This window comes from Pinus tabuliformis, chromosome 4_2 (genome assembly GCF_031772625.1).
Source record: "Pinus tabuliformis cultivar Carrire ecotype Pingquan chromosome 4_2, CPIR1, whole genome shotgun sequence".
NCBI lineage: Eukaryota > Viridiplantae > Streptophyta > Pinopsida > Pinales > Pinaceae > Pinus > Pinus tabuliformis.
The window spans coordinates 226,535,239-226,607,327 of record NC_142304.1 but is presented as its reverse complement, the minus strand read 5'-3'; positions in this window follow the sequence as shown (position 1 = coordinate 226,607,327).

The window sequence follows — 72,089 nt, the reverse complement described above, 5'->3', positions numbered from 1 at the left end:
TAATGTGTTATACATGATCACTCTGCAACACAGACGTTCTGCAAAAGATACTTTGCAACACACCCTCAGTGATTTCACACTTTATCGCTCCCAGAAGAACCTTACTCTCTCAACACTCAATCTCACCTTGCTCTAATACCAAATTAGAGAACACAGAACTGAACACAACGCAGCTTGAACTTTACATTCCCAGCGAATGACTTTTATACATGCTTGATGAAGTTTCTCGATTCTGGTTGTCAGTGACAATGGCGAAGCTATCTGAAGTCTCTAGAAGCCTCCAGAGAATCTTCCTCCCTAATTCCATTAATGCAGGAGGTCAGTTGGTAGGAATTATTGTTTCCAACTGTTAGTTGGGTAGTGTAACTATAAAAGTAGAATAAGTATAAAGGAGATGAGTGAAGGGTTATCATTCTTACCTCACCATGGTTGAGAAATCTTCAGTTGAGTATGTATCTGTTTTGGTAGGGTCATCATGCAACCGATAAGGCATTAAGAATCCTATGTAGCAATTTTTTCTCAACTTTGTCCACCAGAAATTTCTTCGGAAGTTATGCTCTTAAAATCATGTTTGGCCCACATGTATGCTGTGAGGGTTTGTTGAGGATGATGGCAGACCTTGACATGAAACTACATATATAAGCACTTTATATTGCATAATATTATCCTTCCAACTTAAAGTAAATACCGAGATTATCACATACTATTTAAGAACTATGTGGATGCAAGATGCCTTTTAGTTCTTCCTCTCATACTCTCAAACATATAATTACAATAAATTACAATTAAATACAATTAGATTAAAAAAAATAAAATTAATTTATATATCTTTACTATATTTAAAAATAAATTAAGAATTGAAAAACAAAAAAACTAAATAATTTAATAATATTTATCAATATATTCATTAAATAAAAATATATATATAATTTTTTTCACCAAAATTACATGCACTCGTGGATTTATCATTCACTTATATTTCTATATTAATCAATGCATCTTTATTTTATTTTATGTTTTCATATTTCTATCCTCCCAACGCTTATTCTAACTACTCCAATGACTTGGTGCAACTCTTCTCACCAATTTCATCCGTGAAAAGACGGTTTGGATTGTCCATCATGTCATGATCGACCAAAAAGAGTGCGACAGAGCAGACGAACAAAAAATTCTTACATTCGCATTATTCTGAAAATCACAGTACGTACTCTAAGTGCGAGAATAATATCATAGAATATTAAGGGTTCGCATACATCAAAGCTCGTCATCACCCTAAGCTCGAAGAATAATATCATACAATTTCTCTATATGGAGGAACCAAGGAAAGAGTGTGCATACTCGAAGAATAATATCATACAATTTTTTTTATATGGAGGAATCAAGGAAAGAGTGAGTGCATAGTCTGGCTCCTTGATAGGAAATAGACCAATAGACCAAGAAAATTAGGAGAACCAAATCATCACACGGCTATTAAACCATAGCCTTATAACTAAATAATAACATACAATATCGGCTATTAAACCACAGCCTTATAACTAAATAATATCATACAATATAAAATACTTGCATACCTAATTGCAGTTCAAAGTCCACCAACAATAATACTTAACAAACCCTCAAAGTCTACACGTGGACACAATACAGCTTCGGCGTGGACCCAATACAACTTCGGAATAAATTGCATGGGATGTTTCTTAATACCTCATAAGTTTTCTTTACAAGCCCTCTGATTATCTCCTCACGCATTTTACAACTAAAACCCACACAAGTTAACTAAATAGGACTCTGCCTTGGCGAAAATTCCTCCGGCATTTTACAACTAAAACCCACACAGATTAACTGAATAGGACTCTGCCTTGGCAAATAAACAAGATAATCCTCCAATCAGCTTCTCACAAGCTTGGTTGATACCTTAGTCGCCTAATTACGAGGGTTTTAGTATGGTTATACAGCCCAAATATTTTAGGACGTCATGCGCGAATAGTTAGGAATGAATTGGTGGGGACTACAGCGATAGGACGGTCGTGAGTCAAAAGGCACTCCAGCCAAGAACATATGCTGAGGGTTGGGGGCGCTAGGGAGGTGATGAACAAATATCCATAAGAAGTGTATAAGAAGTGCGGACGAAGAAACGAAGGGGTGAGCAAAGGCTGAACAAATCTCCACAACGTTGACGTAGATCATGTAATGTGCAGAGGTGCAAAGGAATCTTTATTCCTCTGCACTCCGCACAATGTATCAATGTTTTTTTTGTCGGTAGTGATAATTATTTTCAGACAATATTCAATTATGAATATGCCTTTATGCTGTATTTTTATATCTCAATCAAGTCTATATTGAAAAATTAAGTGTCTTCATTATGACTATGCTTGAAATTTATTTATACTCATTACAATTGTGCCAGTGGACATGATCATTCTTGTGCATCTAAGCATTTCAATGCACTTAAATACAAGGATTCTCACTAGAATTGGGAGCCAAATTATTTAGTAATTAGTACATAATTTCACAATGCTTAAGATCAAGAGTTGCAGTCCAATATAGTAAGTATAAGTGAATTATAATATTAGGTATCGAGTGTTCCCATCTTAGCCTTTCATCCACCACAACAAGAGGAGGACAACAATAATGATGTGTGGTGAAACCTCTAAATCCCAACTAATTTATTTGCATAGGTAGGCCTAACATGGTGATGATATATCAACTCTTGCTCATTAAAAACTAGAGGCCGGTAACTTTGTTTTATGATATGAATGAAATAGAAAAGAATACACGAAGTTATAAGAGGGAAAAGGAAGAGATCACGAATAAACTGCAATTTTTCTTTTCTTCTATAGAGATCAAGAAAGCTATACCCATTAGCCAACACCACAAAGAAAGACATGTTCGTCAATTCAACAGCTGCTACTAAATTTGTCTCAGTGTTGGATTTATTTTCGCAATACCCTTGTTTTTACTGCTCTTGAAGAAAGCTACACCTAGTACCCAACACCACAAAGTAAGACATGTTCATCGATTCCACAACTAATAAAAAATATCTCTCAGTGTTGGAGTTCTTTTCACAATATCCTTGCTTTTACTACCCTTGAAGTGATGAAAGTCACTGCTCCATATATTTTTTTATTTTTTGCACAAAGAACAAAAGCATCCAACTGCATATCACCTACTGAAAAAACAACAACATTAAATACACCAATGAGATTAGTGGTAAAGAAAAATGGGATCTTTTGAATAGTTTCAACTATCATGAAGGAAATTATACAAAGGTGACACAACAATCAGAAGAGAAACATAGGTAATTTTCTCAAAAATAGGTGTAGTTGATGTTACTCTTAGGTACAATTCCCAGATTGGAGATACATGCATTTTTATTCAAGGGTAGATCTTAATTCACATAAAAATTCAAAATTTATTTACAAAATTATTATAGTCCATTGTAGACACATGTTTGAAAATATAAAAAAATATTTGTACTAATTAAGGTTGTTTATAGCAAGAGGAATTGATCAAGAAGAAATATGAAGGAATTGTATGAAAACAGCCTCTGATTTCGAAGGTAGAAAATCACGATGTATTTCTTTATTTTTTTATTTACAAGGCATTCATGTTGGCATAATCAGACGGGGTATTTAACTTCAACATGGTCCTCATGATTTGTAAGTCTCAAACGAGTAGTGTTGCAGAAATATTTCAGTATAGCATGGTCGATGGATGTCCTAAAATAATTTGGACTTTCCAATGAATAAATTCTCATGGGACCACAAAGGTCACGATGTACAATTTCCACATGCATGTTTTTTCTTCAACCAATTTTTTTTTGTCAAATTTGTCCCTGTGTTTCTTGTCTAAAATGCAAAATTCACAAGAACTCTTTCATGTTTTTACGAGTCAGATAGTCGAATACATTATATAAATTTTACGGCCAATATTTTAAAACGAAGGTAAGGTGTGGCATTTTGATGTAGATAAAAAGTATTTATGGACCACACTTGCTCGATTTTCAAGATAAAATGGTTTAAATTTTGTTGAATTATTTCTATATTATTTTCAACTACATGACATGGGTTAGATTTATTTAAGAAAAATATGTTGTATTAAAACAAGAACATGGAATACACCAAAGAGATTAGTGGTAACTAGCAATGTGATCTTTTGAATAATTTCAATGATCATAAAGGAAACAATACATAGGTGAGTCAACATTTAAAAGAGAAACACATAAAATTTTCTCAACAAGAATTGTAGTTGATGCTATTCTTGGGTTCAATTTCTAGATTGGAGATATGTCCATTTTTATTTAAGGGTAGATCTTAATTCGCATAGAAATTCAAATTTTATTTATAAAATTGTTATAGTCCTTTGCAGACAGTTGTTTCAAACTATAAAAAAAAAAGTATTGATTAAGGTTGTGAGGAAGTGATGAAGAATAAATGTGGAGGAATTGTACCAAAATGACCTCTCATTTCGAAGGTTGCAAATCACAATCTATTTGTAAGGATCAAGGAAGCAATATTGTAGTAAGATTTCATTGTAGCATGGTCCTTAGCTTTTCTTAATACTTTTATGTCTTTAAACAATTGTCCAAGAGACATTAATTAATGTTATATACTATTGCTTTATGGAATTTACTTTGCAACATCTACTGCAATTTCTAGTTTTTGTCATTTTCAACAAGGAGTTGGCATGTATAAACTCACATACTAAGAATTAATGTAAATCCATTTAACTTTGATCCATCATGTATCGATTTGTAAACAAGAGACTAGTTTAGTAGTTTTATTAACACATTTGTGGAATTAACTTTTCATCTTTGTGAAGGAGAAATCTTAAAGAATATTAAATTTACACAAAATTATTTGACTTAGACACCCATTGAAATGGTTGAGTTCCAAAATAATATTTTAATTTTACACATTTTTCATCCTAAACATCATGTGGAAGCAAGATAAATGCCTTATCACTCAACACAAAAGACCATATGATGTCTGCATATATTTATTTAGTATATACAGTTCGTTAATATTATGTATGGTGGTGTAATTTATTTTAATTTGTATAATACACCAACACACACTTTTGAAGGGAAATATATTTATAAGATTCTCAAAGGATTTTGATTTCTAGATACTATGAATATAATTTTTTTATATGATATACCAAAGCAAATCTTTTGAAAAGGAGACAATGATAAATGCCTTTATAAGGTTGTCAAATGATTTTAGTTTCCAAGGTACTTGTTGAGTATATAAAAATGCTATCATTTCAATATCAAATTTATTTTATTTTACTTAATATTGACTTTTTCATTTTACCTTTTTACTTAAACTTATGCATTTGGTTAAACTTCTATGTATTTATTTAAGAAAAAATATATGTAAATAAGTTTTTTTTTTTTAATTAATTACGTACTTAAAGGATAATATTTTATATTTTATATTTTATATTTTATATTTTATATTTTATATACAATTATGTTTTAATTTTATAATTAATTATCTTTTATATTAGTATTAAAAATTAGTTTCATACAAAAATTATTTAGGATAATATTAAAAGTTAAATTTTTCATAATTAATTATTATTATATCTCAAAATCTAATCTTAAAAAAGTAATATTTCTAAAATATTTTTATCATCAAAATAAGTAGAATTAATGAATTATATAACTAGTAATCATATAGAAGGTTGTTAAAGAGCGTGATCTCTTTTATGATATTTTTCAAAAAATATTTCTAATATAATAATGATCAATTGTGTTATTAAGTACTCTATAAGATATTAAGCCGTTGATCAAATTCACTTGTTGATATTTCCAATGGAATAAGAAAATATCTTTTATGTTATTTTGATTACAATTCCCTGCTAGATATAAGAGAAAATTGATCGAGAAATGTACTTCTAAAAGGGCCAAAACATCCAATAATTCAACTAAACTTTGTTTATTTATTTATTATTATAGATATCCCATATACACCCATATTAAATCATAATTTAAAAATATTTGTTACAATACCAACTTCTAAACCTTTAAGCTCATAAAAAAATAGAATGATTTATGATTGGATTTATTAAAAAAAAATCAAATATATAAAAAAAAATTAAAGCAAATCAAAGGATTTTTTTATTTTTTTAAAAATTCCATCAACCAAATGTAATCTTATTAAACATGAAACATGATTGTATGAGTGAACTAGCCAAATTGGTAACTAAAGCGACCCTTAAACTACAAGTAATCAACAAAATACAAACAATTTTAATACTTATTAGAAACATCTAATATCTTTACCAAACTAATAAAGTTAAAAAATAATAACATTAATTTTCCGTATGTATCAAAATCTAATTTAAAAAAGTATAATTTCTAAAATATTTCTATCATCAAAATAAATGGAATGATATGAATTTAATAATTAGTAATCATAATTTGAAAAAATAGTTTTAATATAATAAACATCAGTTGCGTTATTAAGTAGTTAATCCGATATTAAGCTCATTAGTAAATTCCATGGGATGCTTCTTAATACCTCATACGTTTGCTTTACAAGCCCTCTCATTATCTCCTCACGCATTTTACAACTAAAACCCACACAGGTTAACTAAATAGGACTCTACCTTAACAAGTTTGGCTTATACCTTAATGGCGTTATTACCTGGGTTTCAACTCATATTGTTATACAGCCCAAATATTTTAGTACACCATGCGTGAATATTTAGGAATGACTTGGTGGGGACTACAGCTACAGGCCTGTAACAAAGTGGACAGCAGGGAAACATATGATCACCTCTTTTTCAAAGCACCAACAACATATGATAAGTTACGAGATTTTATTGCACGACAGCCGACGTCTATGAAAATTGGTTGAAAGTTCGTCTTCCAATATTCATATGCGATGTCTACTCTCGTGGAAAATTTGGAGATGTCTAAGCTATGCGTTCACAACCTGTCTTTTCTGATAGGGAACTAGTAACATTTTTAGATATATGTAACCATCTCTAAACCATATATTTTATGAAGTTAATAAAAAGCTTATCTTTCTAAGCTTATTATGACACTAATTTTTTTTTTAAATTTAAATCTAAATAAATAAAATGACAAACAACCATCCTTATCACTCAAACTAAACACCTGTTTATTACGGTCAACTATACAATATTCCTAAATTAAACGCATCATCTCCTTTTTGGGACACTTTTCTCTCTTTGCAATATGCCTTTTCCCTCCCTCCGGGACGTCGAGTAGGGACTCGGGAGTCTTATGGCAAATATTTCTAGGTGTAAATTATGTGTCAGGTTTATCTTGATATTGGAAAGGTGTTAAAATTTCATAAATACAAGTGATTTTAGATAATTAATTTATTTTTTTTAAATTTTTTAATAACTTAACTTTATCATAAATTATATTTCAAATAAATAACTAAAACAGAACATAAACACATCAATAAATATTACAAGCGGCATGAATATATATAACAACATGGTAAATACTTTTAGATGTAACGCCTTGTGGTCGATGGGCGACCGGGCGCTTGCTCTGCCCGCTCCATGATGCGACTAAGGCATGAAATGAACAACAAGCGACCAAAGGCGTGACATGTTTATGTGGACGAATTGGCGTTCAGGTTTATAGGGGCGAGTCGAGGGGAAGCTCATCCACAAGTCGACCGAGGTAGCGATGGCAAACAGAGGATGGGTTGTGGGGCGGTCCCGCACCATGGGCGGGCCGACTTCCAAAAGACATGGAACGATTGCTTGGAAGCGCGATTGGTCAAGTGAATGGAGAGTCGGCCGAGGGCGCGACCTCCACACACAGATTGGCATATAAACATAGGTTGGCATTTCAACACCAAGCGTTCGCTCTTCAACATACGAACTAAAGGTGTGAAGGAAGAGGAGTAGGAGCCGCGACAAAGGCGCAGGTCTATGCACCCGCTTGCCGGGCAGCCTACACGAAGTTTGCACAGAGTTGTCTGTGGTTGAGGCGCGGGTGGAGGGCGTTCTAAGGCGCCCGCCCGCCGAAGTGTAAAACAGGTTTTGGATTGTGTTTTGGGTGTGGGTTGTGCATGGGTGCGCCCACCCGTTCGACAAAGAAAACTTGTGTTGGGTTATATTTTGGTTAAGTCGCGGTGAGACCACCGTGTGCTCTTGCACGGGTGGGCGCCCGACTTGGGTATAAACGCCGATGGAGCCAAGCTCCAAGTGACTTGTAAAATTCTTCATATATAATAAAAGAATTCTCTTGCATATGAATGTGTTCATGCTGTTATTCTATGATGTTGTTATATTAATGGTTTCCGCACATTAATATATTATTCATGTTTTATGATGAATGTTAAGGCATAGTTCGTAAAGTAAGTTAACAATGAAAGATGTTAATTACTTAGGCGGTGCCGCACCCGGCCAATTTAACAAAAAAAGAATTGGGGCGTGACAGGTGGTATCAGAGCAGGTTCACAGGGAGTGAAGCCATTGCTTGATGAACGCAGAGAACAGACATGTATGCAGGGAAAAGTTATGGAGAAATCATGGATTAACAGTCTGGGTTTCGTGGACTTGATGGTTCATGGCAAGACCATTCAAGCTCTAGTGGACACGGGGGCCACTCATAACTTCATGATGACACGGTTGGAAAAAGAGGTTGGACTGACGATCTTCCCATCGAATGTGGAAGTCAAGGCAGTGAACTCTAGAGCTAAAGTGGCGGGTTTGGCACACGAAGTGCCTGTACAGATAAAAGACTAGAAGGGTCAGTTGGACTTCACAGTGATGGAGATGAACGAATTTGATATGATACTCAGATGAGATTTCTTGAAAGGAAACAGGGCTATTGTTGTCCCCTTCTATGATGAGGTGGTGCTGGTTGGACAATCACAAACTTGGACTTTTCCCACTCATAGGCAAAGGAGGGAAGTCAAGGTGCAGCATGTTTCAGCACTGGGTTTGGAGAAGGCTATGAAGGAGTCAGATATTGAGACATATGCAGTGATGTTCAAGGATGTCAAAGGTGACGGAGTGGGGATGCCTGTTCCAGCCGAGATTTCCGAGGTGCTGACCAAATATGCGGATTTGATGCCTGATGAGCTACAAAAGAAGCTTCCACCAAGGCATGCAATGGACCATAGCATTGAGCTTGAGCCAGGAAAGCAACCTCTGGCTAAAGCACCTTATCGGTTGTCAGGACCTGAGTTGGAGGAATTGAAACGACAACTAAAGGAGTTAGCTGATGCAGGTTTCATTAGACCTTCAAGGTCCCCTTATGGAGCTCCGGTATTGTTCCAGCGGAAGAAGGATTCGAATGAGCTATGGATGTGCCGTGATTACCGTGCATTGAACAAGCAGACGGTAAGGAACATGTATCCTTTGCCATTGGTTGCTGATTGCTTTGACAAGCTTGTGAAAGTCCAAGTGTTTTCCAAGCTGGACTTGAGGCATGGATATTATCAAGTGCGGATAGCTGAAGGAGATGAGAAGAAGACTGTGATAGTAACAAGGTATGGTAGCTTTGAGTTCCTTGTTATGCCATTCAGGTTGTGTAATGCTCTTGCTACATTTTGCACTTTGATGAATGATGTCCTACGACCATACTTGGATTCGTTCGTAGTAGTATACTTGGACGATATAGTGGTGTTCAGTGACAACATGGAGGATCATAAGAAACACTTGGTGATGGTGCTCGAGGCACTGAGGGCAATCAGCTGTTCTTGAAGAAGTCTAAGTGTGTGTTCGCTCAGACTAAGATTCCGTTCCTTGGGCATATTGTTGGTCAAGGGTACATACAGATGGAGCCAAGCAGAGTGAAGGTGATCGAGGACTGGGTTGAACCGAAGAATCTCCATGAGATGAGGGTGTTTTTGGGCATGACCAACTACCAATGGAAGTTCGTAGAGGGGTACTCCAAGGTAACATCATCACTGACAGACCTATTGAAGAAAGACAAGAGGTGGAGTTGGACGGATCAATGTCAGAAGGCATTTGATGAATTGAAGAAGAGGATGGTTATAGCACTGATACTGAAGTTGCCTGACTTCGAGAGACCATTTGAGGTACACACTGATGCTTCGGATTTTTCCATGGGAGGGGTTCTTATGCAGGATGGGCATCCGGTGGCGTACGAGAGTCGGAAGTTGCAGGATAGAGAACAGAGGTATCCGGTCCATGAGAAGGAGATGATTGTGATCATTCATTGTCTTCATGTGTGGAGGCATTACTTGATTGGGAAGCTGTTTGTTGTAAAGACTGACAACGTTGCAGCAACTTATTTTGCATCACAACCGAAGCTTTCTGCGAAGCAAGCTCGTTGGCAGGACTTCTTGGCAGAGTTCAACATGACTATCGAGTATATACCAGGAAGACACCATGTGGTAGCAAATGCCCTTAGCAGGAAGGGACAACTTGCGGCATTGCAAGGAGAAGACCGGGCAGCTAGGAGTAGGAGTCAAGTTCAGATGTCAGAAGAGATGCAGAATAAGATCAAGAAAAGTGTTGAAACCGATACTTTGGTGCAGAATATAGTGAAGCAGATAAAGGAGGGGAAGACATGAAAGTTCTTTCTACGAGACGGGTTCTTGTTCTTTGGAAACCAACTCTATGTTCCAAAGTCATCTGGGCTGAGGAGGCACCTTTTGAAGGAGTGCCACGACTCGCCATGGGCTGGCCACCCAAGGATGCATCATTCTTTGGCATTGTTGGAGAGAAGATTCTTTTGGGAGAATATGTGAGAGGATGTAGAGGAGTATGTACATACGTGCATCATTTGTTAGTAGGAAAAATCAGATAATTAGAGGCAAGGAGGACTGTTGCAGCCTTTACCGATTCCTGAGAGACCATGGATGAGTGTCTTGATGGACTTCATCACTCAGTTGACACAGGTTCAGGGGTATAACGGGATAATGGTCGTGGTTGATCGTTTTTCCAAGTATGCTATCTTTGTTCTAACAAAGATACCTTGTGGAGCTGAGCGGACTACGAAGTTGTTCTTTAAGAACATAGTGAAGTATTGGGGGATGCCATTAAGCATCATGTCGGATAGAGATTCGTGTTTTATAGGTAGATTTTGGACCACATTGTTCAAGTTAGTCGGGACAGAGTTGTTGATGAGTTCGAGTTACCATCCGCAGACAGATGGGCAGACCGAGAGGATCAACGCATTGCTGGAGGACTACTTGAGACATTATGTGATGGCTGATCAAAAGAATTAGCCTGAACTCTTGGATATTGCTCAGTTTAGCTACAATATTCAAAAGAGTTCTGCGACGAGGTATAGTCCATTTGAGTTGGTGAATGGGCAGATGCCGGTTTCACCGCATACCGTAGTGACAGGAGGTTTCTTGAGGAGTCCTCATGTGAAGAAATTCATGAAGGCTTGGGATGAGACCTTGGAGTTGGCACGGTTGCGCTTGCATGAAGCTGCAAGCAGAATGAAGAAATGGGCTAATCGAGGAAGACGGGATGTGCACTTTAGTGTGGGAGATATGGTGTTTCTCAGGATTACTGGGGAGTAGTTTCAGCCAGACAAGAGGACTACAAGCAAACTGACACGGAAGTATGAGGGACCATTCCGAGTGAAGAAGAGAGTGGGGGAAGTTGCTTATGAGCTGGAGCTTTCGCACCATATGCACATGAAGCATCTGGTTTTTCACATGAGTCAGTTGAAGAGATGCAGGCTTGATGCTGATCATCCAGAGAGAGCTGAACTGCCGAGAGGACCAGCCGGGAGTGTGGACAAGCGAGGACTGGAGTTGGAGAAGATTTTGAGCTTTAGAACTACAAGGATTGGTTGCCACATGAAGCGAGAATTTCTTGTCAGATGGAAGAATGCATTGGAGGAAGAAAGCTGGGAATTATAGGACTCGCTTTGGAGATGGAGGAAGAAGATTGAGAAGTGTGACAGGAAGCTTCTGAGGAAGTCGGGATTGTCGAGGGCAACAATGATTTCGAGTGTGGGGGGATGTAACGCCCTGCGGTCAATGGGCGACCGGGCGTGCTCTCCGCCCGCTCCACGATGCGACTATGGGATGAAATGAACAGCGAGTGACCAAAGGCGTGACATGTTTATGTGGACGAATTGGCATTCGGGTTTATAGGGGTGAGTCTAGGGGAAGCTCGTCCACAAGCCAATTGAGGTAGCGATGGCAAACAAAGGATGGGTTGTGGGGTGGTCCCGCACCATGGGCGAGCCGACCTCCAAAATACATGCAACGATTGCTTGGACGCGCGATTGGTGAAGTGAACAAAGGGTCGGCCGAGGGTGCGACCTCCACACACACATTGGCATATAAACATGCGACGAAGGTTGGTATTTCAACACCAAGCGTTCACTCTTCAACATACGAACTAAAGGTGCAAAGGAATAAGAGTAGGAGCCATAACAAAGGTGCAGGTCTATGCGCCCGCTTGACAGGCAGCCTACACGAAGTTTGCACAGAGTTGTATGTGGTTGAGGCGCAGGTGGACGGCGTTCTAAGGCGCCCGCCTGCCGAAGTGTAAAACAGGTTTTGGATTGTGTTTTGAGTGTGGGTTGTGCGCGGGCGCGCCCACCTGTTCGGCAAAGAAATCTTGTGTTGGGTTATATTTTGGTTAAGTCGCAGTGAGACCACCGTGCGCTCTTGCATGGGTGGGCACCCGACTTGGGTATAAACGCCGGTGGAACCAAGCTCCCGGTCACTTGTAAAAATCTTGATATATAATAAAAGAATTCTCTTGCATATGAATGTGTTCATGCTGCTATTCTATGATGTTGTTATATTAATGGTTTCCGCACATTAATATGTTATTCATGTTTTATGATGAATATTAAGGCATAGTTTGTAAAGTAAGTTAACAATGAAAGATGTTAATTACTTAAGTAGTGCTACACCCGGCCAATTTAACGAAAAAAGAATTGGGAGCGTGACACGAGATGTCGAGTAGGGACTCGGGAGTCTTATGCCAAATATTTTTATGCGTAAATTATGTGTGAAGTTTATCTTGATATTGGAAATGTGTTAAAATTTCATAAATACAAGTGATTTCAAATAATTAATTTAATTTTTTAAAATTTCTTAATAACTTAATTTTATCATAAATTATATTTCAAATAAATAACTAAAATAGAACATAAACACATCAATAAATATTACAAGCGGCGTGAATATATATAACAACATATATTTGAATTTACTTTGAAATTCGGAATTCTCAAAGTGGATTTGTAGTTTTAAGAATGAAAAAGTATTATTCAAATTGTATGTTTTATATAATTATTAATATAAAAAGAATGATAAGTTTTAGAGTTACATTAAGAAGTTTATTAACATAATGAGTTGTGTTGTATAGTTTATTAAATCTGTTAATGGTATATGACAAAAGTGCTTATTTTCATTAATAAAATTGAAGTTAAGAAAATACATTTGAAGATAGTTGAAAAATGCTGATATATGACGAAAGTGTTTATTTTCGTTAATAGAATTGATGTTAAGAAAATATAATTGAAGATAGTTGAAAAATGATGGTGAATTATGATAAGAGATTTAATGGATATTATTAAATTTAAAATAAAAATGAAATAGGAAAAATTGTATATAGATAGATAGATATACTATTTTTTTTTTAATGATTTTGGTAAATATAAGTGGTTCGAAATGAGAAAGATGTTCATATGAGAGAATTATCTAGCTTTACCTCGTAGATTTTGTGATTTTCAATGTTTTCAAAATCCATTACAAAATGAGATATGGGAAAATCTAATTACTTTATACACTTCCAAGATTGTTTTCATTAAGATGTCTATATGACAAAAAAGATGAAAATTTGAGCAAAGTTTGTTAAAAGTTTAAATGGGTTGAGCACATTGATTGTAGAGTTTGTTTTTATTGGAGATCACTACAATACGAAGGACCAATGTACGGTTCTCCTCAATAGAATGCAAGATTCAATTGGGAAAATCTTATATAATAATCAATGGAACTTCTGGCAATAATCCCAAGATTGAGACCATTGTGGGATCAATGTATTAATCTCATAAATAATATGCTATATCCGTGGGATAACATGGTATAATAATGAATTGAACTTGCAGAGATAATCCCATGATTGAGGGAATTATGTGATAACAATTGAATGATGAGACAGGGAAATTATCATAAGGATTTTATTTATATTAAAATTTGTTCTTTATAAGAGGCCACTCTATATAGGAATTTCAATGAATTTCATGGAAATTAATGTCCAAAGGTAGATCAATGAGTGAATAGGTGGAGGAAATTTGAAGTGGTGTGGTAGAAATGAAATCAAAAGGGGCATGTAAAGAATCACATCCCTCTTTGCAAATGAAATAAGAAAGAGGATACCATTGTGGTAGTCTCTACTAACAAGGACAATGTAGAAAAAATGGGTATGAATTCTACCATATCTTCTTTATCTACTCAAAGGCTACAAAGATTCATGGTTTATATAATCTAAAGTGTCATTCCATATGATTCCACATAGGGAATTATTTAATTCCTATGACGAATTAGAAGAAGAGAGCAATTTCTTAAGAAATGATAGGGATCCATTCTAATAAGGTATAGAGATGTAAGAACCAGGTATTTTCATGTTGTGAGACATGTGATTGGGATGGAGATGAATCTTATTTCAATAATATAGATAAGCAATTGTTGGGGTTGCTATGATTTTCACAACGCATATATATAAGTGTGTTGGAGATGCATTAATATTTGTTAAGGGAATCATTGTTGGTACTCACTAAAAATTGGATGTTTGTACTCATGGTGAGATTAATTAATTAAGTAAAATAAATTTATTTCTGAGCAATAGCAAACCTGTCGGCTCCATTCGCTATCTTCCCTACCCTATCCTCTATTTATTGGTCCATTATTCACTGAATTTTTCACACATCTGATCCTGATGATGACCCACAGAGGTTGGTTCGAAATGTCGATACAATAAAATCATGAATGCGATGACTCCGGAAAATAACACTATACAAAATGAAGATCGCAAAAGCCTCAAATCTACAATTATACAACTATTGAGAAGAGTAAATACATAAGGAATTATTTAAAGGGTTCATGCCATGTGTGCTTTGGCATAGGAGGATGGTACATTTGAATAAGTAACGTCTACAAGACATATAGAACAAATGAATCGTCGAAGGTATGAATTTTAATCTTGATTCATTTGAATTTTTTGATTCATATGTATTGAATAACACATGAAAGGGTTAGGGTGCTTGCACAATAATGATGACCCAAAAAAGCGGCAATGGGCCCATCAAGAAAACGCACCCATAGGAATGCATGAACGTTCATAGGGAAGTGTCTGTGTTCCTAGACATCATGAACGTTCATTTAGGAATGACTTGGTGGGGACTACAGGTATAGGCTTGTAACAAAGTGGACACCGGCTAAGAACATATGATGACCTCTTTCTCAAAGCACCAACAACATATGATAACTTACGAGATTTTAGCGCACGACGGCTGACGTCTATGAAAATTGGTTGAAAGTTCATGTTACAATATTCATATGCGATGTCTATTGTCGTGGAAAATTTTGGCGATGTCTACTGTCGGGACCTATGGGTTGACGGTCGGCCCCTTTCTTATCCTCAACTATGCGATATCCCTAAGTTGGACACATCATCCTCCTGCTTTTTAGGACACTTTCCTCTCTTTGCAGTTCACCTTTTCCCTCCCTCCGCTACCTCGAGTAAGGAATCAGGAGTCTTTATAAGTCAAATCTTTTTACATGTAAATTTTGTGTCAGGTTTATTTTGATATTGAAAATAATTTAAAAATTGATAAATAAAAGTGATGTCAAATAATTATTTTAAAAAATTAGTTAATTTTAAATTTATCATGATCAAATTCACCAAATTTATCTAAATATTTTATATAGTTAAATTTTCCACAAACACTTTAACTCATCAAACTAAACTATACAATATACCTCTAAACACAATCAATTTGACTTTTTAAAACTATAATTACATTACTTCTATCATAAATTACATTTCAACTGAACAAGAACATAAACACATTGATAAATATTACAAGTAGCATGAATATATATAAAACAACATATTATAATTTACTTTGAAATTCATAGTGGGCAACCGTGTGGCAATACTTTTTTTTATATTTTTAGTTTTAAAAATAAAATATATAACGAATTGTTGAATTGGATTGGTTTTAAGAATGAAAAAGTATTATTCAAATTGTATTTTCTATATAATTATTAATATGAAAAGATGGATAAGTTTTAGAGTTTCGTTATAAAGCTTATTAACATAATTTTTTCATATAAATTTTTAGCTTTAAAAATAAAATATGTAAAAATTTGCGAGTGGCTTTCTAGTTTTAGGAATGAAATGTATTATTATATTTGTATTTTTTTATATAATTATTAATAAAAAAAATGATAGATAGATTTCAGAGTTGTGTTGTATAGTTCATTAAATGTGTTATTGGTATCTCACAAATAGTGATTATTTTTATTATAAGAATGGAAGTTAAAGAAAATATAGTTGAATATAGTTGAAAAATGATAATGAATTATGTTATGATATTTAATAAAATTTTTATATATATTATTATTTTTATGAATTTGGTGAATAAAAGTGGTTAGAAATGGGAAACATGTTTATATAAGAGTACAAAATTATTCTACTTAGTAAATTTTGTGATTTTCAATGTCTTCAAAATCTTATTACAAAATGAGATATGGGAAAAGCTATTATTTTATACATTTCCAAGTTATTGGTCATTAAGATGTTTATATGCAAAAAAAAAAAATTGAAAGATTGAGCAAAGTTTTTTAAACATTTAAACGGGATGAGCACATTGATTGTAGAGTTTGTTTTCATTGCAGAACACTACAATACGAAGTACCAATGTATTGATCTCCTTAATAGTGTGCAAGATTCAATTGGGAGAATCTGATATAATAATCAATGGAACTTGTAGGTATAGTCTCAAGATTGGGACCATTGTGGGATCAATGTATTAATATCATCAATAATATGCTAGATCCGCGGGATAACATGGTATAAGAATGAAGGGAACTTGCAGGGATAATCCCATGACTGAGGGCATTATGTAATACCAATTGAATGACAAGACAAGGAAATTATCATTAGTATTTTCCTTATATTAAAATGTGTTATTTATAAGAGTCCACTCTATATAGAAAATTCAATGAATTTCATGGAAATTAATGTCTAGTAGATCAGTAAGTGTGTAGGTAGAGGAAAGTTGAAGTGGTGTAGTAGAAATGAAATCAAAAGGAACATGTAAAGAATCACATCCCTCTCTACAAATGAAATAAGAATGAGCATAGCATTTTGGTAGTCTCTATTAGCAAGGAAGATTTAGAAAAAATTGTATGCATTCTACCATATCTTCTTTATCTACTCAATGCTACAAAGAATCATGGTTTGTATAATCTAAAGTATCATTCCATATGATTCCACATAGGGAATTGTTTAATTCCTATGAAGAATTAAAATAAGAGAGAATTTTCTTAAGGAATGAAAGAGATCCATTCTAATAAGGTATAGAGATGTAATAACTAGGTATTTGTGTGTTGTGAGACATGTGCTTAGGATGGAGATGAATCTTCTTTCAATAAGAGAGAACCAATTGTTGGGATTGCTATGATTTTCACAAGGAATATGTATAAGTTTCTTGGAGGTGCATTAATATTTGTTGAGGGAATCATGGTTGGTACTCTCTACAAATTGGATGTTACTACTCATGTTGAGCTTAATAATACTTATCCAAAGAGTCAATACCCAAGTTATTTGAAGGGTTCATGCCATGCATGCTTTGTTATGAATGAATGTTAATCTTGATTCAGTTGAGTTTTGTGATTCATGTATATTGAATAACACATGAAAGGGTTAGGGTGCTTGCACAATAATGATTACCTAAAAAGTGGCAATGTGCCCATCAAGAACATGCACCCATAGGAATGCATGAGCGTTCCTAGGAAAGTGCTTTTGTTCCTAGACATCAAGATCAATAAGATCCAAAACTGCGAACTAGGATGCCAGCTAAAGCGCGATTTATCCATGGCTCAGGAATGCACACATGTTTATAAGAATGCAAATGCATTCCGAGTGTCACATATATTTTACACATCTAGGGCCCTTTTTTTCTTCATTTTGTACCATGGGCCATGTTTTTAGAATACCATTGGGCCAAATATTTCCTCTCTGGTCTACATCTACTGTCAAGTCAATGAATTTGATTTTCTTTGGATTCCCGATAAGCATTTCAATTAAATTTCTTTGAATGTTTTTTTTTTTTTAATTTGGTTTAAAATTGGAAAGAAAAAAAAAACTAAATGATTCCCTAAACAAAATCACCTTATTCAGTTGTAGGAAACTTGGTTACCATGGACATAATGGGAATCGAAAACCACCATCACCAAACCACAACTCAAAATACACAAACTCCCACCTATAACAAAGAAATTCCAATGCCAAAATTGATGAATCATTGTCTACATTGAGGGAACTCATACATGACCTCCAAAACATTATACATCCCTCACAATGGACTCTAGATAGTTTTCTAAATTCAATCTTGTTATCCACTTCTAATTCCAGAGACCTATTCGTTAATATTTCCAATGACCGGGCTAGGATGTATGAATGTTATACAATGGGTCTAAATAATGATAAAATTAGACACTTGAACATTACCAAACAAGATTTTTTATATTTTTTCATTGACATAAGAAACAATGAGCATATGTTAGTCAATAAGAAATAGATTTGTATGGAATGGTGCACTTACCAATAATTTTGATACCATTATATGGATAGGTAGTTCGTGATTTTTGATAAACCACCATGTAATGTTAGCGAGGTAACTCTACATTTCTTGAGGAAATTGTGGGCAGGGTTCAAGCTCAAACTCCATGACAACTACTTTGACATGGGAGAATTCAAGGGAGTGGGTCATGGGTCTGTGCAATATAGAGAGAATCTTAGTTGCAACCTAGCACTAGGTACTTGTCACCTACATGAAAACCTAATCCCCCCTAGCATCCCCCAATTGCGAAAAACATTATTGAAACCTAGACCACCATAGTCACCTTAATTCACACCCTGGTCCAACATGGCACCTTAATAGTATTATCACGCCAATAGAAAACAATAGATGATGTTGCAAGCGGGGTTGGGCCATCAAATTTTGTAAGACGTTCCAACTAGGAGAGGCCACATGGAGGCTCATTTGAGCCTCATAGGTGTACTAGCTAAAAACATACTTGTTATGGTCTAATGGCGACTAGCAAACAATATAGTTTTATGGAGGAGGTTACTGTATTGACCATTTCTACATTGTTCATTAGAACACACAGACACACACACAGTTTATTGTGTGTTTTATATATATCTATGTACATGTTATTTGTAGTTTCTACACCCTTATAGCACTCCCCCTACCATGAAAAATGCATCAATGTCAATTTCCACCATTGATGTTGTAGCCAAAGTAGGTTTTTGAATTGCTCTGCCACATATTAAGGTATGGTGAATTAAAATGATCCCTCCTTGCAACATTATTCAAATTCTTTTAGTCACTATTATAGATGTTTTTAGATTTTGGGTATAATCTTGGTGTTCCTTTAATGTTTCTACATATTGTGGTGACCCTTGGGAAGGATCCATGCCCACATGGGATGGACATATCATATACTTCCTAAGTATCACGTGCTAGTATAAATTTTGTTTAAATGTTTATTTTGTTACCTTAGTTTGGTTATCTAATTAAAATATTATAAATGTACATGTACGCTAGGTTATTTCCCATTTCTTCACTGTGTCGCCGTCATATCATTCAATACTATTCAATATTCCCCAATTTCGTATCCCTCATTATCATCACATTTCCCAAATTATTTGTATCCATCATACCTCTCATAACGACTTCCAAAAATCATAGGGGTTAATTTCCACCCATTTCCACCATCTCCACCATCACATCCACCCATAAAGTTTACATCCATAGACCATCCAACAATACCCTCCATTTTCACTACCACTATTTCAACCTCGACGTTTTCTCCACATATCCCCCATCCACTCCCTGATCATCATCCCATGATGGAATTTTAGTGGATGCAATAATAGATGTTTCTTATGAGAAAGTTGTGCATCCAATTGGGCGTTAGTGTATATGCATCATTGTCGAAGGCATACATAGTGATATCGTTCATTGATTAATTTGTTATGTATCATTAATGGAATTGATTTTATGCACTTTGTTTGAATTTCATGATTTGACTCTTGTAAATACTACAGGGTGGTATAACAGAGAGTTTGGGGTTATAGTCGAAGGAAACACCCTCGCAAATGATTCTACCATTTGTGGTGAATTTTATTTGATTTAATTATAAAGTATCATTTCGTAAGTGTGCTAATTTAATGTGGAAAATTTGTTATGATAATTTAGTTTCTTTGTGGATACTGAAAAGAGATCAAACATACCCAAAAAGAAAAAAACTCAAGCACCTTGTTCTAGTAAGAGGAGAAATATTGACTTTTAGGATGCAAATGTTGGTGGTGAGTGTGGTAGTGGTCAATGAGTGACAAATGAATGCCATTTTGTATATATGGGATCATATGCCATATTTTCAATTTGGGGACGAGACATCATTTCTATATTAACTCCATTTTCTATATAGGACATCCTATGCCATACTTCCATGTTTTCACATGAGGTTTCAATTTGTATATTGGGCACATTGTATCACATTATTAAAAATGTACGATTGAGATAATTTTGAGTGTGTGTTGTGTGTGGGTGTGTGTGTACATACAAACATTTCATGGAAAGCTTTTATGAATATAAGTATTTGATTATTTGATGATGTAGTATCACTGACGGTGAAGTGAGAACTTTGACATGTTGCATAGTTTAAGGTGCTTGGCTTGAATTTTTTAGGACATGTTCATTAGGCATATTCCTGGTGATACATGTAGTTTATGGTCATGCAAAACTAGTAAGGTCGCATCAATGATGCATTGTGACTAGGCTTCTTCAATAATATGGGATTATCAAGTGAAATGAAAAGTCTAACCTTGTGGCAACTTTCCTTCAATCTCATTATCATCCAGAACAACAAGTGTTTAGGTTAACTTAAGTAATTTATTCTTAATGGAATATGAATTACATTTTTCTAATATTCATCATCTATATCAAATTTTCCATTACTATTAAAATATGCTATGAATATTTACCACTTATTTTACAACTAAGTTTAAAAACGTAAAAATAATGAGGTAAGCAAAAATTGCATGAAAGAGAAGACTTAATTGGAATAATAAATTTTGTTTAAAAGTGGCATATATGTTCTATTGCGGGTTTTAAAAAAAAAATATCAGTACAACTCCTTTTTGATAAAGTAATAATATTTTTTATAAATGTTTCATGTACATTTCATGATTAATCATTTCCACACTTGAAATTAACTTTCTAAGATTATATTTTATCATAGATAAAAAAAAAAGAAGAAAAATCTACATTCATCATATCATGAAAGAACTATTTCTATTAATTATCTATAAAATTCAATTATGTACTTTGTAAAGTGTTGGATCCTTTCATATATATAATGGTAGAAGTTTCCTCAGACACGTAATTTTATTAATCAGAAAAAAACAATTACATAATTGATTTTGCAAGAGTTTACACCCGAACAACCAAACACTCTTGCAATGAGCTATTTATAAGCTCCATGTCCTAACTACCTCTAATTATGGATCACTTATTAAATAACAAGTGTCCATTTACAATAAATGCTATTCAAACCAACTAGCTAACTAATCTCCTAAAATAGAGCCTAAGATACGACAAATTTGGAGAGTCATATCTAGTTACAACAATATGCTAATTCTAAAAGTCTCCATTAAATAATTAAACATTCTAGAATAATAATTATTAATTTAATATCTTAAATTAATAATTATTTTATTCTAATTTTATAACCTATGATAAAATTATATTTTTGGATCATCTAACATTCCCCCCTATGATCCAAAGATACATTACAACAAATACCAAGTTCATCCCTGAACTTAGTAAATTTTATTCTGCCGAGCGGTTTGGTGAAAATGTCGGAGATCTGATCTTCGGAAGGACAATAAACTGGTTTGAGAACATCTTTGGCAATGAGAGACCTGATATGATGATACTTGGTGTCCACATGCTTTGTCTTTGAATGAAAAACTGGGTTCTTGGCAAGTTTGATGGCTGACTGGCTGTCAATGAATAACGATGTAGCTTCTGCCTGAGAAATGCCCAAGTCCTGCAAAATTCTGCGCAACCAAACAATTTCACATGCTGCTTCCCATGCTGAAATGTACTCTACTTCTGCTGAAGAAGTGGCCACTGTAGCTTGTTTCTTACAACTCCAAGATACTGTTGCTGATCCCATGTTCATTAAATAACCTGATGTTGATGCTCGATCATCAATACTCCCAGCAAAGTCGGCATCAGAATATCCACCAAGTACAAAATTTTTAGTCTTTGTGTAAAGAAGACCAAAATATTTTGTTCCTTGGATATATTGAAGAACTCTTTTGGCTGCATTCCAGTGGCTGTCTCGTGGTTCCTGCATAAAACGTGAAAGAATACTGACTGCATAAGATAGATCAGGACGAGTATTTGTCAAATAAATCAAGCTGACAATCAATTGTCTGTAAGTTGTACTGTCCACCTTTCCCCCCCTTCAAATTTTGAAAGTTTCAAGTTTTGCTCCATGGGGGTGAGAACGGGCTTGCAATCTTGCATGCCAAATCACTGAAGAACCTCTGCGGCATACTTACTCTGAGAAATGAAAATATGATGTGGACGTTGGAAGACTTCAACTCCAAGATAGTAGTGAAGTAATCCAAAATCTGTCATCTTAAAACCTGCATGTAACTCCCTTTTTACCTGTGCAATATGATCATCATGGTTGCCAGTAATGATCAAATCATCTACATACTTAAAAAGAATTGCCAGATATTTTCCCTGTTGTCACACATACAAAGTATCATCAGATTCACTTCGTTGAAAACCAACTTTCTTAAGGTATTCATCCATCTTTGCATACCAAGCTCGGGGATCTTGTTTTAATCCATATAAAGCCTTGATCAATTTGCAGACTTTATGTTCTTGTCCTTCAACTTCAAAACCTGGTGGTTGGGTCATATACACTTCCTCCTGTAAATCCCTGTTGAGAAAATCACTTTTCACATCCATTTGATGAACTTTCCATCCTTTTTGAGCGGCTAATGCAAGTGTTAATCGGATGGTGTTCCATTTAGCTGTAGGAGCAAAAGTTTCTTCATAATCAATGCCTTCCTGCTGCGCAAAACCTTTTGCGACAAGTCGTGCTTTATACTTTTCAAGTTCTCCCTTTTGATTATACTTAATTCTGTAAACCCATTTACAGCCTATGGGTTTAACATTTGCTATACAATCAACAAGTTTCCAAGTGTTGTTATCAATTACTACTTGATATTCTTCAACCATAGCCTGTTGCCATTCTTTATGTTTTACTGCTTCTTTGTATGTGGAAGGTTCAGTAAAATCATTTGCTATCGAGGCAAAATTTCCTTCACTTCTATGTGTCCTTCTGGTGCCAGTTTTATTTTGTTCATCAGGCTTTACATCTTTCAAAAGTTGAATTTCCCATTTCAGAAGTTGGTGCTCACTTGTTTGCGCTTCTGTAAAGTCCCCATCATTGTAAAGAGGATTAATATAAACTGATGTTCATCGTTCAGGTGAGGAATGTGGAGAATCACTGTCAGAAGAACTGATGCTGGTTGGAGATGCGGATGAACTGCTAGAAGACCCAGATGGTGTTGTTGATGTAGATGGACTGGATGACTCAACGTCAAAGGAAGGAAAATCAAGTTCATACCAATTTGGTGAAGTTGGTTGACTTTGCATTTTTCCATTTCTTTTACTTCCCTTAGTTTCTAATTTGTGAAGAAGATTTTCAATTTCTTTAGCACTCTTACTCTCTCTTTCATCAAAAATGACATCCCTGCTCACAATGAATTTTCCATTTGTCAAAAGACGATACCCTTTCTTCTCATTAGAATAGCCAATCATTGTGCATTTTAAACTTCTTGAGTCAAGCTTAGTTCGTTTTTCTTTCGGAACTAAGGCATAACACACTGACCCAAAAACTCTAACATGTTTAACTCGAGGTTTGAAACCAAACCAAGCTTCATAAGGTGTGATTCTATCTAAAGAAGTAGTTGGAGATCTATTTCTTAAGTAGACAACTGTATGTATTGCTTCCGCCCAATATGTTGGACTTAACCCCTTGAACGTTAACATGGATCTCGGCATTCCTAACAAAGTGCGATTCATTCTTTCCACTACTCCATTTTGTTGTGGAGTGTAAACATTAGTAAGATGTCGTTTGATGCCATTTTCACTACAATAAGTTTTGAATTCATTTGAAGTGAATTCTCCCCCATTATCTGTCCTGAGAGTACCTATCTTTTCTTTGACTTCATTTTCAACAAGTTGGCGAAAAATTTTAAACTTATCAAATGCTTCTGACTTGTTCTTCAAGAAGTAAACCCAAGTCATTCAGCTAAAATCATCAATGAATAGTAATAAATATTTGCAACCACCAAATGAAGTTTGTAGTGGACCACAAATATCACTGTGAACTAGTTGTAGCCGCCTGTTTGCACGCCATGAACTTGTTGGAAAACTTTCTCGATTTTGTTTGCCATAAATGCAAGCTTCACATTTTGCATTTTCCCTTTTGAATGTGGGAAGTCCTTTAACCATTCCTTGTTTCTGCAATTGAGAAAGACTGTCAAAATTCAAATGTCCATATCTTACATGCCATAGTCTCATAGGTGAAATACCTATAGTCACTGCCCCTGCAAAATCAGAATGCCTTGGAATAACTGTCCCTTTCATCCGTAACAGTTTTCCATCTTCATAACCTGTCATAACTGTTTTCAAGTTTTGTTTCAATGAATTAATCTTCACTAAACCATCTTCCATAATCACCTGATGTCCTGCTTGTTGAATCATGACTAAAGAGAGCAAATTTTTCTTGAAACTGGGTACATACCATACATTGGAAATCATTTTTTCTCCAATACCAGGGAGAAAAACTTTTACTACTCCTTTTCCATAAGGAGTATGTTGTGTATCATCAGCAAGAAAAATGGAATTAAGTCGGCAATCTTGAAAATTCAAGAAAAAATCACGTCGACAAGTCATGTGCTGAGTTGCCTCAGAATCCAAGATCCAGGCATCTTCATAGTCACTTCTAAGATGGGATGAAATTTGTGATGTTGGTGAGGAAGTAAAAACATATTCTGAGTTATCTTCATCTTGATCATTTGCAAATTGTGCTGAATGCTGCTGAAACTTGGGAATTTTATTAAGTGATGTTCGACAATCTTCAGCATAATGGCCAACTTTGTTACATCTTCGACACACAATTTGAATTAAGTCTCTTCCTCGTCCTGAAGATTGTCCTATGCCTCTGCTTTGACCTCTATTTTGAGATTGTCCTCTACCTTGACTATTATATCCTTGTCCTTGAAAATTGCCTCTTCCTTGGTTGTTTCCTCTACCTTGAAAATTATTTCTTCCTCGTCTGTTAAAATTGTTGCCTCTGGTTTGGCTTCGACCTCGATTATGTGCTGCTTGATTCTGATTCCCTCTGCCTCTTCCTCGAGAACTATCTGCTGATGACTTACTAGTGTTGGCCTCTGTGATAAAAATATCTTCACCAACTTTCTTCTTCTTCCCAAAAGTTTTATCATGTTGACTTAACATTTCACAAAGTTCATCAAACTTTAGTTTTTCTAATTTCCCAGTTACTTGTAAAGTCTCTAAAAAATGCGTATAGGAAGAAGGAAGCCCAGCAATTACAATTGTGACCATAAAGCTATCATCAATTGCGGGAAAACCAGCATTAATTATTTCCTGCCTAATATTCTTAAGTCTGGAGAGATATTCAAGAATATCACCATCTTCAGTTAATTTTTTTTGCAACAATTTTAACTGTAGATCAACCTTCTTTGATTCAGGCTGAGTATCTAAGAGGTCTTTAAAAGTTTTCAAGGCAGTCCATGCATCTAAAGCATTTTCTATATGGACATACATTTCATCATTCACAGACGATTTAATAAGAGCTAAGGCTTTAGCATTCTTGATTTCCCATTTTGCCAGTGCATCTGCATCTGTGGGTTTATTCGGCTTAACATCTCCATCACATATTCCCTGCCATAATTCATTGTAAATGAGTGTGCTTTCGATGAGACGATGCCATGTTTTATAAGATTTGGTGCCTTCTAGTTTGTCAGAATCAGAAAACAAATTAATCAACTTAGACATTTTAGCGTTGTAGCGTCGCACCAAGAATCAGAACAGAAATGACAAGATAGTCAACACAACACGCAAAAACACGATCTATCGGGGCTTGGCCTTGACCCTCGAATAGTCGTCAAAACAGGAGACAATTGACTGAGCTTTGCACTTGGCTCTAGTCAATTTCTCAAATTTTTACAAGGCAACTTTCAAAATTTGACTTTTTATAATGGTGCTTTTGCACAATATGGTAAAAAAAAATTATCCCCCTCAAAGTAAAAAATACTTTGAGTTACAATGTGATGATCCCAAAAAACTTCTTAAAAACAAATTACCCAACACACCTTATCTCCCCAATTTACGAATTACAAATAAAACTCCTTATTACTCCAAATACAAAATAAAACACTTATATCTCCACAAAATATTCTTCAAATTTACAAAATGTGCTTTCCCCTGGCTTCTCGGCAATTTTTGAACGATAGGCATGGGACTGGCTGAGGCTGCAGATGATGCATAGCTGCCTGTCCATTGCTGCAAAAGCCTGAATTATAATCCGATTATATTAGGGTTTTGCTATTAAAAAATGTTCATTCAAAGTAGCTCGGTTGCGCGCAGAACTCAGCAATACCTCTCGCTTCTTCGGCACCTGAATACCAGCACAGGCCCTAGAAAAATCGGCTCGTCTTTGTCCGAAAATCTGCAGAAGTATCCATTGTTTTCGTCAGAAAATCCTCGTGGTTTCAGCGGCAATGACATACTCCCCAGAGCATTTGTTCCTTTGCATTTACAGTGTGGATTCAGATTTTTTTGGCGCCAATCCCATACAGTTCTGTGAATCTCAAGATGATGAATTTTCAAAACTTGATGCAATGGAAACAAATGAAGCGGAGGGTTCTGCTGTCAAAAATTCATCTCAGACGAAGACCATTGATTTACTCTTCAGAGAAGCCGTCGGCCTTGATGAAATAGTGGAGCTTAAACGGCTAGCGTTGGATGTTGAAGGCATGAGCGATCTTCCACCAGAAGAACAGGTCAAAAAATTGAAGAGTAAACTCGAATCTCAGTGCGAAATGATTAATAAATTGAGGGAAAATATAGATGATTTGGAGAAGAAAATAAAGAAACTCAAACGAAAGCACGCATCGCAGGTAAAAACAAAAAATCAGAAGTTTCCAAGTTTTGTTGAGTCCGAGAAAGGTCCAATTGATAACAATACCGAGGGTGCGCCTAGTCTCACTTCCATTTTCTCTAAAGAACAGAAGAAAATTGAAAGCTCAATTTATAATAAAACCGAGGAGGTTCCTAGTCTCACTTCCATTTTCTCTAAAGAGCAGAAGAAAAGTGTGAAGGCTGAGCAGAAGAAAAGTGTGAAGGCTGAGCAGAGGCAATTTTTTATAATAAAAAAAATGAATTTTAGATTTTAAAAAATCTAAAATCAATGATAAAATTTATTTTCCTTTTAAACAAAACTGTACAATTTCCATACCAATGATTTGCTGGCCAACTGAATGGAGTTTTCCAGGACTTTGTTGAGTTGGAAGATCCTCCTCACATCCACTGCAACATTACTGGAGCTCTGATACCACAATAATGGCAGAAGTGTCCTCAGACACGTAATTTTATTAATCAGAAAAAAAACAATTACATAATTGATTTTGCAAGAGTTTACACCCGAACAACCAAACACTCTTGCAATGAGCTATTTATAAGCTCCATGTCCTAACTACCTCTAATTATGGATCACTTATTAAATAACAAGTGTCCATTTACGATAAATGCTATTCAAACCAACTAGCTAACTAATCTCCGAAAATAGAGCCTAAGATACGACACATTTGGAGAGTCATATCTAATTACAACAATATGCTAATTCTAAAAGTCTCCATTAAATAATTAAACATTCTAGAATAATAATTATTAATTTAATATCTTAAATTAATAATTATTTTATTCTAATTTTATAACCTATGATAAAATTATATTTTTGGATCATCTAACAATATAAGCACATTTTCTCTCAAAGAAAAAATGAACTCTCTATAAATTACAAATTTGAATATGATAATTGGTGGATTTAAATCTTTCCATTCCATCTCCATGAACTATAGTGATATTTTCTAATCTGAGATCTTTCCTTCAGTGATGTTAAAAAAAATTGTTTAAAGAGCATGAAAATACCATAAATGAAACATCCATGAAGAAGAAACAAAAAAATAAGACAATATAGACATTGCACCAAGCTTTGTTAAAGAAGTCCACTCACAATGTGTGAGCTACGTCTTTAGGCCCAACTTAAAATTGGAGAGTCCTCTCTATCATCTCAACAAAATAATGGCAAATACATGGAAAAAGATCATTATTGGGGACAACCCAAAAATATGCTAATTGAATCCCAATTCTAACTACACCAATGAATTTGTCTCAAAATTTTGTGAAAAGTGATGATAAAGTTCGTAAGGTTCGTAAAATATTCCACAAAATCTTTGTCAAATTTTGTGCTTACATGGGCACAGGTCCCATCTCGACATGGGTGCTGAGTTCTGGTATGTTCAACCTTCATTCCATCATCCCCATATGAATGAACCATAACATATATATATATATATATATATATATATATATATATATATATATATATATATATATATATATATATATATAGACACACACACACACACACTCACTCACATTTACATAGGTATTGGCCTCCACATTATCAGTTATGAATTGTGTTGTTGGCATAATGGTGTGATGTTTGATTTTCTTTGCTGAGTTTGGGGGTTCAACATTTTTTTATAATAGGGTAAGCCTATCTAGCCATGTGTAAGGTGCCACATGGTTCCCAATCATTAGGCCACATGGAACGTATAGATTGGTCCACCTCAATGCCCAATCAGACTTGTGTCCTTCAATGTCAACCGCCACTCAGATCCCATGTCAAGCCACATGGTGCATCTGGTGGATGGGTGACATGTGATGTCTTATGATTGGTGCCATGTGGTGCCTTATGGTGAAGCCATGTCGCACTATTAGTGACCAATTTTTTATTATTTGCCAAAAAAATTATATGAGAATAACTTTGTCATACAAACCTGGTTTGAGGTATCCTTCGTGCCATTAGAATCATCTAGATAAGATTGATGACTTGATGACAATTTTGCTGAGAGTTGAGGACTTCAAATTTTCAGCCATTTTGGATCCTCCTAGATCAATCCTCCTCACTAAGAAGCCTTTGGGCCTCCAAAAGCCTTATCAATAAGTAGGTAAGTCAAGGGATTTCTCCCTCACTTTCTCATTTTTAATCCATCATGCCTTTCTGGGATGCATTTCTTTGAAACCCACTTGAAGGTACTCCACATCTCCCTGTCATGAATTCTTGGTTATTTTGTCTAGGATGATGTCTTCTAATATATTTTCCAAATACATTGGAGTAAAAAAAATTCACTGATGGAACTTAACCAATCTCCTCTGGATCCATCATCATGAGAGGTTCATAAAGTTTTGAGTTCTCTATGTTGATTTCATAATACATTTGCATATAAGCCGAAAGATCAAGGTGGAAAGAATTTCTACCAATATTTTCTGAGATGGTGAATGGAACATATCTGATTGGTTTTAACCTTTTTCCTTCACCATTCATCCTCCCCTTCTTGATGTTAATCCATACTCAGTCTCCAACCTGGAATTGATGATCAACCTTGTGTTTTCAATGTTAGGCTCTATATTGTTCCTAGCTCTTCTCTAAATTTTCTTGCATTGTTTAATGTATCATTTGGATCCTATTAATGAAGTTGAGAGCACTATCTTCATCACTTCATTCATTTGAATCATCATCTTTCCCAAAGATCAAATCTAAGGGTGAATTTTGGAGGTACCCAAAGTATGCCCCAAATGGTGAAATTTGGGTGGAAGAGCACAGATTATATTGGTTGTATGCATGTTGAATATAATGTATTTGTTCATCCCACAACTTAGGATGATTTCTACAATAACCTCAAAGCAAATGAATCATTGTTATGTTGACGACCTTTGCCTGCCCATCGGTATTTGGATGGGAAGTCATACTCCTCTTTAGCTTGGTGTCCATCATCCCACACAAGGTTGTTCAAAAGTCTCTAAGAAATCTATAATCTTGATATGAGAAAATGGATGTGGGTAGTCCAAAATGGAGCCATACATGCTGAAAGAAAAGATGAGTAGCTTTATAATAAGTAATCTTGTTTTTACATGGCATAAAGACACACATATTGCTAAATCTATCTACTATTACATACAAGCATCCATGACCCCTTTTTGACAAATGAAACCCCCCTACAAAATCCATGGAGAGACTCTTCCAAGGATGAGAAGGAATAGGGACTGGTGTGTACATCCCTAATTTTCTATCAGTGGGCTTATAAGTACAACACCTCACACACCCCTTTGCATACTTAGTTACAATTTCTTTCATTTGAGACCAATAACAAAACCTATACAAATGATAAAAAGTTTTTCCTTCCCAAAAATTCCTAGACACAAGAGAAGTGTGAGTTTCTTGACTCACATGGACTCTTTCACTTGTAGGAATACATAACTTTCCAAGATCGCATAGTAACTTTCCTTGCAAATGATAGTTCTCCACTTGTGATCCATCCATTATCCTCTCATAAACACCATTAAAATATTCATCAATAGTAAACTGTTCAACATTGCTATCATGAGATAAAGAAGAATTCTTCAAAATTATATATGTAAAAACAAGAGGTCTAGAAAGAATATCTACCACTTTGTTACTTATACCATTCTGGTACTTAATTATCAAATAGAACTATTGAAGGCTCCCATCCACCTGAAGTGATGAGATTGTTGCAACTTGGTCTGTGACATGAGGTACTGTAAGTGATAATGATATGTATGTATGATAATATCCTTACCTATCAATTAATGCTTCCATTTCTTAACACTTTGAACTAAGGAATACAACTCTTTTTCATGTGGGTAATTAACAATAGCTTGAGAGAAAGTTCTAGACTGGTAATAAATAGGCTTACGATGTTGCATCAATACTACACCCATGGCATATCCACTACCATCCATCTCAATCTCGAATGATTGTTGAAGGTATGGCAAGGCTAGTACTTGCAATGTGATGATATTTTCCGTCAAATGTCCGAAAGCCTTATGTTACTTTCATCCCCACTGAAAGGCCTTCTTTACGTTGGTCATGGAATGCAAAGGAGATGGGATGAATGAAAATATAGTTATGAATCTTCTCTAGTAATGAACTACTTTGAAGAAGCTTCTCACTTCTGTTGCATTTTTAGGTTTAGGCTATTTTACAATTACATTAATTTTGGAAGGATCAATCTTCATTTGACCTATTCGAACAATATGACCCAAATACAACAAATAATTTATTTGGAAAAATTAATATCTAATTTCTCCCTTTCTGAAGCATCTAGTGTTGCTTAACATGTTTTCCATCATCATCCTAAGTTTTACTAAAGACAAATATATCATCTAAGTATACAAGCAAAAAATCATCTAAGAATAGTTGAAATACATAACTCATTACATGAATGAATTTAACCGAGGAATTGTAAATCCCAAATGGCATCACCAACCACTCAAAGAGTCCTTGCTTGGTCTTGAATGTGGTTTCCAACACATCATTTTCTACAATCCCAATTTTAAGGTAACCACTGCATAAATCCAACTTAGTGAAATAAACAACTTTATTTAATTCATAAATAAAATCATATATATAGGGGGGAGGATATCATTTTTTCACCATGAACTTGTTGAGATCCTGATAATTGACATACATTCTCCATGTGCTATCTTTCTTTGGCACCAACATAACTGGAGAACAACATGGGGATGATCTACGTTTGATGACTCCTTGTTCCAACAAGTCTTGCACCTACTTCTTTATTTCTTTCATTTCCAAAATTGGCATCCTTCACATGCCCGCATTTGGAATAGGGGAATCTTGTTAAATATGGATCTCATGCTAAATTTCCCTCTTGAGAGGAAATCCACCTAGTTCCTAAAAAATATAATCATGGTTAGAAACAATATCAAACATTTCTCTCATATGAGAAGGATTACAACATTTGAAAGCATCATATGCCTCAAGATCTTTTTTCCCTCACAACCTTCAGTGTATGCTTATTACTGGAGTTGATTAGTATCTTCATTTGTCCTACATTGCCGAGAGTTGAATTTAATTTTAGGTGGTGAGCTCCAACAATATATTTCACCCCATATTTGGTGAGATGGTACTTGTTCTCATGACTGAAACAGACTTTCTTCCTGTCATATATGGACTCCCTAAGACTATACCACAAATTTCAAGTGGGACAATATCAAAATCAACCTCATTTATTAACTTTGAAGCAATCACAAATCTGACCCTACATTGCTTGGTGACACTGAGTTTTGCATTGTCACATGACACCCAACCAAGAGGGTAGGGTTTTAGATGTGGTCTCATATCCAAACCCATATTATTAATAATTGATTCTAAGATAAATTTAAGTTGAGAACTTAGATTAAATAGTTGATCTATTTTTGTGCGGTTAGATACAACTCTTATATGAAACAATTCACTTCGTTTTATTTCATCATCATGATATTTATTTTCAAAACTTGAACTAGCATGAAAGGAAATTTTACCTTGTACCCCAATGACTATGATCTTCATCTCATCACTATAATGAGAACCTATGTCATGTTTCATTGTAACAATTATCTTTTTCTTCCTTTTCCACCAAACTTCTTACGCGTTAACTATGGATGTACTTTCCAAAAATGCTCCTCATTGTGCCCATATTTCTTACAATGAGTGCAAGAGGAATTTTTTTGCTCTCTCTTTTCTTTTATTGTCTTCTTTCCATTTCCTTTCCCTCCATACTTCTTGTTCTAGGGCTTGGACGAAGGCTTCTTCGGGTGGTCTTTTTGTCCTTTCTTTCCCCTCTTTTCAAGATAAATTTCTTTCACACTTGCTTCATCAAGATTAGTGGTATGAAACAACAACAATGAGTTATAAAGATTAAATGCAAAGTATGATTCTCAAGGAAGATTCAATGCAAAGTATGATTCTCAAGGAATATTCAATGCAAAGTATTATCTCCTAAAGTCTATTGTAAATCTTTGAACATTCTGACCTTTACCATGCCGCACGTTTTGCCACTCCATCATGGATTTTTTCCTTTAACCTAAAGGGTAAAATTAGCCTTTTAATGTAAAAACAAACTGAGACCATGATGAAAGGAGTTTATCATTATGCTTAATAACTTTTTGAAGTTTTCCCTCCCACCTTAAAATATTTTTTCCTGCAAGCTGAAGAGATGCCAACTAAATATTTTCTTTGTCCTATTCAATTTGTTGTATACAAGAGTAGACATTGATTTGTCTAATCAATTTCTTTGGCTTCTCTGCATTCACTTCTGCATTAAACACGGGGAAATCAAATTTCACATCTATCTTTAACAATGGAATTTTGGAAGCATTTTTTTATGATTATTTGAATTATGTGAATGAGGGGAAGAGGAAGAGCTTGAAATTGAATATGGAGATTCAGGGGGTTCTCCTCCACCTCCTTCGTGTACTGAAGCATTTTCTTATGCTGGTGCTCCCTATTTCTTGCCCTCTTTTTCCATTCTCCTTTCATAATCTTAAGACATCGTTACCACCCTATCTACCATATCGTTGGAAGGCCTTCTAGAAAGCATTCTCATTCTTTGTGTGCATGTAATTAACCTCCATTTTCTTTCTTATAGTTTCACATCTAATCTCAGGGTTAAAAGACTTTAGTTTTCCTCCATCCTCCTTAAGTATGGACCTAGTAAGCATCCACATTTAGAACTCACATCAAATAATACCACTCTAAATCCAACATCATTTATGATCCTTCCTTCAGTGATATTAAATATAATTGTTTAAAGAGCATAAAAATACCATAAATTAAATATCCATGAAGAAGAAGCACAAAAACAAGAAAATATAGACAATTCACCAAAAAATGTTAATGGAGTTCAATTACAATATGTGAGCTATGTCTCTAAACCTAGATTCAAAGTGGAGAGGCCTCTTTATAATCTCAGCAAAACAATGGAAAATATATGGTAAAATACATGGAAATACCCCACTTTCGGGGATGACCCAAAAGTCCCCTTCTCAGATCCCAATTCTAACTATACCAATGGACTGATATTTGAATTTTGTGAAAAATGACTATAAACTTCATAAGGTTTTGTCACCTTCGCCTTTGGACCCCTAGAGGAATTTTCAAGACTACCACAACATATCAGAATATTCCTTGGAATATGCTGTAGAATATGCTCCAAAATATTCTTCATTTTTTGTGCTTTCTTAATCATAGGTTCCCTCTCGGCCTGTATGCTAAGTTTTGGTACAGCTAATCTCTACACTATCATCCCCATACGAATGAAACACAACTTGTGTGTGTGATTTGTTTGTGTGACCCATAGGTCACTTGGTTTTGCAAATGGTTACGAGTATAACCAATGTAACATATAGTTTGGACAAATTTTGATTTTTAACATTGGCATGTATGTGGATCCCAGGGTCAAACACATGGACCCACACACACACACACACACACATGCATTTCCATAAGTATTGGCCTCCCCATTCTCATTTTTGCCTTGTGGTGATGGCATAACAGTACAGTGTGAGATTTATTCTGTTGTGGTATAGGGTTCGACCCTCGACCATTACAATATTTTTTTATAATAGGGTAAACCCATATATCCATCCACAGGGTGCTACATGGCACCCAATGATTGGACCAAATGACTCTTGTGGATTGGACCACCTTAATGCCTAGTCAACCCTATGTCCTGCCATGTTAACTAACATTGGGATGCCACATCATGCCACATGGAATTTAAGGTGGGTGGCACGTAGCATGCTCTGGCTAGTGTCACATGGTGCCTTCTGGTGATGCCACGTCGCAATACCAATGCTAAAACATTTATTTCTTTCCAAAAAATTCAAATGATCATAACTTTGTCATATGGACTTGGTTTTAGGTTTTTTTCACGTAGTTGGTTTTATCTCGATGAGATCTACCACTTGGTGTGGTTTTTCTAAGATTTGAGCACTTCAAATTTTTAGCCTTTTTGGATCCCTGTCAACCATTACCCCCATTCATTGGAATTCTTTCACACTTTATACTAAAAAATATCATGAAGAGATAAATTGAATAATTTCTATAAATGAAAATGATTGGCTATTATGTTACATCTCTATTACTCTTTATGTAATATTTGATAGTGTTTATTTAACCATATTTTCTATATACATATTAACTAAAAAATCGGAAATGTGACATTTCACATTAGAACTAAGGAAAACCAATATACAAAGCAAATCAATGTCTATTCATTTAGTAGCATATTTGATCATATTAGTGAAAACAACCTCATAAAAGATAACATAAATAAATCTAATGTTGTATAATGTGTTTCATGTTAGTCACTTACCTGAGAACTTAATCCTCCATGTACTCAGTAATGTTTTTAGGGACTAACCAAATTTTCTCTCTTAGGAATACACCAATTTGATAAAAACCATACTTTTTTTATTTTCCATATAATTTATTCTAATTATCGCGGTTTTCATGAACGCATATATTACCAACTTATTGGGCGCTCTTTTGGTATTATAGAAGTAGATTTTATGAATATAAGAGGGCATGTGGTGTTCCAAATCACTAATGTATTTTTTCTTCACATACAAGCTAGCAAAATACTTTGAACTCATGGGAATCCATTAAACAAAACCCTAATATCTTTAAATAAATATATGAGCTTCTTGAGAACCATACGAAACTCACCAAAGTTATAAATGCTTCAAACATTATTCCTCAACCCTAATTTATAGCCTAACATATCATTTTCTATTTGTTAAAGTACTTTTCCATAATCCATAGTAATTAAAAACCTAACTTTAGAGCCTTTAATAAGTCAATTTTTTTCCAATGGAATCATAGGAGAGGGATGACCATTGCTACAAGTTCACACCCATAGTAAAAAACATAATCTATAGTTCACCCCTCAATTTCCTAGTTGAAGTTTTACAATGAGTTACTACTTGCTTCCAAGAGCCATTTAGGAAAACATTATGAATTTCGTATGATGTTTTGAAAACAAAATTCAATGGCATAAATGATTTTCATCACATTTTGTTTGCTAAGGCCCATGTGAACACTTTACCCACAATGACATATGCCATTTTGTTCAAAATCTACTCCCTTGTGCAAAATTCACAATGGCCTTTTCTAAGAATATTGATGCAAAGACTCTAAAATAAATTACCTATGGAATCCTAGGGGGGATGTTTCCATAATGGTAACGTAAAGCCAAGATTCCAGTGGAATCAACAATTCTCACATATAATTCCTAGTTTGATTTTTATGGAAATTCCATCTCATTCCCTAGAGTTGTTCATGGGCATGTAGTGAATTTTATTTGGCGATATAAAAACCAAACCAAGCATGAAAAATGAGATTCATAGGCTATGGAAAGTGTTTTTGGAAATTCCCATGTGAGCATGCTACCTGCAATCCCTCAAGCCAATATTTTATGAAATCCAACCACTTCTATGAAGTTTTATTTAACCTTTATTTAATAAAACCATAGCTACGATTATCCTCAAGTGGGTCATTTTCCATAGGATGAAAATTTCCCTAGCTATAACCTAGTGCTAGGAATCCAAATATATCAATGGATTTCCCATTCAAGTCCCAGTTTCAGTTTTATGGTGAGCTACAAATCATTGCCAAGAGTCATTCAAGAACACATTATGAATTTGTTTTAGGGCTATAAAACCAATCCAAGTAGCATAAATGAGTTTTGTAAGTTTCAATATGTGTGTTTTTGACAAGGCACATATGACCACACTACTTAGAATTACTGAAGCATGGGTTATTTAAAATCCACCCACTTTTGCAAAATATCCATTGGTCTTTATTAAGTGAAATCGTAGCTTCACATATCCTCAACAAATCAATTTTATACCTATGGATTCCAAGGATGGTAGTGTCCCTAGCTATATATTATGTTGGGATTCCAATGGAATCAATGATTTTTCCATCAGAGTCCCAATCTAAGTTTTATGGAAAGTTACAACTCATTTCTGGGATCCACTAAAGGACATACTGTGAAATATTTTCGATGGTATAAAAACTATACCGAGTAGAAAATTCTAGTTGCATAAGATCTAGAAAATAATTTTTTCCATAGCCCATATGAGCACACTACCCACAATGGCTCAACCTAAGGTTTTTCAAAAAAAATTTCCTTTGTTAAAAATTTGCATCAGTCTTTACTGAGCAAAAACATATATCCAAATATCCTCAAATAAATAAATTTTCATCTTATGGATTCCTAGGAGGGGTGTGTTTGTAGTTATAACCAAATGTCAAGAATCCAACATAATTGATAGTTCACCCATCCAAGTCCCAATTTGCATTTTAGGGCTAGATGCATCTTGCTTCCTTGAGCCATCCAAGGGCATGTCTTAAATATTGTCTAGCGGTATATAAACCAAAACAACAATCTAGAGAAAATAGATGTAATCTAAGGAAACAACTAAGATTATACAAAGACACTAATGTGGATGATAAATGATGTGAGGACACTAATAAATAAACCAATCATTAATGAAAATGTTGTATAATAAATCTAAAGAATGCCAACTAATCAAAACTATGATGCATCATTTCTCTTCAAGCCTCTCTTGTTTATTTGGATTTCACAAAAGCTTTTCCTAATTTATTTTTATTTTAACATCGGTAGATTTATCCCAAAAGTGATAAAATAGTAATTAAAACAGTAAGAAAAAAAAATTGTAGTATATATGACTTTGAATCAACATTTTTGTGCTTGCAATATTGAATTCTAATTTGCATACAAATTGCTTTTTATATCAAAGTTAAAATAAGTGTGAAAATTTTTCATAAAGGTGGAAGACCTCATTTTCATATAAATTGTATGTTGTTATTGGAAAAGCTCATTTTGTCCTAGGAAGTCAACATATACTTTCTTTTATGCATGTTCCTTGGGATTTTATATTTGTTCATTGTATTTGTAAATGTTAGGAACTAATGAAATGTTATATGAACATAGTTAACCATCAATGCACTCAAGTAATGAACACAATCCATGATACATCATATTATGTGTCACATATAAGTGATGCACCATCAACACATATTTTTTTATGCATATATATGATGCACCATAAGTGACACATAATATAAATTGACCAATGTACATAGTGGTTACAATACTTGAAAGGATATGTAAGGAAAATTTACCTTCTACTAACCAACCACCACTTTTGACAATAGTTTGATGTCTATCTTTATGAAAAAATGTAGTATAATTCTAAAGATGAGAAGGTGGAGAGAATAGAATGTAAAATGCCAAGAGTTGGGTTCCAAAACTCCAACATAGTGAATTGAAATTTGAGTGCATAAATAAAGAATGTAAGTAGACACATAATAACGACGTAGCATGACAAGTTGGAAATGTTTGTCGATGAATATTTAAGTCTGAAATGTAATTGGTAGTTATGGCTAAGAGTTGAAAACCTGATTGTTCATAAGATAAGGGTGGAACACATCATTTTTTCTTATGAAGTGAACAAAAGCTAGAGTCCAATGAGAATATTGTTTGATAATATGATTCTAGGATTTGTAATAGGTATGTAAATCATAACATAAATATGTGTTAATGTATATTGAAGTGGAAATTGGAAAACCCTAGTTTTGTGGAATTTGAAAAATCAATAGTTTTGTGGAAACTTGAAAACCCTAGTAATTTGAAAATTTAAAATCCTAATTGGTAGCTAAGGTTTGTTATTTTTGTGGATTCCTATCAACGGTTTGGAGAGTCTCACTTGTCCTATATTGTACTAAAATATGGGAGCTAAAGATGAGAATAAGAAGGAATAATAACACTAACTTTCAAAATTAAAGAGAGAGGAAAATGCTATAGATTTTATAGCTAATTATAAGTTTGGAAAACCATAGTTTCACTAACATAAGAGAAGATAATGTGCATATGAGAAGGCACATGCAAATGAAAAAATAGTGGATAATTTGAATGAGTGTATAAGGATAAGTTGATAACAAATGAAGAATACATTGTAGGAAAACTACAAAAGGGTTTCCTTAAGTTGATTGGGTGTGCATTCCCAATAATAGGAACACATGTGAATTCCTAGCAGTAGGGAACACATGCATTTCTACCACTGGAAATGTGTGTTCTTTTACTGTTACGAATGCACATGATTTTTTTTTTTTAATTTAAATTTTGACCCAATGGGAAATTTAGCTACATAATGAGTTGGTTTCTTTGGATATAAGTTTCGAATCAAAAATCTAGTGGTTTGTTTGACATACCTAGTTCCCTCAATAACTTACAAAGGTTATGGTGTACCCAATTTTTCTTTTCCTTTTTACTACCTCGACAATAATCTTTGTTACCACTTTGTAACATAACGCTACTAAATTTATCAGAATGATATGTACCACCCTCCTCCCTCATCTACCCAAGTAACTGGCCAACCAGGGTAAACATGTGGTGAAGAGTTACTATGATATGATTCAACCTCATAGTTCACCTTAACGAAGTGAAATCAACGCAAGGAAGCCTCACTGACCTTCCTCAGGAGCTACACAACCCACAGAAGCCAAACCACCCCTCCAAGTGCCCAAGCCCTTAGTCAAATTGCAATTTCACTGAAAAACCCCCAGTCGCTTCCATGACATGGGCCTGCATGCAACTAGGATCCTCTATCCACTCCCATAATGCCTACAAGGGATAAAATGAAATCTTTTTCATCCAATCTTGCGCTAGAGACTGCGAGATTTAATCCACTTTTTCTGGGTTAGTCTCCAACAACTGCCCGGAACTTGATGAAACTTTCCAAGACAATAAATGACACCAAGAAAAAGCCTCTAACATAAAACTTTATCAAGGAATTGACCTAGCCAAGCCCAGCCATGACAGTCATTTCGTCAAACATATCAAAAATATGAAATATACAGGTCATAAAAACATATTTGAGCATAGGGGTCTCATAATTATCTGAGAATCACTAAGAATAATTCATGCCTTATCATGTTATCTCTATTATAATAGATTAGGTCACATATTAATTATTCATTCATTTACACATCAAAACATGATGAGATCCATACATCATCACAATCATAAAGCATGCTTATAACCAACAAATAAATAGAGATATATCAATGAGGAAATAACCTTTAAAGACACATAACATAAAGTACCTTTACTCATAAATATCCCAAGGAAATAAGATCTTATTAACATATGCAAAATACAACTAGGTCTGGAACTTCTACATTCCACCTAACCATAGATTGGCTGAACCAAATCTCTCTTCAACCAATCACCCCCATTCCATAGTCCAAGCATGAATGTGGGACCAATGAGACAAATCCATCAAAACTGAACCAGGGCTTCCAGAGGCAAAACCACCTCAACTCTCAACCAGTGATTCCACCTCGTGGTTAAACATCACTAACCATCATCAGATTGGTCTCTACCCAAGATGTCTAGGGCTCTAGAGCGTTTGTTCGAAGCCAGCTTCCATGACTAGTAACTCAACGCACGGTTGTTGTCAGGCTCTGGAGTCTTTCTCCAACCAAGGCTCGAGGACTAGTAACTCAACCCATAGCTGATGCGAGGCTGCAGAGAATTTTTCCAACCAAGGCTCTAGGACTAGTAACTCAACCCACCAAGGGCTTTATAGAATTTGTCCAACCAAGCCTCGACGACTAGTAACTCAACCAACGATGTTACGGGGCTTCCAAAGCATTTATCCAACCAAGGCTCTATGACTAGTAACTCAACCCAAGTCATTACACAACTTCTAGAGTGTTTTTCCAACCAAGGCTACAGGAATTAATAACTCAACCCACAGCCAAAGGAACATGAGAACCAACTAGAAATAAAAAGTAAAACCCACAACACTATGGCTATCCAGGAAATGGAAAGGTTAGGAAAATCCACCGTCAATCCAAGCATTCCTCCATGCCAATGATAGATCATAACCAAGAAACCACATGCATGCCAAAACTAGCAAGGAAATAAGACATCCAACTTGATACCTGAAAGAAAAACGTGTTATCGTTGCTGAACCCAATGTTCTCTTACGCTTTCCTTCTTTTCCTTTTGCTTATTGCTCCAAATTCCAAGTATGACACACTCCTCCAAGAGTTCTCCAAGAAAATCTAAGTGTCTAATAGTATGAGAGAGAGAGAGAGAATAGAAGAGAACTCCACCAGAACCTGCCAAAAGTTTGCCAACTGATCCTCAAAAGCCTTTTTATTAATGAGGCCTCTAATTTCTTTAATTTTCCATTATTTTCCTTCAATTTCCTCCTTTCCTGCAACCCGTGACCTTTCACCTTCCTTTTCTCTTAATTTCCATTATTTTCATAAATAAATTTCCAATTAATTCCTTATGCCTTTTCAAAGCCCTTGACTTTTCCAATTTCCTTAGCTATAACAAACTAAGTGAACACCCACTAGGATGTTTTTCCCACCATTCATCTTCGAATACGTGACCCATGACCAAGGTCTTATATATTCTTACATAAAAAAAATTTACCACGGTTGTTACACTACACTTGCAAAAACTTGATTTTCATCTCTCATACACTTTGTCAAAACACTTTACATGTGAACTTTTCCTCAAATAATTTGTATACAACCAATTAATTAGTCTTTTTTCTTGTAGATATTTTTTCAAATATTTTGTATGAAAAGAAGAAACATTGCTCTCATTCCACTTGTAACGCATTAATTGAAATATATCACTCAATCATGCAACTTTTTATTTCTATCTTTGAGGTATTTTATCAAATAGTTTGCGTGAAAATTGTAATAAAACACTTTTAACACATTTCTTCAATTGTTTTGCATGCAGATAGGCATAGATGATCTACAACATTACTTCCATACCATAATCCTAAATTATAGCAATAATATTCCCATCCACAAAAAAACATTTTCATTAGTGCAATTCATCAAATAGTTTACATGCAATGCATCATTAAACCATTTAGGCATTTATTCAAACACTTTGCATCAAAACTAATATAGTAAATTCCTCATGGAATATCTCCTAATTTATAGAATTTCAATTTTTTAAAAATGAACCAAATGATAAATGGGAGTTCCCCTCACTATGGTCCACGTTTAAGCCTTTGGAACCTCCCATATGAAATTTTATAGAAACAATTCTAGCATGGCTTGTTTGATGCATGATTTTAGGATCATATAGGAATATTGAATTCCTCCCATCATATCTCCTAAAATATTGTGATCTGAGATTTGAAAGTTGGACTAGATGATCAATGAGATTTCCCCTCACTATGTTCTAAGTTTTAGTTTTGGGAACCTGCCAGAAGAAATGTGATATCAAAAATTCCATCATGACTTGTTGAATGCATGATTTTAGGAGCATCCATAAAGCTAATATTCCTTTGATTATATATCCTAAAATATTGAGACCCAAAATCTAAAAGTTGGACAAATTATTAGCAAGATTTCCCCTCAGTATGATCTATGTTTTAAGCTTTTGGAACCTTCCATATGAAAATTTATAGAAAACTTTCCAACATGATCTATTAAAGATGCATTTATTGAGCAAAACTTCTTTGGATCATATTTCCTAAAATTTTGTGATCTAAGATCTCAAAGATGGATCGGGGAGTCCATGGTAGTTCCCCTCATTATAACCCAATTCTCAACTTCTAGAACCTCCTAGAAGGAAATTTATAGTTGAAATGCCAACACGGCCTATTTAATGAAGAATTTAGTAATCATTTCTTCCTAAATTAATGTTATTACAAAAGATAATAAATATAAAAAGGTACAACAAAATATTATAATAGCTACAATCATGATAAATTTTCTAATGGATAAATTCATGTACATGTAAATAGGTTGAAAAGATAAATTAAATAATCATGCATGTCACTCAAACATCTATTCCAAAGATATCATCAACACAAAAATAAATATATATCTATTGCGACCAAAAAATTACTAGAAACTGAAGTAGTGTGAGCGACATTCCACCCAAACATAGGATCAAGTATTCAACAATTTTTCTCATAGCTGGCTACCCCCATGGAAGATATTGATGCCTTGCAGAGAACTTAACTCAAGGGTACACTAATCTTCATACCATATTTTAAGACTAGAAGTGAAGGCCATTATACTTCATACACACATAGGAAAGCTCACTGATCAATCTTCCAATCTTTATTTAGGCTAACATTCACGAAAACACCATGCAATTCTACATAGCACAAGTGAGTCATTTTATTATCTCTAAAATCCGCTATCCATAACCTCTTTAGTGTTACATGTGCCACACACAAACATGACCATTCCCAATCCTCAAATCCATCTAGTCCAAGGAAAAAGCACTGCAACAAATTCATATCTTGTGACATAAGGCCTCCCTAACATCTCTTAACCAATCATTAGGTCCAAATCTCTCTGGTATCTATCACTAATCTTTTTCCCAATTTGAATTTTCAATTAAGGGGTGAGTGATTTATGAGAGAGTAATATAAGAGAGAAAAATTGGAAGCTAAAAAACCAAGAAGAAGAACCCCTTGATCACTCCTCCCGCTTACTTTTATAATCACACCTTAACCCTCCATCTTCCCAAACTTTCAAATTCTTTGGAAGACTAATGATCACATCAAAGGGAAATATTCAATCAAGGTATATTTTTAATCTTGATTCACATTCCCCCCTCCCAGAGGAATCATAAAATATTGGTTGTCCCCTTTCTTCAACTCTAACATTTTTATAAATAAGAATAAGTGTACATCATATAATATAGTTTCGCATCATGGATCAATTTTGGCACCCAAAATTATATGTTCTTAATTACATTAAAAAATTTGGGGTAATGAAAATAATGTCACAATCCCCTCCCCCTTTGAGGAACATTGTCCCTATAATACTAGTGATTACCCCATTACTATTGCAGTTATACCCCTTATTTATATTGTTGTGCCCCTATTACCCACATATTGTTATTTCTGTGCCCCATAGAATCCCTCTATTATTATTTTTGTGGCTTTATATTATTATTGTTAGGTCGGCTGGATTATATTGTGACTCCTTAGACTCCTATATATAGAAAGGAGGTTTTGTCATTTGTATCATCCAAGAATTGTTCATTTATGTAATGTAAAGGAGGTTTCCCCCTCGAAGAGGCTGAATTCTAAGGCGTTGATCTTTCTTTTCTATCTTTTCTTGAGCTGGTTTCATAACATTTGGTATCAGAGCTTTGGATTCTAGGGTTTCGCTGCTCCAAACAGGTCATCGTGGCATTTTCGCTATAACTTTTTTTCTGTAACGTTTCAGAAGTCGCAAAAAAAACCCATTTGAGAAGAAATTGCGCTGAACCTTGGGTCCGAATTTCAGAGTTTTGCGCGCAAAATTTTCGGAGATATGATCTGAGGAATTTGGTCTTTTTGCAGACTCCTGAATTACACTCAAAACAGGTGATCTGGGGAAAATCGTCATAACTTTCTCTCTGAGCATCGGATTGAAATTTCGTAAGAAGTTACAGAAAGCGGACGGACTGTAGTTTTCTTTTGTATACTTTGTAGAGTCAAAGGTTGAAACAGTGACACGTGGCACGTCGTACAAGTTCGCTCTACTGAACTAGTCTATAATCAAGTCACTGTGGGAGATTTCGCATAACTTTTCCTTGGAGAATCCAATTTGGGTCAGACTTGTGGCATTGGAAAGAGGACACAGAGGGCTACTACAGGTCACAAATTCAGAACTAGATAATCATAAAGTACAGAGATACATCAGAGGAAATATCGAGCTCCTACAAAGTGAAAAAAGGTGTGTAGATTTTCTTTAATTTTTGCTTAAGCTTGGTTTGAAAATTTATTTTGAAGGAATTCAAAGGGCATAGTAGAGAATTATTATCGGTAACTGATGCCCCGAGGAAAGAAAATGCAAACACCTAGTAAGGAACCTGAAAGCTCTAGCATGACTCATGAAGAAGAGGAAGAAATGCTACATGATATATCAAAATTACAAGAACAAGTGCAACAAATGTCACTTGCACAAAAAACAACAGAATCTAAAATGGATGGTTTAAGGAAAGATGTAGAAGCTAAGATGGACGGTTTAAAGAAAGGTGTAGAGGCTAAGATGGATGGCATGGAAGCTAAGGTGAATGGCATGGACGCTAAAATTGATGGCATGGATGATAAGATGGATAAGTTGCTACAAGAAATGGTCACTAAGGGTGAAAGAGTACTAAAGGAAACTCATGATGAGAACAAAAGAAATGTTAATCATGATTCCATAGACTCTAATGTTGGATCGAAGACTCACCATGTTCCAAAAATCGATATGAGGAAGTTTGATGGCAAGGATCCCGCCACATGGATATTACAGATGGAGCAATTCTTCGATCTCAATAATGTGCAAAACACACAAAAGGTACGTATGGCAACTTTATATTTGGAACCAAATCAGTTTGTATGGTATCAATGGCTTTGTTCTCGTAAACAATTTATCACTTGGGCAATTTTTACGGAAGAATTGATAGCACATTATGAGGATACAAAAAGCAACACTTTTTTTAGCCAATTGATAAGTCTCAAACAAAAGGGTTCAATAATGGAGCACATTGAGGAGTTCCAAAAATTGAACATAAGGGTAAAAGATATTCCAGAGGAGCATAGGATTGATGTGTTCATAGGGTCTTTAAAGGATAATATCCAACATGATGTGCGCCTTTGGGAACCTGATTCATTAGAGAAGGCATTCAGGTTAGCAAGAAAAATGGAAAGCAAAATTATGGCAACTAGGAAGCATACCATTCACAACTATAAAGACGGAAGTGTTGTTGCCCATAGTCTTCCACAACCTACAAGGTTGACACCACAACAATTGGAAGAAAAAAGAGCAAAAGGGCTTTGTTACAATTGTGATAGCAAATACACAAAAGGTCATAAGTGTGCTGAGAAGAAATTATTCTACATAGATTGTGAAGAGGAAGAAGAAAAGGAGCAAGAAAGGTCAAAAGAAGAGGATATATTCCAGGAACAAAGCCTAGATGAAGAACAAATAAATCCGACCATATCTTGTAATGCATTGGCGGGAATTACCACTCCTCAAACCATCAAGATAGAAGGACAAATCAAGAAGAAAAAGGTAATAGTGTTGATTGATTCAGGAAGCACCCACAATTTTATTCATTGTAGGGTAGCAAAAGAATTGAATTGCTTCCTATATCCAGCACCAGAGTGTCAAGTGATGATTGCAAATGGAGGAACAATAAATTGTTCTGGAAAGTGCCATAATATCAAGCTATCCATGGGAGAATATGTATTGACTAGCCCAATGCTTTCCATTCCAATGGGAGGTGCTGATGTTGTACTAGGAGTCCAATGGCTACAATCCTTGGGTACAATAGCTTTTAATTTTCAAGAACTTTTCATGAAATTTTCTGTGAAAGGAAAGGAAGTTGAATTAAGGGGTATTGCAGGGAAACCAGGAAAGATAATCAGCTCTAATGGCATGACAAAGCTTCTAAAAAAGGAGCAAAGAGGTGTAATTGCACAATTATGTTCGCTAGATGTTTCCACATTGGAATCATCTATTTCTCCAGATCTCCAAAAAGTCCTGGACAATCATTCCAAGGTATTTGAGACTCCCAAAGGTCTCCCACCTATGCGTGATCATGATCATGCTATTCATCTGATTCCAGGAAGTGTTCCTCCAAACATCAGGCCGTACAGATATCCCTATGTCCAAAAAAGTGAAATTGAACGTATGGTTGCAGAAATGCTAGAGGCTGGTATAATTCAACCGAGTCAAAGTTCTTTCTCAGCTCCAGTAGTATTGGTGCACAAGAAGGATGGATCATGGCGCATGTGTCCAGATTATAGGGAGCTCAACAAGCTCACTATTAAAGATAAGTTCCCCATTCCTGTCATTGATGAATTACTGGATGAATTGCATGGATCAATTTACTTCACCAAGTTGGATCTTCGTTCGGGATATCATCAAATCAGAATGAAGATTGAAGACATTCCAAAAACGGCATTTAGAACTCATGAGGGTCATTATGAATTTTTGGTCATGCCTTTTGGCCTTACCAATGCACCTTCAACATTTCAAGGTTTGATGAATTCAATTTTCAAACCATTCCTTAGAAAATTTGTGTTAGTATTTTTTGATGATATACTAATCTACAGCAAGTCTTGGAAGGATCATGTTGAACATGTTGACAAGGTGCTACAACTATTGGAGGAGAAACAATTATATGCAAAAAGATCCAAATGTTTCTTTGGAGTCCAGGAGGTGGAATATTTGGGTCATATTGTATCTCATGAAGGAGTTAAGGTAGACCCTAGCAAAATTAAAGCCATTAAGGAATGGAAAATCCCCACATCCATAAAGCATCTGCGAGGATTTCTTGGGTTGACAGGGTATTATCGCAAGTTTGTTAAGAATTATGGGAGAATAGCAGCACCTCTAACAACATTATTGAAGAAAGATTCATTTTCATGGACTCCGGAAGCAACAAAGGCCTTTGAACATCTTAAAGAGGCAATGTGCCAAGCACCGGTCTTAGCTACACCGGACTTCACAAAAACCTTTATTGTGGAATGTGATGCTTCAGGAAATGGAATTGGTGTTGTTCTAATGCAAGATGAAAGACCCATTGCTTTTGAAAGTCGTCCAATCAAGGGAAAGTTTTTAAGCAAAGCTATTTATGAGAAGGAAATGTTGGCAATACTCCATGCACTTAAGAAATGGCGACCCTACCTAATGGGAAGACACTTCAAGGTAAAAACGGATCATGATAGCCTTAAATACTTTTTAGAACAAAGATTATCCTCTGAAGAGCAACAAAAGTGGGTCACAAAGATGTTGGGTTATGACTTTGAAATCATCTACAAAAAAGGGAAGCAAAATGTGGTGGCAGATGCACTCTCAAGAAAGGATGAGGATGTGGAAGCATTGTTGTGTGCCATTTCTATTATCCAACCAGATTGGATAAACGAAGCAAGGGAGGAATGGAAGAATGACGAAGAAGTGTGGGCACTTATTCGAAAGCTACAACAAGATTCCAGTACTTCTGATACATTTAGCTGGAAAAATGATTCGTTATGGTACAAAGATCGCTTATACCTCTGTAAGAATTCCCAGCTAAAACAAAAGATTCTTATGGAATTGCACACTTCTCCCTTAGGAGGGCACTCAGGATTTTTAAAAACTTACCACAGGGTTAAGAAGGAATTTTTTTGGGATGGCCTTAAATCAGATATTCAAAAGTTTGTGGCGGAATGTTTGGTTTGCCAACAAAATAAAGTTGAAACAATTAAGACACCGGGTCTATTACAACCTTTATCCATTCCAAGCCAACGTTGGGAGGAGGTTTCAATGGATTTTATCACAGGTTTACCCAAGTCTGAGGGAAAGAGTGTCATCATGGTGGTAGTTGACAGACTTACCAAGTATGCACACTTTTGTGCATTATCACATCCATTTAAAGCCAGTACAGTTTCTACTGCATTTATGGAAACAGTTCAAAAGCTACATGGAAACCCAAAGATTATTGTAAGTGACAGAGATCCCATTTTCACTGGAAATTTTTGGACAAAATTATTTTCTTGTCTTGGTACTCAGTTAGCTCATAGCTCATCTTATCATCCTCAATCTGATGGGCAAACTGAGATAGTAAACAAATGTTTGGAAGGATATCTTCGTTGCTTTGTATCTGATAAACAGACACAATGGGTCAAATGGTTGCCTCTGGCTGAATGGTGGTATAACACTTCCTTCCATACAGCAACAAAAATGACCCCATTTATGGCACTTTATGGGTATCAACCACCATCCATCACATCATATTTAAGAGAAAATTCTAAGGTTCAAGCAGTGGAACATCACATCGAACATCAACAACAAGTCCTCCAACTCTTAAAGGATAACCTCGTGTTGGCACAAAATAGAATGAAACAACAGGCAGATCAACATCGCAGTGAAAGAAGTTTTGATGTAGGTGATTGGGTATTCCTACGGCTACAACCATATAAGCAAATGTCCCTAAAGCAAGCTAAGAAGGATAATAAATTATCACCAAAGTATTATGGTCCGTACAAGGTGTTGGAAAAGATTGGTACTATGGCATACAAATTGGAGCTTCCTGCAGCTTCTCGATTGCACCCAGTTTTCCATGTTTCATGTTTAAAGAAGGTTATAGGCGACAAGCTCCCAGTTCAAACAATATTGCCAGAACTTGACGAGGAAGGAAAAATTATATTGGAACCGGAAGCAGTCACAGAAACAAGAACTCGACAGCTACGAAATCGATCAATTTCAGAGTATCTTATCAAGTGGAAGAACTTATCCGCTGAAGATTCCACATGGGAGGATGAGAATTTTATGCAGAAGTATCCAGAACTGCTCAAGCGTTGAGGACAACACTTTTTTTGAAGGAGAGGGGCATGTTGGGTCCCTATAATACTAGTGATTACCCCATTACTATTGTAGTTATACCCCTTATTTATATTGTTGTGCCCCTATTACCCACATATTGTTATTTCTGTGCCTCATAGAATCCCTCTATTATTATTTTTGTGGCTTTATATTATTATTGTTAGGTCGGTTGGATTATATTGTGACTCCTTAGACTCCTATATATAGAAAGGAGGTTTTGTCATTTGTATCATCCAAGAATTTTTCATTTATGTAATGTAAAGGAGGTTGCCCCCTCGAAGAGGCTGAATTCTAAGGCGTTGATCTTTCTTTTCTATCTTTTCTTGAGCTGGTTTCATAACAAAAACACCATGCAATTCTACATAGCACAAGTGAGTCATTTTATTATCTCTAAAATCTGCTATCCATAACCTCTTTAGTGTTACATGTGCCACGCACAAACATGACCATTCCCAATCCTCAAATCCATCTAGTCCAAGGAAAAAGCACTGCAACAAATTCATATCTTGTGACATAAGGCCTCCCTAACATCTCTTAACCAATCATTAGGTCCAAATCTCTCTGGTATCTATCACTAATCTTTTTTCCAATTTGAATTTTCAATTAAGGGGTGAGTGATTTATGAGAGAGTAATATAAGAGAGAAAAATTGGAAGCGAAAAAACCAAGAAGAAGAACCCCTTGATCACTCCTCCCTCTTGCTTTTATAATCACACCTTAACCCTCCATCTTCCCAAACTTTCAAATTCTTTGGAAGACTAATGATCACATCAAAGGGAAATATTCAATCAAGGTATATTTTTAATCTTGATTCACATTCCCCCCTCCCAGAGGAATCATAATCTGTTGGTTGTCCCCTTTCTTCAACTCTAACATTTTTATAAATAAGAATAAGTGTACATCATATAATATAGTTTCGCATCATAGATCAATTTTGGCACCCAAAATTATATGTTCTTAATTACATTAAAAAATTTGGGGTAATGAAAATAATGTCACAATCCCCTCCCCCTTTGAGGAACATTGTCCTCGATGTTCTACTATATGTAGAACCATTCTATGTAAAATAAGGGATATGCCACTTTAATATCAACAACATTTTCTATGTGCTTAGTTTCCACTTCAAGCAACGTAATTCACTTTTCTTGTACTAGTTAGCTCTATACCTCCTAGAATTCCAACACATTCTTGCATGGTTGTTCATTACTTCATAAGGCTTCCACGGGGAACAATATCAACTCATTGTTTTCTTAGACACACCCAATCCATTCATGATCCCAACGAATATGTACATGAATATTTAAAAAAAAATATATTCAAGTCTCCCATTCCTTGCGGTCACACACCTTCCAAGTTCATGCATACCCCTCTTTTCCTTCCCAGTTCGTTGGTAGATCTATTCCTTCATAAGACATCCTTGCACAAGAAGAGTCTCTTGACTTATGGAATCATATATCCAAGGCATCCCTCTAGCGTTTCTCTAAATAACACAACAAATTTTTCATAACATAACTAATGTTGATCAATGTATGAAATAGGTTACCGTTGCCACCACAATGGACTTGTCCCTAGGATTTTCAACTTCAAACTATCATCTATACTTCCTAGATATATCATCATCTCACCTATATCACAATAATATCGCTTCCACGTGATTAATCATAATAATTTAAATCAAATATTCTTTGGTTTTCTTTTCTTTTCCAAACTTGCTTCATATAGGAAACAAATTTCATAATATGAGATTTTTCTCATGATGTTTGGCTTTTGAATATGGTAGTACTAAACCTTCATTAGCATAAGAAAAGTCATATCAATTGAAATCTATACTTTCAATTAGTCCAATTGTGGTAAGTTCTCATACATAAAATATTTTCATTACAAGATTTATAATATCCCTTGAAGTGATCTCGGAATTATTATACAAATAATAATTCAATCACTTTCAATTGATTTAAAACAAATTGAAATGAAGCTATCATTTCATTGTTTATTTTCTTCACAATGATTCCAATCTTCAATCCATAATGCATTCAAAAATTTGTCCCAAGAACTAAAGGGTCAAAACTAAAATATACATGTCTTTAAATTCATGAGTAATTGACTTCCATTTTTCTTTGTAGGATGAGGGATTCATGTCACTCATTCCACTACTCAACAATTCCTCAAAATTATTATAAGTTATTTCTTTTCATGACATTCAACCATGCAATTGATTTTCTCATACAAGCATGCACGCACTCAATGCACCATGTATATGTACCATAATAATTCATAATATGAGTTTCATGACCAAATCATGCCATAGAAACTCATGGATGCATCACAATTATTCTAGCATTATTTCTAGACCGAAGGCTTATTGCCTTTGTTAAAACCCACTAGGTACTAATGACAAACTTTCTTTCATATATCAATAATTCCATACAATTTTCACATTAAATAGGAAAAATAAATGCTTCAATTTACATAATCCTTATGAAAAATGTCAACATTTTATGATAGAATCACTTGTCTCAATATTAGAACCTATTGGTCAAAATACCCATGGACTCATGAACATAATTTCATATCACACATTTTCATGCATTCTCTATGTGCATTACTAAATATATTTTATCTCATCAATCTATTATTCATTCATTTAATCTTGTATCAACATGGCAGATCAATGCATGCTCACAGTATTAATATCTAACTAAATATTTTTGGGTTTACAATTTTATTGCTTAATTATACCCCTTGTTTGGAATCCATGCAATATATAAATTAATTTTAAAAAATAAGATATCAAAGTCAACTGAGAGGAATTCTTACCCAATTCCTTTACCTTTTGATGCAGGAGCATCTAGGCCTAGCGAGCAACGTGACAGTGTGGTCACATGTTGTGGCTAATGAAAGTTTGGAGAAAGAATTGGTTGTTTAATTTTATTAATTGCAAAGTATGTAAGTAGTTAATTGTTGCCTAATTCTGAACAGAATTGGGAATGAGTGGCAAGTGATCCTCCCTATGTGGAGATCAAGCCAATTAGTTATATTGATTAGTTAAGGTAGGATATGATTTCTAAGTATACAGTGAATTCCTTCATTTGTGGAAGGAGATGGTTAGATAGAACATATATGTATTTTCCTTCTTTTTTGAATGGAGGAGAGACAGAGAGAGGGTCTCGTAGGATTCACGATGGAATTGCAAGCCTATGGGAAGATGAGGAACATAGGCCACTAATTTGAAGAATCAGGCTAGGGAGGGGAAATTCAGGAGAGGATGGAGTAGAGTGAGAGCAGGGATAGTGTGTGGATTGTATTTTGGAACAGAGATCTTTCAATTGTGTAATTGGCCAAGGCAAGACTCTGTAATCATTTTATGTTGAAAGAATAATATTGTGTGTGTGTGATCAATTAGCGAGCCTGCGGAAACCCTCGTTGTGCTTTTGTTTCCTTTGTATTTGGGCAGAGTGATCATCCATTAGTTTTGTTATGTTTAATGCCTAAAACGTATGATTGATAGAAGTCGGGGCTTTATTTTAAATATCATTGTTGATGTGGGTCGGCGAAGTCTATTTACATAGTTTTGGTCCCGCAAGCGAAAAACCCGAATTACACTAAGAATCGACGCAAAACACAGTCAGATCTGAAATCTGGACTTGAAATTTTATAAAGGGTGGCTTATATCCATATCGGGTCCGTAAGAATATCAGGTCGGTGCTTTAGAATGGAAAGAGCCTAGCTTGGAGGATTACGACTATGCGATATGCGATCAAATCGTAGCCATTATATTGCGATCAACCATGATTGTTGGATCGTGAAAGTATTTTTGCTACAGTGTGTGGTATTTCGGCTGGCTGACAAACTGTAAGTGGTATTGAATGGTGATCACCTGATCCCATTCACCCTTCAAGACGTAGCAACGAGGGTGAACAGGGAAACCACTTTATCGGGCGGTCAATCCCCGTGTTAACTATCCACCCGAAATAGTCGTGAATCGTTAGATTGGAAAAGGGAATGAACGGTGGAGATTAGCCAATCAGGGATCGGTGATCGGAGCGTGCAATAGGAAGGCGATGGACTGAGAGTGGACCCATTGATATTTATAGAAGTGGGCTTATAAATCTTTAGATCCGGTTATATGTTAGGAGCGGGGTTTTCCCTTTACCCCTGTGTATTTCGATACAAAGTGTTGGTCGACATTTTTATAACTAGAGCACATATTAATGCTCCCGATAGTGTTGTGGAGTCCAGAGAGTTTAAGTGGACCCAATTATTAAAGAAACATCTAATAATGTGTTGTGGTCCATCCTTAAAGACTAAAGCCTAAATTAATGCTTCCGATATGTACATTAGGGCATGAAACTTAAAGGCTAATAAGGGTGAATGAGTCCCAATAGGGAGTTTAGGGTGTGGGAGCCATATGGTTGCATCATTTTTTGTATCAGAGAAAGAAAAAGGAAGAAACTTTCCTGCGAGAAGGATGTCTTACTTATGAAGATTTATGATACAAAGGTATGAGAGTTGTAGGAGTTAAATGAATGACAATGTTGGGCACAGGACTACAACACTAAGACTGTAGGAAGAACTTTTGGAAGTTCTTAGTGATTTTAGTAGAACCTCATTCCAGTTGAGGCTTGGAATAGATAGGGAGAGAGGAGTCCTTAAGAGAAGCGAGTGGAGCAACCAGAGAGAGACCAAGATTGCTTAGTGAAATTTCTAAGGAAAGAGGACTTGGAGACCAGGCAAAGGAGAAGCTTGGTGAGAATATCAACTTAGAAGGAAGTTGATTGGTTGCAAGTGTAGGAACTCACACATAAGAGAAGATGGATATGGAAAGTTGTATGAAAGGTTCAGAAGAAGGCTACAAGATGAAGGAGAAGGGTGCTCAAACAATCCATAGGAAACAGATGAGTCAAGTAGAGATTGACAAGGAAATGGCTGAGATAAGAGAAGAACTCGATGTGTTGGAAATGATGCTAGAGGCGAACCAAAGAAAAGGTTGGGTCTTGAAGAGGAAGCCAGTGAAGTGGCCTAAGTTGTGGAGAAGGCTGCAATAAATACAGGTTAAGTGGTTGATGGAAAACCTCAGAGAAGCTGAGGCAGAAATGGAAGTTTCCATTTGTAGATCAGAATAGGGTGAAATGTTGGGTGAAGAGGATAATGGGAGATTAGCTGAAGATCTCATGGACTATTGGCATAGTTCAGAACAATTCGAAGATATGTTGAGAACAGAAGCAGATGAGGCAATAAAGCCTTTTGATTTTAATTCTCATAGTTTGTGTATGTTTTTAGGATATGTAGAGGATGATGGATAGTATGGTGAAACTATCACAAACAAGAATGAAGCTCTTGAGGTGAAGTATGATGGAGAATGCCCTTTAGAGGAAGAAGGTTTTGATTTATTGTAGCAAAAAGAGTTCATAGATGAAATTCTGTTTCGTGTAAGATGGTCAGATGAACTTTATATGGACCAAAAGTCTAATGAAAATGCCATAGTGGTATTTCAAGAAGGTAAGAAAATGAATTTGTCTGATGAAATTGATGAAAGAACTTTGCAATATGATAGTTTAGAAAACAGGATAACTTAGGAGGATTGCCAGAAAAAGAATGAAGCTGAGAATGGAAGTTGGGATGAACTGATGGAGAGAGTTGACATGGAATTAGAATTCTTGGAAATATTTCTTAAGGAACCTGAAGGAGAAATGAAACTTTCATAACCTAATAAAGAAAAGGATATGGTTACTATGCATGATAAGGATGAAATGTCTCTAACATTTATAGAGTTAAGTAAATGTTTAGACTCTTCAGTTAATGATGTGACTATAGGCATGGGAGACAACATTAATAAATATGATGTTGAAATCAGAGAAATTGAGCAGAGATTATTTGAAGGTGAAATGGAAGATCAGGAACAACAAGGAAGTTATGTCTTCAGAGACATGAAGGATACAAAAGAATTAATCCACCAAGATAAAGATGGAAGGAACCAGCAATTTAAAAGAGATGATTAACAACATGAGAATGAATTTGAGGAAGGCATTAGATTGCAGAAGTATAACAATTGGCAGTAGAATGAAGAACAAGAGATTAGTTTGGCAGTACAAATAAAGACAAGTGAAGACCAAAGATACAGATGGAGAATGAATAAAAGGGTCAAGTGGAAGCTATTGCAATAGAGGTGGAATGGCAAGTTGATAAACGAGTTTAGGGAACTTGAACAAATTCAAATTGATTTGTTACAGAAGGAGACACTCAAAGAAATGGAGTCATAGCAAGAAGGATCTACTGAAATACAAAAGATCTATGATGGAAGATTGGTGCTTGAAACATTAAAAGAGGATGAAGGATCTTGTATTTTAAAAATTGATACTTGTTGTATGTTTGCAGGTCATGTAAACTTGAGGGAAGACAAGCAGTTATTGGAAACTGTCATATTAACAGGTGAAAAGATGACTACCCACAGTCATATGAAGAATAAAGAGAAAAGTTACAGTAAAGTGAAGGAAGATGTCCAATCAGATGACATCCAAAGGATAAGTCAAAAGGAGGATGGCAAAGGAATTATTGAGATCAAAGAAGTGTTTGGAAAGGAAGAGATCCATTCATATGAATATGGAACAAAGAGTTTTCTTAGGAAAATTGATGAAGCTAACACAAAGCAAACGGATAAACTTATGTTGTATTCAGGAAATGGAAGACAACTAGAAGAATTGATGATGAAATTATTTGAGGAGACCTTGGTGTTTCATAGTTTGAAACTAATATTTTGTGCATAAATGCAGGATTCGCTGAAGAAAGGAAACTGTTTAAGGTTGTGATAAGGGAAAGGAAAGGTAAAGATATGATTTTGTAGAAGTTATAAGAAGGAAATTCACATAATCTTGTGATGCAGAGGAAAGAGCAGCTGTTAAACATAGCTGTAGCGAATTATGTAGATATTGGACAACTATTGAGGACTGAAGCCAAAGGAGAACAGCTACTGAAGGTTGATATAGAAGACTTGGTAGATGTTAAACAGTTATTGAAGATTATTGACCTTGAAGAAAGCCAGAGTAAAGAAAGACTAAAGACAAATGTTGCAGACAATGAAGTTAGTGAAGATCGTGCAGAGCTCTTCGGAGAAATTCCAAATGAGATGACAGATTTGTGGCATAAGCCTAGTCTTTTGAAGAAGAGGCAAGAGAACTGAGGAATAAGTGATCAGACTGTAAAACAGAACTGAATGAGAATGAAGAAGTTGTCATGGATGACAAATATGGAAAAGAAGTTGTCAGAAATGTTGGCATAATGAGGAAACAGGGTAAATCATTTGTGTTTGATGAATTGATTGATTCTAGTGAAGATTTATATGCAGGAACAAGGCAATGTGAAGTCAATTTGAAACAAGGAGTTGATTCTGAAGATCATATCAAAGTAAGGGAGGGTGAGATCAGAATGTCTCAGAAAGATGGAATGATGTTGAATCTACAATATGGAATTGTTGAACTAGAGATGAGTTCAAGAGATGATAGTAACAGGATTACTATTGTACCACAAAGAGTTATTGATGAAGAAGAGGCTGGAAATTACATTTTAGAAGCAGAAAAATATGATTCCATAATCATTAAGTGTGTAAAAATTAAGTTACTAGAAGAAGAGGTATCCCAAGTATCTAAGCAAGCAGGAAGAATTCTTAGTTATCAAGAAATTTGTGGAATTGCAGGTATACTGGGAATTGAAGTAAGATGTGATGAAGCCATGAATGATGAACTAGAAGAAGGAACTTGAATTATTGCAGGGGATCAATGGAGAAGGTATTGGCATAGGTATTATGATGTTCTTATGCAAGAACACATCGAGTTGCAGGAGAATAGTATTCATCAGTTGAGAAGTGATGTGGACAAAGAAATTGATGAGTTGTGGGAACTCATACAACAACATTCCAATAAACTAAATAGAGGACAAAAGAAGGAAGGAAGATTGCCTGGAAAGAATGGTATAGGTGAAGGTAATGGTAAATTGCAAATTAAAGTGTGGAAGCCTCACATAAATTGTGATGAGGAGAAAAAAGCAATAAGATATATGGAAGAGACAGCGACAGATAGTGAGAGCATAGCTATTGGGGCACTACAACATAAAGTATGGAGAACTAGAGAACAAAAAACAATAACAACAACCAAGGACAGACTACCGAACAAAGTATGGGATCTAGGAGGACACGGATCAGAAGCACATGATCAGAAGATCATGATTATCTTTAACCTTGGGAGTCTGATGCAGGAGCATCTAGGCCTAGCCAGCAATGTGACGATGTGGTCACATGTTGTGGCTAATGAAATTTTGGAGGAAGAATTGGTTGTTTAATTTTATTAATTGCAAAGTATGTAATTAGTTAATTGTTGCCTAATTCTGAACGGAATAGGGAATAAGTGGCAAATGATACTCCCTGAGTGGAGATCAAGCCAATTAGTTATATTGATTAGTTAAGGTAGGATATGATATCTAAGTATATAGTGAATTCCTTCGTTTGTGGAAGGAGATGGTTAGATAGAACATATATGTATTTTCCTTCTTTTCTAAAGGGAGGAGAGATAGAGAGAGGGTTTGATAGGATTCATGATGGAATTGTAAGACTATGGGCAGATGGGGAACAAAGGCCACTAATTTGAAGAATCAGGCCAGAGAGGAAAGATTCAGAAGAGGATTGAGTAGATCGAGAGCGAGTATAGTGTGTGGATTGTATTTTGGAACAGATATCTTTCAATTGTGTAATCGGCCAAGGCGAGACTCTGTAATCGTTTTATGTTGAATGAATGATATATTGTGTGTGATCAATTATTGAGCTTGTGGAAACCCTCTTTGTGCTTTTGTTTCCTTTGTATTCGGGCAGAGTGATCATCCCTTAGTGTTGTTATGTTTAACGCCTAAAACATATGATTTATAGAAGTCGGGGATTTATTCTAAGTATCATTGTTGATGTGGGTTGGTGAAGTCTATTCACATAGTTTTGGTCCCGCAAGCGAAAAACCCGAATTACACTAAGAATCGGTGCAAAACACAGTTGGATCTGAAATCCAAACTCGAAATTTTATAAAGGGTGGCTTATATCCATATCAGGTCTGTAAGAATATCAGCTCAACACTTTAGAGCAGATAGAGCCTGGCTTGGAGGATTGCGACTATGCAATATGTGATCAAATGATAGCCGTTAAATTGCGATCAGCCCTGACTGTTGGATTGCAAAAGTAGTTTTGCTACAATGCGTGGTATTTCAGGTGGCTGACGAACTGTAAGTGGTATTGAATGGTGGTCACCCGATCCCATTCACCCTTTGACACATAGCAGTGAGGGTGAATAGGGAAACCGATTTATTGGGTGGTTAATCCCCGTGTTAACTATCTGCCTGAAATAGTTGCGAACCGTTGGATTGGAAAAGGGAATGAACGGTGGAAATCATCCGATCAGGAATCAGTGATCAAAGTGCGCAATAGGAAGGCGATGCACAGAGAGCGGACCCACTGATATTTATAGAAGCGGGCTTATAAATCTTGAGATCCGGTTATATGTTTAGAGCGAGGTTTTCCCTTTACCCCTGTGTATTTTGATACAAAGTGTTGGTCCAGATTTTTATAACTAGAGTGCATATTAATGCTCCCGATAGTGTTGTGGAGTCCCAATAGTTTAAGTGGACCGTGTTATTAAAGAAACATCCGATAATGTGTTGTGGTCCGTCTTTAAAGACTAAAGCCTAATTAATACTTCCGATATGCATATGAGGGCATGAAACTTAAATGCTAATAAGTGTGAATGAGTCCTGACAGGGAATTTAGGGTGTGGCAGCCATATGGTTGCATCACCTTTCTACCTTTGGTTGCTACTTGCCCTACTTAATTGGTTGTCATCACACTAAGATATTTTCAAGAAGTTATACTAAATTCTTAGCATACTTGATGTTACAATGTTTAGCAACCCATTAAATGATGTCAACTTCACATTTTAGTCGCAACACTATCATTTCATTTTCTTACACACAATTTTCATTGAATATTCGTAAAGGGAATTTGCATTATGCATCTAATTTACAAATTCAAACAATGCATTCAATGATGCACCCAAACATGTGCATATACACCTTCTCATGCAAATGGCATACTTGGACATCTTTCATGCTATTCAAGCACATACATTTTTAAATTTAATTCTCAAACTCTCATGTTTCCAATCATTCACATGAGAAGTCTTATAAGCATAAGCACACTACTTTATTTCATGTGGTAGTTAACAACAAGAAATCCCTCTTACACATTTTCCATATGGACATTCCATGTCACATGGAACTCATTAGGTAACCTTAATATATTACCAAAAACATAACATGTATCGACTTTTATTTTCATACCATTCACACATTCATATTATTTTCATAAATAAAATATATCATCCAAACAATTAAGGGAAACTCCCTTATCAAGCCATTTACACAAATTTGACTTCATTATCCATCTAGCTCATATTGACCCATTGAAGTCCTCCTTTACTAGTCCTTTATCCACATATTCCCTCTAATACAACTCTTCAAGGTGGGATTTCGAGATCATTACGAACTTCATCACATGAATAAACATAACAATTTTATTAAACAAATAAATATTTTTTCTCAAATTCTTATCAAGTTCACAACCCAAATTTCTTCCTTGTACCAACTATGTGGTCCCTCCCCCTTGCAATCTTATGCATATCAGTTATCTCAACACACATTATGTTAGTACAATGTCTTAAAACATGATCATTACTTCATGCAATCTCACAAGAATATACTCATATCATGGACTTAATAAAATATTTAAAAATTATCTAAGCATGAATAAAATTCAAGAGTCATAATTAATAATTTTCAAAACACTTATCTAGAGAAAACGACTAATTGGAAGAAAACATGTTCTTTACTCCCAACCATAGGCTATGTTTCTCTTGTTTTGTTCAACATTGGGTCATTCTTAGGTTGGTCCATGCCTCCAGAAATAAAATATAATACATAACCAATATTGAACACAAATAAGGTCAAGGCACCAACCCTAGCAACCTCCAATGAATAGTCTAACATCCGTCTATTATTCCACTCAACTTAAGGTAGTGCATAACCCTTCTCTAATCAAAATAGTCCCTCAGGTTGTGACACTATACTTCTAGGGTCTCCAACATGGGTTGGTTAGGGATGTCTCAAATCCCTATGGCTTATAACACTTTCATCCACCTTTGGGGCTTTAGGTACTCTCTAGATCCCACAAACTAACACTTCTCCCTATACTCCTCCCTCTAGGAAACCAAGATTCCACAATGAAACCCAATGAGAAGTGCACCCACAACACTTTCACCACATGAATATGTTCCACTTGTACCATTCTCTCATCAACACCTTATCTTCCATATCCTTGATTCCAAAAGACTACTTGCCACACATTCATTGTGCTCCTAATCATGATATCAACCCATTCCTTGCTACATGTTCACCATTAACCACTATTAGCCATTTGAATCATGTTATGAAAACATACTACTCTGAGTATTTATCCATGCAGATCCATAAGTGTATGCACTTGACATATCTTGATGCATATAGCATATGATTATTTAATAACTATTAAAATGACAAACAACCTTGAACGATTTCATCTCTTTCATTTTTATCATTCATATGCTATTATTTATCACCATATGGCAGCTTATGAAAAAATTAAAGAAAATTATTAAAACTTGCAAGAGATAAGTTAAGTGATTCCCCCTAATAGTTATGGTTTCATCACTTAGCCATAAGCTTTAACAATTATGTTGGGATTCTCTAGGGAATCTTGTTAGTATCCTACATGTTTATCTTGTTGCATCAAACTCAAGCTAATCCTCAATTTAAATCATTGTATTCACATATACAACAAAACAATTTCACATAAGTACACATGCATGCATAGGTATTAATTTAAAACTTAAATTGTTTCGTATACTTGAGCCTATCCAAGTTCAATGTTGAACCTTAGCTCTAATACCACTTTATAACATAGTATCAGAGCTCCTACTTAATATGTTCTTAAGCCCCTCCAAGTCTCGTATTGAACCATGCTCTAATACCACTTTGTCACATCCCCAATTCCCTCAATGACTTATGGAGGTTACGGGGTACCCATTTTTTTCTTCTCACTACCTTGAAAAAATGATCTCATACCACTTTTTCACGTACCCCTACTAAATTTATCCTATCCACAATTGCGGAAACTTCATTTTTACCTCTCATAGATTTTATTAAACACTTTACATGCAAACCTTTCTTCAAATACTTTGTATACAACAAATTAAATAGTCTTTTCTTGTAGACATTTTGTCAAAAAAAAATGTATGAAATCAAATAAGAAACATTGATTTGATTCCATTTGTAACACACTAACTAAAATGATGAGGGCTTCCGTCAATGAACCTACGACATATCACGTGCATTCATGGCATACTAAACAATACCCATAATTTAGCTACATATTGGAAAATACCTCTAAAAATCACATTATTTAACTACATATCAATATGAAAACCCAATACACCTTCTCAATTTAGAAAACCCCTACTTTCACTAGATATTATAGGTATCCAATTTTTTATTAGGATTTTTTATACCCATTTATATTTTTTCATTAACTTTGAGCTCCATTTTTTATACCTATCAATATAAAAGCCCTTTACCCCATATTATATGCTCAATATATTATATCATTTTTTTCCTCAATATATATCCCCCAATATGAACGCACGTAGTATGGTATTGCCACCCTAGTGAAGCCCCTATGACTAAAATATACCACTCAATCATGCCACTTTTGATTTCTTTCTTTGATATATTATATCAAATAGTTTGTATGCAAATTGTAATAAAACACCTTAACATATTTCTTTAAATTCTTTGCATGCAAATAAGAATATATCAACTATGATATTACTATCATACAATAATACTATCACTAGCCACAAAATAAATTTTTCATCACCGCATTTAATCAAACTATGCAATGGCTCATTAAAAAATTCAGACATTTCTTCAAACACTTTGCATGCAAACTAATATAGAAAAACCCATAGGGAATATCTCCTAATTTATAGAATTCAAACTTATAAAATTCGAACCAAATGACCAGTGAGAGTTCCCCACACGGTTCTAAGTTTCAACCCCTTGAAACCTCAAAGATGAAAATTTATAGCGAAAATGTCAACATGACTTGTTTGATGCATAATTTTAGGAAAATATAGGAAGCTCGCCTTCCTATTATCATATCTCCTAAAATATTACTACCCAAGATATGAAAGTTGGACAAGATGTTCAATAGTATTTCTTCTCATTGTGGTCTATGTTTGAGATTCTGAAACCTTAGGAAAAAAATTTATAATATACATTCCAACATGATTTGTTTTGTGTGTAATTTTAGGAGAATTAAGGAAGCTCAACTTCCTTTGATCATATCTCCTAAAATATCACAACACCATATTTGAAAGATGGACCAAATTATTAGTAGGATTTCCCATCACTATGATCCATTTTTCAGCTTCTAGAACCCTCGTGAAGAAATGTTATATCAAAAATCCTGACATCACCCATTGAAAAATGCATTTAAAAATACCAACTTCCCCTAGTTCTATTTCCTACAAATTCTAACCCAAGATCTAAAAATTGGATCATAGGATCAACAAGGTTTCCCCTCGCTATGGTCAAAGTTTCAGTTTTTGGAACCTCCAAGAAGAAAAGTTATAGTATAAATTCCAAGATGACCTATTTAAAGAAGAATTTAGATTTATTATCTTCTTGAACTAGTGTTGTTGAAAAATTTATTACATATAGAAAGCTGCATCCAAATATTATAACAACTACAATCATGATAAAATTGTTGAAGGTTAAATGCATCTACATATAAACTTGTTGAAAATAACAATTGAATAATATTACATGTGACTAAACCATATATGTCATAAATATATGATTAACACAAAAGAAATATTTATCTACTCCAACCAAAAAAATACTAGAAACTAAAGTAGGGTGATCCATGTTCCACCTGAACATAGGCTCATCTATGCTACAATGTTTCTCAGTTAGTGACATCCATGCCAGATCTTGATTCCTTGAGGAGAACTTAACTCAGGGGTATTTCACACACTTAGAAATCTAAGAGAAAAAGTTTTGCAACACATTCATTTCCTGTCACGTAATATGCCACTCAGCTTTTAACTAGTCATAAGGTCTGAACCTATATGGGTTTTCTCACCAATCCTTTTGCTAATTCATTTTTTCTAAGTGATAGAAAGATGTATGAGAAAGTAATAGTAGAGAGAGAAACTAGAAGCTTAAGAACTAGACCCTTCATCTTCCCTCTTATTTTTACATTCACACTTTGACATCATACTATCAATGATGACACCCCAACATTACATGTTCTTATTTACATAGAAAATTTTGGATAATGAAAGGGGTGTCACAATTTGGGCTACAAATACATAAAAGCTTCAACTTTTAAGAAAACATATATATCTCTTTATTTTGACAATATTTTTCTATATGCTAGGCAAATTCATTATCCATGAAATTCTAGACACATATAGATTCATCCATGTGTATTTTAAATATATAATTTTTAAAATTGTGTTTACTATTTTTAATATATTTTTCTCATAGGATGTATCAAAACATTAAGTTGCATCCCTCATTTATTTCCGTTTTTTTGTCTTTAACCATTTGGGCAAAAAAAAAGTGTGGTGCAGTAGAGGACGTGAGATTCTAATCTAGAAAAATGGGTTGTTTGATAATGTTAAGACCCTTTTAGATTGCACTAACAGAATTCCTTGTAGTTTCAAGGATATAATGACTTTCACACAGACACACACAATAGTTGTCCATAAGAATAATCTATTGTCTACAATATTTTATAGCGGGACCCATTATTTAGTTCCTTAAATCATGAAATAACATAAACATATTCATTATATTTTGCATAAAAAATAACATACCACTGTTTTGAAAACTCAATATTCACATAGAAATATTTTTTATAAATGAAAATTATATATCTAGAAAGTTAATTCATTTTCCTACATTTCATCTATTTACACCATTTCCAAATTCACATTACAAGTACCTCTAATCATCCCTCCAATTTAAGATATTGTTGTTTTTCCGGATTTGAATTGCAACTAAATAGTCATGAGAGCCCATCATTACTTTGCACCCAAAATAAAAGACAAATAATATAATAATCCAATTTTTATCAAGTAAACAAGAACCCTCTCCTCAAAATTAGTAGTGAATAAGGTAAATAAGATAACCTTCCACTCATGTCCTCAAAAATTTTGGCTTATATATTAGTCGCCCTATTATTGGAGTTTGCTCCATTTCTTTTTAACTATAATGAATTGATAACACATTGGAGTAATATGAGTAAGGCTTGTGATCAAATTTTCTAGATATCACTATAACACCAAAAATATACCCAACAACCTACAAGCTAAATATATCAATAACTTATACCTTGAAAAAATTAAAACCTAACCCAAATGAAAATACCTACTCTTCACACCTCATTACAACTAAAAACTTTATCACAATTAAACAAAACAAATCCTTTGAAATTGAATCGGGATAAATGAAAAAACAAATGGTACTCCAACGACTCAAACCCAAATAACCCCAAACAACTTTTCTATAAATGAATTAGTGACCCCAACCACTCAAACCCAAATAACCCCCCAAACAATTTTTATATAAATGAATTAGTGATGGCTACACACATGGACGGCCAGTGAGTGAGAGTGAGCTCGAGCCAGGAACATGTGACCACCTATTGTTTAAAGCACCGACGACACGTGATAAGATCTGAGATTTCATTACATGAGCACAGACATCCATCAAAATTCGTTGAAACTTCGTGTTACAAGTTTTACGCGCGATGTATCTTGCCTATGAAAAATGGCTGTACTCCCGGCCGCCTCCCGATCCTCAACTGTACGATATCCCTAAATTGGACACATCATCTTCGCTTTTTTGGGATGCTTTTCTTTCCTTCTAAATCACCATTTCTCTGCCTCCGCTCACTCGAATCCATTTAAATTGCCCTTCCTCTTCTCCTCTGCCTTCCTTGCGGGGTTTCAGTTTTAGTGTTTTCTCTTCCCTACTCTTTCCAGACTCGACCAACTACGGAACATTTGTATCGCGTTTTTTCCCCGAAATTATATGTAATGGTTTAATCCATCGGTATTAACCTTTGGAGTATTTAGATTTGAGATTACTAGTGTTTAGAGAACTGTGTTATAAGTTGCTCAGATTTCTGTTGAGAATATGACTGGTGAGGGAGGTGAATTTCTTATGTCACAGGCAGAGCTGGGAAAAAAACCCTCTGCAAAATGGAGCGTGAGGTTGGTGCTTATGACTGGAGTGGTAATTATATTCACCATCCCCATCGCTTTGCTTCTCGCAGCCCCCGGTCGCGTCCATTCGATGGCAGAATTTGTTTTGCTGGTTGTTGCTCCCGGGCTTTGGAATTCTGTGTCCACTTGGATCACTGTTCCTTGCTGGTACGTTCTTCTCAACATTGTTCTTGTCACTGTTGGTTTCATATCCCGAGCAACCCCAACACCCAACGACGATCGATCTCATAATTCCGGCATAATCAGTGCCGCAACTGAGGTTATTGAGAACAAACCTCATACTGATGGCAATCACAACAATATTATTGGTAAGCCCAACTTAGCTGATCCACTAGAGAACAATTTCAGCCCCGTTGAATCTCCAGCTGAACCTCAAAAACCAGCTGGTGCGCTCGTAGTTGAACGCAGAAACAGAAGCTTCAAAGATTTGAAGGCCACTTTGACCCCGGCTGCTGCTTTATATCCGAAGAAATCATTATTGAGAAGATCTACGACAAAGGTTTCCAGTCTTTCCAAAGAGTCTCCCGAGAGCAGGGAGATGACAATTACTGGATCCTGCACTCTGGCGCCCAAAACATCTCCTCCTCATCAATTGGTTGTGTTCGAGATTTCCACTCATATGGGAAATGAAGCACACCTGTATGATGAAGTCGTAATGGTGGAAGGTGATGAAGAGAGTAATAAATTGCATGGCGAGGAAGAGGGGATGCCATTGAGCGCCGAGGAACTGTACGTGAAGGCTGAATAATTCATAGGAGTTTTCTACCGCCATCTGAAAATGCAGCGAGAGGACTCTTGGAATAGCCTCTGCGGAATCTACAGAAGAAGTTGCTAGCACCACGAACAATTCATAGCATTCCACAAATTCATCTGCGATGCTGGTTTGTTTGGGTAATGCTGCAGCTAGGCATTCCCATGTTGATTGGTGGATTGTTGATCATATCGGCCGTGCAAGGAAATTAGGATGACATGTAGATATCAGAGACCGAAATAAAATTTTAGTTTATATAGTTGTCATATAAGCATGCATGTGTAGCCATGAAATGTGATGATCAGAAGGATTCCCATCATGCAAATGAGCAAATCTATATATGTAAAATATTTTTAGTGTACAAATGGTTCAGGCTATGCATTTGCGTCAATCATTATATAAATTAACATTCTGCGTGGCATTGGGTGTGTCTACCTCTAATCATAATACACTGTACTAGGTTTCTTTGTGTCACTTGTATTTGGTCCGGTTCTCCCATTGGTCACCAACCAATGGTTTTTTTTGGAAAGCCCACTCGAATCAAGGGATACAAGGTATGGGTTGTAGAACACCACATAAGTATTAATAATTGAATGTTAGGTCGGAGAAAGAGGAATAGGGTGAAATTCAGTAGCTAAAAGGTAGCGGGTTGGTACGATATATAATGAAATTGAATAGCGAAAAGTAGTGTGTTGGTACAATATATAGTTGATATTTTTAAAGATGACGATGACGAAATTGAATAGCTAAAAAAGTATAATTAGATACAACATTGTGATAGATAAAAAATAGTGAAAGGGAGTTAAATTTTATCAGGGTAAAGTAGAAGTATGGTTAGGAATATCTAACTTTCTTTCTTTTCTTTTCTTTTTTTTTTGGTATAGATGATAATTTTTAAATAAATATGATCTGATATGGTTTATTTAGAAGTTTATCACACAATATATAATTTTTTTGGTGAAACTAGAGTTTATTTTAGAGTATGGAGACATTTTTGGTAACCTTCCATGTTCTCACTCTAGTTTCACCAAAACTAGAAGTCAATTTGAAAGCTATTGTTATTGCAGTAAAGGTTATCTCTTTCATCTTATTCAATGATTATAACATAACGATTATTCATTCAATATCTTCTCCTTAAATATTGAATATTTGTTAATATCCCTACCAATACCTTATTCATTCTCTCAACTTCTTGCCTATTCACCCTACATGATATGGACTTATTTGAGGATGCATATTGTTTCACGTATTTATGAAATCCTCGATAAAAAGTCATTTTAAAATGAACCATCATTTTTAATGTGATATAGTTAAATATATAGCCTATAAAACATGTATTTATATAGAAAATTTGATATCAATGTTGTGGTTCGTCTATGGATGATGATTTCTACAATGACATAGCTAGAATGCATCATTCTCATGGTTGAGATTGGACCATTGTAACCTTATAATTTCCATTTCTCAAAGATTTGCATCATCAAGATGGGGTGAATGGATGGAAATTTCCCACCTATCACTGTGAGATGCTTTTTGGCTATGTTTCTTGAAATTTGCTAATCAAGATAGTACTAAACATAAAATCTTATTTATTTTATATGTCTTATAAAATTATTCTCCTATGCTTCCATTATTGAATTCTTGTTGTTTTATAGAGGGATACATATTCCATTTATTTTATTTCTACACATGACACATACAAGAAGCTCCAATATTGTTTTTCTATTAACTGAACTTGTTCTCTATATTGTTGGCATTTTATTCAGTGCTTTTCCATTCAATTTTCCTTTGAGGAAAAAAGTGACATTAAAACTTAAGGAATGCTTCTCCACATTCATCGATGACATCCCTAGTAAACCCATTGGTGTAGGTTTGTGTGCCTCAATTTGGCAGATTTGATGAGACACATGCTAGAACAAAATTGAGAAATTCTCAACAACATTCATGACAACAAATCAAACTAATCCCTTGGGATTTGTCCATTATATTTTCAAATGAGCACATTATATATATCAACTAGGATATTTTTATACAAAAAATAGACTCACATCAAGAATTCCCCTCCCCCATCTTGCTCTTGGTCATAGTTTTCTATGAAAGACATTTGGTTTAGTTCCACATGGTGTTTCACTCTTTTGAAAAAAAATATTAATTTTTTTCTCTTATAATGACATGAACCAAATGCTTGTCCTTCCTAGCAACATCACCTTACTCATGATTTATTTCAAATCTCGATGATCCACAAAAAATGGAACTCATTCACAAGAAAGAAACAAAAAACCTTCTATAATGCATATAGTAAACATAAAACTTCTTTCTACAATATGGTGTAACTCTTCTCTATTAGAACTACTTTTCTATTGAGAAATAAAATTGGATGGTGCGCATCCTTATCCCTTATCTATCATAAGTTAGATCCAATGAAAATTCTTTAGGGGGCCACATTGAAATGAAAATCCCCATTTCAATTAGGGAAATAAATATAGGAATATGGAAAAAATTATCCTTTCAAGTTTGAAAAGTTACTTGACATTCAATTGCCCACTTCAATGCTTTGTGCTTTTTCAAAAGCATGTTTAAGTCATTTTCTATACATATATAAATTTTCATTTTTTTTTAATAATTAATGTATCACAAAAAAACACTTATCTTGAATAGGTTCAAGAAAGGATCCAACTCCTTGATTCCTATCACCTTGTTTAGATTCACCGACCTTCCATCCCTTGAAATGATGTGTCTTAGTAGCTTCCCAAATTAATATAAAAATTGAGGCTTGTTTAGATTCTTGAACACTCTCATCTCCTTGCACCTCTTCATCATCGTTCTCAAGCCTACTAAATGATGGCTTATATAGACAAGGAACTCCCATTCATCCATGTATACTTCTAAACACTAATTCATTAAGTCCTTACAAAATATTTAATAATATGTTTGAAAAACATGTTGGCACATTAATGAGTCCAACTAACATCTTTTAATATGCATATTATCTCCACTCAATCACAAACACTGTCAGCAGTTGATCTTTCTCTCCAATAGAAACTTGATTATATCTCATTTTTCCATTTAATAAGGGATGTATTTATCTTTTTTTTAATATTTCAATGAATTCCTTTATGAGTGAATCGAGAGACAGGGATATTATCATCACTTAATTGAGACTTTAAAATTCCATGCAAGTATGAATATTCCCATTCATTTTCCTTATAGTGAAAATTGAATAAAGGAGTTTCATTAGTCAAATAGTAACTTGTTCAATTCTTTTTTAATCTTCACTTTATACTTTGGATCTATATGGAATAATCTCCATCTCACAAATCTCACATCCAACTAAATTAAAAATTTTAATCCACTAAATTCCTTTAAAATGATTTTTTAAGTCATAAGATAAATATATATGAAAAAATCTTCAAACTCCTTAGACACCAAAACTACATCAACAATAAGAGTGTGATCTAGAAACTTAGAGACATCAATATACCTAAGTCCTTCACATTTCTTTTCCTTATTAATCTTCCTTTTCTTCTCTTTTATCTCACATATCTTATATCTTAATGTAAGCTACCCTTCAATTCACTTATTTTATATTGTTTTTTTTTATGTAACTTAGTTTGTAGAATGAGGTATCTCCTCTTTTATTAATTTATGCAATATTATTAACAATGTCATGTCTTTCTCTAAATATCCTTTGACCTCCCCTATACATATTAAATGACTATTTAATATTAAAAAAATCAAAAAATAGTATCCAATTTTTAAAGATTTATTTTATAAATAAACCTAATATAAAATCCTGAAACATAGAGTATTAAAAGAAACACATATAAAATATGATAAAGGTAATTAATACAAGTTTATTATTTTGTTAAATGTAAAATAAATTAATTTCATAAATATTTTTTTATAAATAAATAACTATATATAAATCCAAAATATATTTAAACATTAGTTTAATAATTTAACACGTATTTACACTATTATGACTTAAAATTTAAAATTCCTTACATTATCATAATTTAAAATTTCATAATAAATAAAAATTTTATTTCTAAAAATCTGATTTATTTTTTTTATTTTTTATTTATTTATTATTCTTTTTATTATTATTTTTATTTTATTTTATTTTATGTTATGTTATTTTATTATTTTATTATTTTTTCTCTGAATTGGACTAATTCTATTAATCAAAAATATGGCACAAGATGATACAATCAAGATAGATAGAAAACCAGCAACTGGAAATGATAGGACTATCAACCTCGGCTCCGGAGAAGGAGTGAAACAAGCAAGAAGCTACAACATATGGTTGGAAGCAAAAAGACTGACTTCTACCCAGAATGGGCAGAAGCCTCAACAAGAAGCTTTTTCCCTTTCCTTTTTTTAACTTCGACCCAACCATCCTGGGGTGAATGAGCAGTAACAACTTGAATATTGGGGATCTCCCCAGGGGGGTCCTCCTTTTCTGAGTCAGAGGAGGAGGTCAGATGGACACATTTCTGGGTGATGGCTGGATCGGAGGAATGCATCGGACCATCAGTGGGAGGGACCATAGAATGAGGGGCTTGATCCGAATCTGCATCGCTACCTTCATCTTCAGAGCTAGAGGATTCAGAATCCACAACTGGAGGTGGAGAGCAAGGAGCCCATCGTTTGGACTTGGGCTTGGAGAAGTTATCCTTATTCTTTTTTGCCGAGAGAGATGGGCAGGTGTTCTGCAGATGCCCTGATTGGTGGCAATGGCGGCAACAGAATGCAGTATTTTTGTAACCCAGTGTATGGGTCCAGACAAAGTCATTTATCTTGAGATTGATTTGGTCTGGAAGTCCTTTGCTCAAATCTAACTCCGCACATATTCTGGCATATGTGTAGAGACCTTTATTTTCCTGCCAGTAATCTCCCATAATGAAACTGCCCAAGGTGTTTCCTATAGCTTTATAGACTGCACCATGCCATAAGTGCACAGGTAAGTTTGGAAGCCTGATCCATACAGGGGTCCTGGTAATGACTGTAGTTTTTGGGTCAAAATCTAGGAACCAAG